Genomic DNA, 72,089 nt, shown 5'->3' with positions numbered 1-72,089 from the left:
CCTTCTAGATTTATTATTTACAATACATATTACTCTAACGCTTCTAACCTCTCACTCGCTATCAAAATTATCATACAGGATATGCTTAGGTCAATCAGATCGGAGGTAATGTTAGACATAGTCATTGGCCCACAAAATGCAATGGTTGATCAGGTGCGAACTTTATCGGAAGACAAGGTTGAACCTCTGCATCGCAACCATCCAAGAAACAAGCGTAAGGAGGTGAGATCACCATTCACAGCACCAAGCACAAGGATAATGATGCGACGGGCCGAAGGATTACCAATGAGAAATACTGAGAAAGGAAATAAGAGATAGCTTAATTTAATTTTAATTGTACAATTACCTTTTTGACACTGTTTATGTTCCCGAGATAGAGTTTAATTTTAAGACACAGGGTCATGTTCTGTAGTCAGTTACATGTAGATGGTCTATTAGTTTTTGAACTTCTGTGATTCTGTTGTTCCAAGAACAAGAAATTTGAGATACATACATGCCAATCAAAAGAATCATCCACTTAAAGATAAAAATAACCATCTACATATCTAGTGAATTGAACATCTAGGATATTTAAATCGTAACTAGTTAAACCCAATCCAATCAAACAATTATCAAGGTAAGAATTAGGATAACCATCTGCATACCTAGTGAATTGAACATCCAGCATTTGTTAACTGTACATGCCTAAACCGAGTCAAATGGATTAACCATCCAATTAGGAATCAAAATAACCATCTGCATACCTATTTAATTGAACATCCAACATATCTTACTTGTAACTCTTAACAAACCATCCTCATAAGGATTACAATAACCATTCGCCAACCTAGTGAACTAAACATCTGGCATATTATTCATTGATGACTACATGTAACACGCACACCAAGCTTCTCGTTAGTCAGATATCCTTGACACTAGTAGCATATGCTTCATGGTTGATAAATTTACATTCTGTGATAAACTTACATGCTGAAAATGACATAATTAAGTAGGATTCAATGGCAACGTAATATGATTGTAATATAATACCCCATGCAGTCAAAGTTTATTGACAAAGTCTTCTAGCTTAATAACTTATGTATACATGCAATAACTCGAACAAAACATGAATTCAGTCAATGTTAACCTAAATCCAATTGAACCACATAACAACAGAAACATGCAAAGCATGTGCATGTAACAAGAAGACAACAAAACAGAATACCAATTTATACACGACTAACTGTAAAAAACTCGAAATACAAAATGGCCATTCGCATAGATAGTGAATTGGACATCCAACAAGCTTGACATGAAACACCTAATAAAATGGACCTAAAAAATAATATAGCAGAATCCGTATCAAAAATAGACTACGTATTGCTAAACGGGTTTAACAGATACATGAACCTGCCACCTTGTGGTTTAATCTGCCCATTAGAAGCATCCAACTCTATATTTTCAGAGGATTCTACATGATTATCCTCAAAGAAATAAATACAGGCAAAAATAAGTCGCTATGTCCATAAGCATATTTATACTAAAAATGCAACTTTAAATTAATGCAGATACCTACCGGGGCTAAATTCGTCCTCTTCTTCCACATAGATTTCTTGATCAATTTCTCCAAGGCAGCCCCAAGCCTTTTACTTTTTGGCTAACCCTTTGTGGTGACCTTTGATGGGCCTTGAATGTCCTCTACGCCCACCATGCATGAACTCTTTGTGACCATGATAGCGTGGGTATCAATGACACTTATGTTCTGCACCTTGGCACAATAATCAATGAGCATGGCCCTTGCATCATTGATGAGCGGATAATTTATACGATTTTTTGCATTATTTTTAGGTAGTTTTTAGTATGATCTAGCTACTTTTTAGTATATTTTTATTAGTTTTTAAGCAAAATTCACATTTCTGGACTTTACTATGAGTTTGTGTGCTTTTCTCTAATTTCAGATATTTTCTGGCTGAAACTGAGGGACCTGAGAAAAAATCTGATTCAGAGGCTGAAAAAGGACTACTGATGCTGTTGGATTTTGACCTCCCTGCACTCGAAATAGATTTTTTGAGATACAGAAACTCAAATGGCGTGCTCTTAATTTCGTTGGAAAGTAGACATTCTGGGCTTTCCAGCAATATATAATAGTCCATATTTTGCTCGAGTTTTGACGACGTAAACTGGCATTCAAATGCCAACTTCCTGCCCTATTCTGGCGTTAAACGCCAGAAACAGGATAGAAGCTGCAATTAAACGCCCAAAATAGCATAAAAACTGGCGTTTAACTCCAAGAAAAGTCTCTACACATGAAAGCTTCAATGCTCAGCCCAAGCACACACCAAGTGGGCCCAGAAGTGGATTTCTACATCATTTACTTATTTCTGTAACCCTAGTAACTAGTTTAGTATAAATAGAACTTTTTACTATTGTACTCAGATATCTTACATCTTTGGACATTTAGTCCTTAGACCTAGGTCTTGGTTATTCTGGTTCCCTCTCTGGGGCCGAAACCAATGAACACCATTATCACTTATGTATTTTCAACGGTGGAATTTCTACACACCCCAGAGATTAAGGTGTGGAGCTCTGCTGTTCCTCGAGTATTAATGCAAAGTACTATTGTTCTTCTATTCAATTCAATCTTATTCTTATTCTAAGATATTCATTCGCACACAAGAACATGATGAATGTGATGATCAAGTGGCACTCATTACCATTCTCACCTATGAACGTGTGTTTAACAACCACTTCCGTTCTACCTGAAAACAAGCTTAGATGTATATCTCTTGGATTCCTGGTTCACGACGCATGGTCGCCTCTCCTGACAACAGAGCCTTCCATTCCGTGAGATCAGAGTCTTCGTGGTATAAGCTAGAATCAATTGGCAGCATTCTTGAGATCCTGAAAGTCTAAACCTTGTCTGTGGTATTCTGAGTAGGATCTGGGATGGGATGACTGTGACGAGCTTCAAACTCATGACTATTGGGTGTAGTGACAGACGCAAAAGGATTACTGGATCCTATTCTAACACAAGTGAGAACCGATAGATGATTAGCCCTACGTAACCCGTAGTTGGATCATTTTCACTAAGAGAATGGGAGGTAGCCACTGACAACGGTGATCTCCAACATACAGCTTGCCATGGAAAGGAGTATGAATGATTGAATGAAGACAGTAGGAAAGCAGAGATTCAGAAGGAATAACACATCTCTATACGCTTATCTGAAATTCCCACCAATGAATTACATACGTATCTCTATCTTTATTTTATGTTTATTTATCTTTTAATTATCAAAACTCCATAACCATTTAAATCCGCCTGACTGAGATTTACAACATGACCATAGCTTGCTTCAAGCCGACAATCTCCGTGGGATCGACCCTTAGTCACGTAAGGTTTATTACTTGGATGACCCAGTGCACTTGCTGGTTAGTTATGCGAAGTTGTGAAAAAGAGTTGAGATTACAATTGTGTGTACCAAGTTGTTGGCACCATTGAAGATCACAATTTCGTGCACCAAGTTTTTGGCGCCGTTGCCGGGGATTGTTCGAGTTTGGACAACTGACGGTTCATCTTGTTGCTCAGATTAGGTAATTTTCTTCTTGTTTCAACCTTTATTTTATTTTCAAAAATCTTTCAAAATTTTTTCTTCTTCTTTTTCGTTTTTCCAAAATAATTTTCGAAAAATCCAAAAAAAAAATTTTAATAAAATCATAAAAACCAAAAATTTGTGTTTCTTGTTTGAGTTAGTGTCAATTTTTAAGTTTGGTGTCAATTGCATCTTTTTAATTTTCAAAAAAAATTCAAAAATTCATGCATTGCATTCTTCATGATCTTCAAGTTGTTCTTGATGAGTCTCCTTGTTTGATCTTCATATTTTCTTGTTTTGTGTCTTTTCTTGTTTTTCATATGCATCTTTGAATTCTTAGAGTCTAAACATTAAAAATTTCTAAGTTTGGTATCTTGCATGTTTTTCTTTTCTTGAAAATTTTTCAAAAATAAATCTTGATGTTCATCTTAATCTTCAAAGTGTTCTTGGTGTTCATCTTGACATTCATAGTGTTCTTGCATGCATCATTTGTTTTAATCCAAAATTTTTATGTTTTGAGTCATTTTTGTGTTTTTCTCTCTCCTCATAAAAAAATCAAAAAAATATCTTTTCCTTATTTCACTCATAAATTTCGAAATCTTTGGGTTGACTTAGTCAAAAAATTTTAAAATAAGTTGTTTCTTGTTAGTCAAGTCAAGATTTCAATGTCAAAAATCCTATCTTTTCAAAACTTTTTCAAAAATCAAACCTTTTTCATCTTTTCTTTCATATTTTTCGAAAATTTTAAAAAAATTGTTTTTCAAAATCTTTTTCTTAATTTCATTTCAAATTTTCAAAAACTTTACTAACAATAAATGTGATTGATTCAAAAATTTCAAGTTTGTTACTTTCTTGTTAAGAAAGGTTCAACCTTTAAATTATAGAATCATATCTTTTAGTTTCTTGTTAGTCAAGTCATTAACTTTAATTTTCAAAATCAAATCTTTCTAAATTTCTTTTTCAAATATTTTTCAAAATAAATTTCAATCATAATTTTTTAATCATATCTTTTTCAAATCATATCTTTTTCTAATCAAATCTTTTTCAAACTGTAATTTCAAGATCTTTTCTAACTTCTTATCTTTTCAAAATTGATTTTCAAATCTTTTTCAATTAACTAATTGACTCTTTGTTTGTTTTACTATTTCTTATCTTTTTCAAAACCACCTAACTATTTTTCTCTCTCTAATTTTCGAAAATCATCTTCACCCTTTTTCAAATTCTTTTAATTAACTAATTGTTTCAAATTTTAATTTTATTTTTATTTCTTCTCTTAATTTTTGAACTCTAACAAAATTTTAAAATAAAAACAAAAATATTTTCCTTTTCTTTTTAATTCTTTTCAAAAACTCTCTCTCTCATCTCTTTCTATTTATTTATTTAATCACTAACACTCTTCTCTTCTTCTTATAATTCGAACCCTCTCCCCCTCTCTGTGTTCAACTTCTTTTTCCTTCTTCATTCTTATTCTTCTTCTCTTCTACTCACATAAAAAAATCTCTATATTGTGACATAGAGGATTCCTCTTCCTTTTCTATTCTCTTCTTTTTCATATAAGCAGGAGCAAGGACAAGGACATTCTTGTTGAAGCTGACCCTGAACCTGAAAGGACTCTGAAGAACAAGCTAAGAGAAGCTAAAGCACAACAATCCATTGAAAACCTTACAGAGAATCTCGAAAAAGAAGTAATGGTCGAACCCAACAACAATGCAAGGAAGATGTTTGGTGACTTTATTACACCAAATTCTAACTTCCATGGAAGAAGCATCTCAATCCCTGCCATTGGAGCAAACAACTTTGAGCTAAAGCCTCAATTAGTTTCTCTGATGTAACAGAATTGCAAGTTTTAAGGACTTCCATCAGAAGATCTTTTTCAGTTCTTAACTAAATTCTTGCAGATCTGTGATACTGTTAAGACCAATGGAGTTGATCCCGAAGTCTACAAGCTTATGCTTTTTCCTTTTACTGTAAGAGATAGAGCTAGAACATGGTTGGACTCTCAACCTAGAGATAGCCTGAACTCTTGGGATAAGCTGGTCACGGCTTTTTTAGCCAAATTCTTTCCTCCTCAAAAGCTGAGCAAGCTTAGAGTGGATGTTCAAACCTTCAGTTAGAAAGAAGGTGAATCCCTCTACGAAGCTTGGGAAAGATACAAGCAACTGACCAAAAAATGTCCTTCTGACATGCTTTCAGAATGGACCATCCTGGATATATTCTATGATTGTCTGTCTGAATTGTCTAAGATGTCATTAGACCATTCTGCAAGTGGATCTATTCACCTGAAGAAAATGCCTGCAGAAGCTCAGGAACTCATTGAAATGGTTGCAAATAACCAGTTCATGTACACCTCTTAAAGGAATCCTGTGAGTAATGGGACGCCTCAGAAGAAGGGAGTTCTTGAAATTGATGCTCTGAATGGCATATTGGTTCAGAATAAAATGTTGACTCAGCAAGTCAATATGATTTCTCAGAGTCTAAATGGATTGCAAAATGCATCCAACAGTACTAAAGAAGCATCTTCTGAAGAAGAAGCTTATGATCCTGAGAACCCTACAATAGCAGAGGTGAATTATATGGGTGAAGTCTATGGAAACACTTATAATCCCTCATGGAGAAATCATCCAAATTTCTCATGGAAGGATCAACAAAAGCCTCAACAAGGCTTTAATATTGGTGGAAGAAATAGGTTTAGCAATAGCAAGCCTTTTTCATCATCCTCTCAGCAACAGACAGAGAATTCTAAGCAGAGCCCCTCTAGCTTAGCAAACATAGTCTATGATCTATCTAAGGCCACTCTAAATTTCATGAATGAAACAAGGTCCTCCATTAGAAATTTGGAGGCACAAGTGGGCCAGCTGAGTAAAAGAGTCACTGAAACTCCTCCTAGTACTCTCCCAAGCAATACAAAAGAGAATCCAAAAAGAGAGTGCAAGGCCATAACCTTACTTGGTATGGCCGAACCTAGAGAGGAGGAGGAGGATGTGAATCCCAGTGAGGAAGACCTCATGGGACGTCCTATGGACAAAAAAGAGTTTCCAATTGAGGAACTTAAGGAATCTGAGGCTCATCTAGAGACCATAGAGATTCCATTAAACCTACTACTGCCATTCATGAGCTCTGATGACTATTTCTCCTCTGAAGAGGATGAAGATATTACTGAAAAGTAAGTTGCTAAGTACCTTGGAGCAATCATGAAGCTAAATGCCAAGTTATTTGGTAATGAGACTTGGGTGGATGAACCCCCCTTGCTCACCAATGAACTGAATAACTTGATTAGGCAGACATTACCTCAAAAGAAAGAGGATCCCGGAAGGTTCTTGATACGTTGCACCATAGGCACCATGACCTTTGAGAAGGCTTTGTGTGACCTAGGGTCAGGTATTAACCTCATGCCACTCTCTGTAATGGAGAAACTAGGGATCTTTGAGGTACAAGCTGAAAGAATCTCACTAGAGATGGTAGACAAATCAATGAAACTGGCTTATGGACTAGTAGAGAACATGCTAGTGAAGGTTGAAGGCCTCTACATCCCTGCTGATTTCATAATCCTAGACACCAGGAAAGATGAGGATGAATCCATCATCCTTGGCAGAACTTTCCTAGCCACAGCAAAAGCTGTGATTGATGTTGATAGAGGAGAATTGGTCCTTCAATTGAATAAGGACTACCTTGTATTCAAGACTCAAGGTTCTCCTTCTGTACACATGGAGAAGAAGCATGAAAAGCTTCTCCCAATACAGAGTCAAACAAAACCCCCACATTCAAACTCTAAGTTTGGTGTTGGAAGGCAACAACCAAACTCTAAGTTTGGTGTTGAGAGGCCCCAACCATGCTCTGAATATCTGTGAGGCTCCATGATAGCCCACTGTCAAGCTATTGACATTAAAGAAGCGCTTATTGGGAGGCAACCCAATTTTTATTTATCTATGTTATTTTATGTTTTCGTTAGGTTGATGATAATGTGTAGTCACAAAAACAACTGCAAAAATCAAAACAAATTCAAAAACAGCATTAAAAATAGCACACCCTGGAGAAAGAACACGCTGGCGTTTAAACGCCATTAAGAGTAGCAGAATGGGCATTAAACGCCCAGTCTAGCACCATTCTAGGCGTTTAATGCCAGAAATGGGTACCAGACTGGCATTTAACGCCAGAACAGAGCACCAAGCTGGCGTTAAACGCCAGAACAGAGCACCAAGATGGCGTTAAACGCCAGAAACAAGTAACAGCATGGCGTTAAACGCCAGGAAAGGTATAAAAGTTGATGTTTAACGCCAGAAACAGGCAGTAGTCTAGCGTTAAATGCCAGAATTGCACTCTAAGGGCATTTTTGCACGCTTAAATGAAGCAGAGATGAGAAGTCCTTGACCCCTCATGATCTGTGGACCCCACAGGATCCCTACCTACCCCACCTTTCTCTCTCCCCCTCACAGATCTCTATAACACTCTATCCAAAACACCACTCACCTATCAAATCCTATTCTCTTCCCCCATATTCTCTTCACCAATCACCTCCATCCCTCTTCCCCAAAAAAAAACCCCACCTACCTCACTTTCAAATTCAAACACTTTTCCCTCCCAAACCCACCCAATTCCATTCGGCCACTCTCCCTCTCTTTCCCTATAAATACCCCTCTTCGCTCCTTCATTTTCACACATCACAAACCCTCTCCCACCTCCTTGGCCAAACCTATCTCTCCCTTTATCTCCCCCATTTTTTTCTTCTTCCCATTCTTTCTTTCTTCTTTTGCTCAAAGACGAGCAAACCTTTTAAGTTTGGTGTGGTAAAAGCATTGCTTTTTTTTTCCATAACCATTTATGGCCCCTAAGGCCGGAGAAACCTCTAGAAAGAGGAAAGGGAAGGCAAAAGCTTCCACCTCCGAGTCATGAGAGATGGAGAGATTCATCTTAAAGGTCCATCAAGACCACTTTTATGAAGTTGTGGCCAAGAAGAAGGTGATCGCTGAGGTCCCTTTCATGCTCAAAAGGGATGAATATCCGGAGATCCGACATGAGATCCGAAGAAGAGGTTGGAAAGTTATCACCAACCCTATTCAACAAGTCGGAATCTTAATGGTTCAAGAGTTCTATGCCAATGCATGGATCATTAAGAATCATGATCAAAGTATGAACCCAAATCCAAAGAATTGGCTTACAATGGTTCAGGGAAAATACTTAGATTTCAGTCCGAAAAATGTAAGGTTGGCATTCAACTTGCCAATGATGCAAGAAAATGCACGCCCTTACACTAGAAGGGTCAACTTTGATTAAAGGTTGGACCAAGTCCTCATGGACATATGTGTGGAAGGAGCTCAATAGAAAAGAGACTCAAGAGGCAAGCCGGTTCAGTTGAGAAGACCGGGCCTTAAGCCTGTGGCTAGAGGATGGTTGGAGTTCATCCAACGCTCTATCATTTCTACTAGCAACCGATCAAAAGTAACTGTGGATTGGGCCATCATGATCCATAGTATCATGATTGGGGAGAAAGTGGAAGCTCATGAGATCATACCTCTAAAACTCTACAAGGTGGCTGACAACTCCTCCACTTTGGCAAGGTTAGCCTTTCCTCATCTCATTTGTCACCTATGCAATTCTGCTGGGATTGACATATAAGGAGATATCCTCATTGAAGAGGACAAGCCCATCACTAAGAAAAGGATGGAGCAAACAAGAGAGCCCACTCATGGACCTCAACAAGAGCCTGAGGAAATTCCTCATCAAGAAATCCCTGAGATGCCTCAAGGGATGCATTTTTCTCCACACAACTATTGGGAACAACTCAACACCTCTTTGGAAGGCTTGAGTTACAACATGGACCAACTAAGGATGGAGCACCAAAAGCACTCCATTATCCTCCACAAAATCAGAGAGGACCAAAAAGTTATGAGGGAGGAGCAACAAAGGCAAGGAAGAGACATAGAGGAGCTCAAGCACTCTATTGGATCTTCAAGAGGAAGAACTAGCCGCCATCACTAAGGTGGACCCGTTCTTTAATTTCCTTGTTCTTATTTTTCTATTTTTCGATCTTCATGATTTATGTGTTATCCATGTTTGTGTCTTCATTACATGATCATTAGTGTCTAGTGTCTATGTCTTAAAGCTATGAATAATTCCATGAATCATTCACCTCTCTTTAATTAAAAATGTGCCTAATTACAAAAGAACAAGAAGTACTTGGATTTCAAATTTTATCTTGAAATTAGTTTAATTATTTTGATGTGGTGGCAATACTTTTTGTTTTTCTGAATGAATGCTTGAACAGTACATATATTTTATAGTGAAGTTTATGAATGTTAAATTTGTTGGCTCTTGAAAGAATGATGAACAAAGAGAAATGTTATTGATAATCTGAAAAATCATAAAATTGCTTCTTGAAGCAAGAAAAAGCAGTGAAAAAGAGAAAATAGCGAAAAAAAAGGAAAAAAAAAAGAGAAAAAGAAAGAAAAAGAAAAAGCAAACAGAAAAAGACAATAGACCTTAAAGCCAAAAGGCAAGGTAAAAAGGATCCAAGGCTTTAAGCATTAACGGATAGGAGGGCCCAAGGAAATAAAATCCAGGCCTAAGCGGCTAAATCAAGTTGTCCCTAACCATGTGCTTGTGGCATGAAGGTCCAAGTGAAAGCTTGAGACTGAGTGGTTAAAGTCGTGATCCAAAATAAAAAGAGTGTGCTTAAGAACTTTGGACACCTCTAATTGGGGACTTTAGCAAAGCTAAGTCACAATCTGAAAAGGTTCACCCAGTTATGTGTCTGTGGCATTTATGTATCCGGTGGTAACACTGAAAAACAAAGTGCTTAGGGCCATGGCAAAGACTCATAAAGTAGCTGTGTTCAAGAATCAACATACTAAACTAGGAGAATCAATAACGCTATCTAAAATTCTGAGTTCCTATAGATGCTAATCATTCTGAATTTCAAAGGATAAAGTGAGATGCCAAAACTGTTCAGAAGCAAAAAGCTATTAGCCCCGCTCATCTAATTGGGACTAAGTTTCATTGATATTGTGAGATTCATTGTATATTCTCTTCTTTTTATCCTATTTTATTTTTAGTTGCTTGGGGACAAGCAACAATTTAAGTTTGGTGTTGTGATGAGCGGATAATTTATACGCCTTTTGGCATTATTTTTAGGTAGTTTTTAGTAGGATCTAGCTACTTTTTAGTATATTTTAATTAGTTTTTAAGCAAAATTCACATTTCTGGACTTTACTATGAGTTTCTGTGTTTTTCTGTGATTTCAAGTATTTTCTGGCTGAAATTGAGGGACCTGAGAAAAAATCTAATTCAGAGGCTGAAAAAGGACTACTGATGCTGTTGGATTCTGACCTCCCTGCACTCGAAATGGAATTTTTGGAGCTACAGAAACCCAAATGGCACGCTCTCAATTGCGTTGGAAAGTAGACATTCTGGGATTTCCAATAATATATAATAGTCCATACTTTGCTCGAGTTTTGACGATGCAAACTGGCGTTCAAACGCCAACTTCCTGGCCTATTCTGGCGTTAAACGCCAGAAACAAGATAGAAGCTGTAGTTAAACGCCCAAACTGGCATAAAAACTGGCGTTTAACTCCAATAAAGTCTCTACACATGAAAGCTTCAATGCTCAGCCCAAGCACACACCAAGTGAGCTCGGAAGTGGATATCTGCATCATTTACTTATTTCTGTAACCCTAGTAACTAGTTTAGTATAAATAGAACTTTTTACTATTGTACTCAGATATCATACATCTTTGGACGTTTAGTCCTTAGAACTAGGTCTTGGTTATTCTGGTTCCCTCTCTGGGGCCGAAACCAATGAACACCGTTATCACTTATGTATTTTCAACGGTGGAGTTTCTACACATCCCATAAATTAAGGTGTGGAGCTCTGCTGTTCCTCGAGTATTAATGCAAAGTACTATTGTTCTTCTATTCAATTTAAGCTTATTCTTATTCTAAGATATTCATTCGCACACAAGAACATAATGAATGTGATGATCAAGTGACACTCATAACCATTCTCACCTATGAATGCGTGTCTGACAATAAGCTTGGATGTATATCTCTTGGATTCCTAGTTCACGATGCATGGTTGCCTCTCCTGACAACAGAGCCTTCCATTCCATGAGATTAGAGTCTTTGTGGTATAAGCTAGAATCAATTGGCAGCATTATTGAGATCCGAAAAGTCTAAACCTTGTTTGTGGTATTCCGAGTAGGATATGGGATGGGATGACTGTGACGAGCTTCAAACTCATGACTGTTGGGCGTAGCGACAGACACAAAAGGATTACTGGATCCTATTCCAACACAAGTGAGAACCGACAGATGATTAGCCTTACATAACCCATAGTTAGACCATTTTCACTGAGAGGACAGGAGGTAGCCACTAACAACGGTGATCCCCAACATACAGCTTGCCATGGAAAGGAGTATGAATGATTGAACGAAGACAGTAGGAAAGGAGAGATTCAGAAGGAATAATACATCTCCATACGCCTATCTGAAATTCCCACCAATGAATTACATAAGTATCTCTATCTTTATTTTATGTTTATTTATCTTTTAATTATCAAACTCCAAAACCATTTGAATCCGCCTAACTGAGATTTACAAGATGACCATAGCTTGCTTCAAGCCAACAATCACCGTGGGATCGACCCTTACTCACGTAAGGTTTATTACTTGGACGACCCAGTGCACTTGCTGGTTTGTTGTGTGAAGTTGTGAAAAAGAGTTGAGATTACAATTGTGCGTACCAAGTTGTTGGCACCATTGAAGATCACAATTTCGTGCACCAATCATCTAGAGCAGCATGCAACATGGCTGCTTCGTCATCAGCATTCACGGATTCCTGAGCGACATTGAAGAAGTGTACACATATCCTCTGAATAAGATATGACTCTCATTCGAATGACTCACGTCATGAGTACTCTTGATGTTGGTGTGTTTGCACTTTATGTTCTTGCTCCAATGAGGGAGAACATAGCAAGCAGGCACTCAATTCACTTTGTAAGATGAAAACACTACAAGACAGTGACAACACAGTATACCAAAACTCTCGAACACGTTATACTCACATCGAACCTCATGAGTCGACTGGTCAAAATGAACGTCGTACGTAATGTATCGAGTCTTCTCATTGGCTAGTTTTTCCTCTTCTACTTTTAAACAAACTGCGTCACTCTCTTCAGCAATGGCACGGATATTTCAATCACCTTTCTTATCGAACTCGGTTTGGACCTCCATAAACATGTCGCTGGTGTACTCCTGTTGAAATTGTCTCTCAATCGCTGAGGCAGATGCACATGGGATAACTCCTCTCAAGTTTGCAACATCGTCTACCAGTTCCTTCTGCTCCTTGTTTTCAAGCACATTGTCGTACTTGTGGACAAACTGAACCAAGCTAGACTTGCTATGTAAGAATTTGTCATAGAATGCATGCATACTCTAGCTCCTTTTCGTACTCTTCATAGCAGCCCAAAATTCACCGTTGAAAAAGATCAGCAGCCACATCCATCGTCTTCATAAAGGTCTACAAAAAATAAACCATCCATAGCAAAAACCCGCATAAATAACACTTTTTCAGAAAATAATACAAGCCCATCACAAAAACAAAGCAATTACGAGGCATTATATAATTTTAAAGAAACGAACCTAATAGCCATGTATTATGGTGTAGGTTGTAATCATCTATGGATTCAGCCCAATCATCCTCGAATGACTCAACCGACCGAGAGTTCCATACAATGTCGTTCAGCTCAGCATTTAACTCCTTGTACCGAGCGCAACCTCCGAGCTTATACGATATCTTTTTCAATATGTGCCAGATGCACCAACAATGACGTGTATAGGGTAGGACCTTCCTAAATGCACTAAACGTGGACCTGCACTGGTCAGTGATGATTCAATATGGTGCAATACCCATGCACACCTTGGAATCTCCTCATTCCCTTACAGAGAACAACCTAGCAAAGTAGACTTCTCATGGTGGTTGATGCGTGAGCATATTATACCCTTTTTCTAGTTATTTTTACATTATTTTTAGTTAGATTTTAATTACTTTTACTCGATTTTAGTGCAAAATTTATCTCTGGATGCTACTTTGAGTTTTTCTTGTGTTTTTATGATTTTAGGTGCAATTCGAAGCAGTTTGGAGCAAGAAACGAAAATGCTATCAGCCCCCCTAGGTGTTGAACGCCCAAACTGGCGTTCAATGCCAGTAGGGGAAAAAAGTCAGAGGCGCGCTTCCCTTATGGCCTGGGCGTTCAAAGCCCAATCTTGGCATTGAACGTCAGCTTGCTGTCCGAGTCACCCACCAATTGGGCCTCCAAGTGGATTTAGCCTTTCTTAGGCTTATCTTATTTTATCTTTGTAATTTTTATTTTTAACTAATATCTTTTAGGTTTAGTATTTATTATTAGGTTAGTATTTAAGGAATAAGATCAATTAGGTTTAGAATCAATCTTATTCCTTCGGCATTCTTCAGAAACCTATTTTCTTTGTAAAGTTATGAGCAACTAAACCTCCTGGTTAAGGTTAGGAGCTTTGTTTATTTCTATGGATTAATATTATTAATTTTTTATTTTAATATGTGCTTGATTCAATTCTAAGGCATGTCTCATTCTTAATTTAATGAAACTGGATAGAACGGAAGTATGACCCTTTTTCTACTTGAGTTCTTGTGATACTCTGACCAAGGTCGACTGAACTACAGCTTGAGAACACACCTCCTAGACGGATAATCCACAACTCATTGGGGACGTGAGAACATATGTTCAGCCAGGATCTGGGATGATTAAGTCCTTTGTGGTATACACTAGTTTTCTGAACTTCACCCTCCAATTCGAATTGAATGACCACTGACCATGGCGTTTGATAAGGATTAGAGGAGATTAAATTGCTAAGGAATTATGGTCTAATCACTTACAGTTTGCCATAGAATGAATCATTCATTGTTAAAGTAGTTAGTAAGAAGTTTTAATCTGAAAAGATAAACATCTCTGAGACCTTAACTATTTTCTTATATTGATTTTGCATCAACCCTTTATTGCATTTCCTATTTACTTGTCATATGGGTTTTCACAACAACCATATTTTACTGTTTGCCTGACTAAGCACAGCAAGATAACTATTGCTTGCTCAATCCAACAATCCTCGTGCGATCGATCCTCACTCACCTGAGGTATTACTTGGATGATCCAGTGCACTTATCGGTAAAGTTGTGCGAGTTCTAATTTCGCATAACAAGTTTTTGGCGCCGTTGCCGGGGATTGTTCGTGATTGACAACTATCGGTTGTCTTATTGCTTAGATTGGGTATTTTTATTAGTTTTTGTTCAATTATTTTTCTTTTTTATTTTCGAATTCTATTTTTTTGTTTTCCTTAATTTTTGATTCCTATCTTGTTTGAATTTTCCTTTTATTTTCGAATCTTTTTTTGTGTTACCTTTTTTTATTTTTCAAATTTTAAGTTTGGTGTCTTTTGGTGTTTTTCCCTTTTCTTTTTCTTTTTAAAAATTTCAGTTAGTTTCTTATTCTTATTTTCGAATTTTTTGTTTAATAGCTTATTTTAATTTATTTTATTTTTTATTTTCTGGATATCTCACTAGGAACTCTCTATACTTTGACATAGAGACTCCCACTTTTCTTTGTCTCTTACTTGTGTATGCAGGAACAGGGAGAGTTCACCATGAACCCGAATGGGAGTGCATAACTCAGAAGAACTTTGGGATCTTATACAGCTCAGTGCAGTAGAACTGCCAGTTTCGTTAACTCTCACAAGAAGAACCCAATGAATTCATCACTGACTTCCTGCAGATCTGTGACAATGTGACAACCAACGAAGTTGACCCTGACATCTACAGGCTACTACTATTTCCGTTTGCTATGAAAGATCAAGCAAAGCGATGGTTGGATGCTTAACCCAGAGAAAGCTTGAACACATGGAGTAAAGTAGTAAACAAGTTTCTGAATAAATATTTTCCCCCAAGGAAGCTGACTAAGTTGATAATGGATATTCAGACCTTTAAGCAAGAAGAGAGCGAGTCCCTCCATGATGCTTGAGAGAGGTACAAGTTGATGCTCAGAAGATGCCTCCATTGAAATGTTTACAAATTGGGTCAAACTGGATATTTTCTATTATGGACTCTTAGACATGGCCAAGATGTCCTTGGATAACTCCGCTGGTGGTTCAATACACATAAGGAAGACACCTAAAGAAGCTGATGAACACATTGAGATGGTCACTAACAATCAGTATTTATACTCACCCAGTGAGAACTCAATGAAAAGGGGAGTCAAGGAAGCATCCACTGAACCTGCCATTCTTTGCCAGAATGAATCTTTAGCCCAATGGTACACGAAATTGTGATCTCAATGGTGCCAACAACTTGGTACGCACAATTGTAATCTCAACTCTTTTTCATAACTAACCAGCAAGTGCACTGGGTCGTCCAAGTAATAAACCTTACGTGAGTAAAGGTCGATCCCACGGAGATTGACGGCTTGAAGCAAGCTATGGTCATCTTATAAATCTCAGTCAGGCGGATTCAAATGGTTATGGAGTTTTGATAATTAAAAGATAAATAAACATAAAATAAAGTTAGAGATACTTATGCAATTCATTGGTGGGAATTTCAGATAAGCGTATGGAGATGTGTTATTCCTTTTGAATCTCTGCTTTCCTACTGCCTTCATCCAATCCTTCATACTCCTTTCTATGGCAAGCTGTATGTTGGGGGATCACTGTTGTCAATTGCTATCGTCCGTCCTCTCAGTGAAAATGGTCCAAATGCGCTGTCACCGCACGGCTAATCATATGTCGGTTCTCACTCATGTTGGAATAGGATCCATTGATCCTTTTGCGTCTGTCACCATGCCCAACACTTGCGAGTTTGAAGCTCGTCACAGTCATCCCATCCCAGATCCTACTCAGAATACCACAGACAAGGTTTAGACTTCTCGGATCTCAAGAATGCTGCCAATTGATTCTAGCTTATACCACGAAGACTCTGATCGTGAACCAGATGGCTAAGAGATATGCATTCAAGCTCGTTTGCATGTAGAATGGGAGTGTTTGTCAGGTACGCGTTCATAGGTTGAGACTGATGATGAGCATCACATAATCATCACATTCATCCTGTTCTTGTGTGCGAATGGATATCTTAGAACAATGATAAGCATGAATTGAATAGAAAATAGTAGTAATTGCATTAATACTCGAGGAACAGCAGAGCTCCACACCTTAATCTATGGTGTGTAGAAACTCCACCGTTGAAAATATATAAGTGATGAAGGTCCATGCATGGCCGAATGGCCAGCCCCCAAAACGTGATCAAGAGATCGAAAGATGATCAAAAGATGTGAGTACAATAGTAAAAAGTTCTATTTATACTAAACTAGTTACTAGGGTTACGAAATAAGTAAATAATGCAGAAATCCACTTCCGGGCCCACTTGGTGTGTGCTTGGGCTGAACATTGAAGCTTTCGTGTGTAGAAACTTTTCTTGGAGTTAAGCGCCAGTTTGCAGCTTGTTTTAGGCGTTTAACTCTAGCCTGTAACCTGTTTCTGGCGTGTCGTCAAAACTTAAGCAAAGTATGGACTATTATATATTGCTGGAAAGCCCTGAATGTATACTTTCCAATGCAATTAAGAACGCACCATTTGGGTTTCTGTAGCTCCAAAAAGTCCATTTTGAGTACAGGGAGGTCAGAATCCAATAGTATCAACAGTCTTTTTTCAGCCTCTGAATCAGATTTTTGCTCATGTCCCTCAATTTCAGCCAGAAAATACTTGAAATCACAGAAATACACAAAAACTCATAGTAAAGTCTAGAAATATGATTTTTGCATAAAAACTAATAAAAATATACTAAAATTTAGCTATATCCTACTAAAAAGTATCTAAAAACAATGCCAAAAAGCATATAAATTATCCGCTCATCACCCAACAACTAAACTTTCTCACACAACAAGTGCTAAGCTTGCAAAGTTCAGTCAACAACACTTCTTCTCAACCCCCACAACCCAACACTACACTCAACCTGGCTTCCATGCTTGCAGAAGTATTACAGGAGACCCGAGCTTCCCGCAAGAATATGGAAGTGCAATTGAGCTTGGCTAAACAGTAGATATCTGAACAGATAAGATGGGAATGCCAAGCTATTCAATTGAGGAGTGATAGGTCCCTGAATACCCAACCTCGGAACAATATTACGTAGGATGAAGAGGAAACACCAGAGAGTGAAAACACAACAACCCAAGGCACCACGAAGGGCGCTGAACGCCCAGGAGGGGGCAGAATGGGCGTTCAACTCCCAGAGAGTGGAGGAGCCATAAACGCCAATTCAAAGGACATTCTCCGCAGACACCCTAATAATCCCTTTCCAGTCACCCTGGATACTCATCTTGTACTGTCAAAAGTCCCAGAATAAAAGGCAAAGCTACCATATCCTCAAAAACTCCAGAAGGCAAAAAAGGATAAGCAATTTGCCAAGTTCTTAAAAGTTTTCAAGAAGCTTCAGATCAAAATCCTCTTTGCAGAGGCTCTGGAATAAATGCCTTCCTATGCTAAGTTTATGAAGGACATATTGAGTAACAAAAGGGACTGGAGAGAGGCAGAAACATTGATACTCACTAAGCAATGCAGTGCAGTCATTCAAAGGAATCTACCAGAGAAACTGCAAGACCCTGAGAGCTTTATAATCCCTTGCATTATTGGAAATATCTGTATAAGGAAGGCCCTATGTGATCTTTGAGCAAGCAAAAACCTAATGAATTATCATTAATGAAGAAACTTTAGATTCAAGAAATCAAGCCCATCCGTATTTGCCTTCAACTGGCTAACTGTTCAGTCAAGTTTCCATTGGGAGTGGTGGAAGACATGCTTGTGAGAGTGGGACCCTTTACCTTTCCTATGGACTTCGTGATATTGGATATGGAGGAGGAAAAAAATGAATCCATCATTTTAGGAAGACCTTTCCTGGCCATAAGATGAATTCTCTTAAACGTCCAGAAGGGGGAAGTGACACTAAGAGTCAATGATGAGGAGGTTGTACTGAATGCAGTCGAAGCTATGCAATACCCAGATTCCCCGGAGGAATGCATAAGGATAAACACCATAGATCCCCTAGTCGAAGAAGTGTTTGAAGCTGAAAAACTTGAGGAGGAACTAGACACTATTCTTGAAGACACTCTGCCTGATCTAGATGAGCCAGCACCTCCAAGGGAGATGCTAAGTAGGCCCAGTGTCAAGGAAGGACCCCGTAAACTCGAACTAAAGCCCTTACCTCCATCCTGAAAGTATGTGTTCTTAGGCAAAGAAAACACTTATCCTGTGATTATAAGCTCTTCTCTGAGGCAGTAGGAGGAAGAAGCACTGTTTCAAGTACTCAAGAACCATAAAACAGCTCTCGGGTGGTCCATAAATGACTTAAAAGGGATCAGTCTGACCAAATGCATGCACAAGATTCTGCTCGAAGATGATGCTAAGCCAGTCGTGCAACCACAGAGGCGGCTGAATCCAACTATGAAAAAAGTGGTCCAAAAGGAGGTTACAAAACTTTGGAGTTTACCATTTGAATTAATGTGTGACGTAAGTGATTATGCCATAGGAGCGGTTTTGGGACAGAGACAAGACAAGCTTATGCATGTCATTTATTATGCCATTCATGTTCTAAATGATGCTCAAAAAAACTACACCATAACAGAGAAGGAGTTACTGGTAGTTATCTATGCAATTGATAATTTTAAGTCCTATTTAATTGGTTTCAAGGTTATTGTTTATACTGACCATGCTTCTCTTAAGTACCTTCTGACTAAGCAGGATTCGAAACCAAGATTAATCAGATGGGTGCTGCTCCTTCAGTAATTCGACATTGAAATCAGGGATAGAAAGTATCCAAAAATCAGGTAGCCAATCACCTATCCAGGATTGAACCTGAGGAATGAACGTCGCCCACTACGACTGCTGTAAAGGAGACATTCCTGGATGAACACCTATTTATGATCCATAAGGCGCCATGGTTTGCAAACATTGCAAACTATAAGTCCATGAGGTTCATCCACAAGGAGTACACAAAACAATAAGTCAGAAAACTTTTGCATGATGCCAAATACTACTTGTAGGATGAACCTTATCTTTTTAAGAGGTGCTTAGATGGGATGATAAGGCGGTGTGTCTCAGAGGAGGAAGCCCAGCAGATTCTTTGGCATTGTCATGGTTTCGAGTATGGAGGAAATTTTGGAAGAGAGAGAACGACCACCAAGGTCTTTCAGAGCGGGTTCTACTGGCCAACCCTCTTCAAGGACTCCTGAGAATTCGTAAGAAACTGTGATAAATGTTAAAGAGCTGGAAACCTTCCTCACAATCATGAAATGCCACAGCATGAGATCCTGGAGATTGAGTTATTTGACGTATGGGGGATAGACTTTATGGGACCTTTTCCACCCTCATACTCAAACAAGTACATTCTGGTGGTTGTAGACTACGTGTCCAAATGGGTTAAGGTGATAGCGTCACCCACTAATGACACCTGAGTTATGCTGAAATTCCTACAGAAAATTATTTTCAGCAGGTTTGGTGTCCCAAAGACACTGATTAGTGATGGAGGCAGCTATTTTTTCAATACACAGCTGGACTCAATTCTGCATAAGTATGGAGTCCGTCATAAGGTGGCAATCCCCTACCATCCATAGACAAGTGGACAAGCTAAGGTCTCAAATAAGGAACTCAAAAGGATCTTGGAGAAGACAGTGAGCATCTCCTGGAAGGACTGGACAAGGAAGCTTGATGATGCTCTCTGAGCATACAGGACAGCTTTCAAGACCCCTATTGGAATGTCTCCTTATCAACTAGTCTATGGTAAAGCATGTCATCTGCCAGTCGAGTTGGAGCACAGAGCGTACTGGGCAACGAGATTCCTAAACTTCAATGCCAAGGTTGCAGGAGAGAAAAGATTGCTTCAACTAAATGAACTGAATGAGTTCCGGTATAATGCCTATGAGAACACCAAAGTTTACAAGGAAAGGGCAAAGATATGGCATGATAAGAAGATGGCTTCTAGTGTCTTCGAACCTAGCCAGAAGGTTTTACTTTTCAATTCTAGACTCAAGTTCTTCCCTGGGAAGCTCAAGTCATGATGGACAAGACCATTTGTGGTCACTGGGGTATCACCCTATGGTCATGTGGAACTTCAAAACATATATTCAGATCAAATATTCATAGTCAATGGCCAAAGAGTAAAACACTACCTAGGGGAGAAGATGGTTCGTGAGCACGCCGCTCTCTTGCTGACATGACAACTGTGGATGTCAAGCTAATGACAGTAAAGAAGTACTTGTTGGGAGGCAACCCAACCATATGTACCCTATAGTTTAATTTCACACTCTTTTGTTTTATTTTCATTTATTCGAGTTTGATTTCATATGCAGTTATTTTCTATTTATTCTCATAGTTTATATTACTTTTCTAACGTTTGAGATTATGTCTAGCACTCAGAATAGGAATAGAAAAGCACAGCAAGAGAAATAGAATACCTTAAAGGAGACCCCGTGTTGGCGTTCAACGCCAGATACGTGATGCCAAGGCATCTTAGGCTAGTTTCACTAGCATATTTCTGTTAGTTTTGGTTGTTTTATGCATTTTCTTGAGCTTAAAGTAACCAAGAATGGTTAAATGAACAACAAAGCAATGAACTATCCAAAACATTATGATTTTGATGCAAATTCCATGAGTTTTTAGTAATAATACTTGAATGCTATGAATGGATGAATTCTCATGAAATTTTGCAAGACTTTGATGCAATTGTTTGGATGATTTCAGGGAAGAGAGGCTAGGCAAGGAAGCAACAAAATCAATAAAGGAAGCTTGAAATTCAAATGGGACGTTTAAGCTCCAGTTTAAGCCTAAACTGGAGCTTAAACGCCAAAATCATGAGAAGAGAGGAAATGCTGTAACTGGCGTTTAACCTCCAGTTTGACCTCAAACTGGAAGTTAAACGCCAGAATGAGAGAGGGCACCAAGAAGCATTCCACGTTTAACCTCCAGTTTGACCTCAAACTGGAGGTTAAACGCCAGAAGTAAGAAAGGCACCAGGAGCATTTCCACGTTTAAGCTCCAGTTTAACCTTAAACTGGAGCTTAAACGCTGGCATATGGAACAGCTTGACCATGCATTCTTCAAACATAAATAACTTGAGCTACAAAACTCCAAATGAGGTGATTCAAAATGCATTGGAAAGAAGACATCTAGAGCTTTCCAAGCATATATGGCATGCATGGTGGATACTAAAAATTGAGGGAGAAAACAGCCCCGTAATGTGCATAGAAGAGCATAGTACCAACATGCAATCAGGCCAGCTGACCTCTTCACCTTCCATGGAGTATAACTCGAGTTGTAGAACTCCAAATGATGCGCTTCCAGTTGCATTGGAAAGTAGACATCCAGAGCTTTCCAACGATGTATAATAGTCTATATTTGGCATCAAATTGGCAAGGTTGACAAGAGAACAAAGTGACGACTCAAGAAAGGGAGGTTAAATGTGTTCTTCATTTCCAAGTTTAACCTCCAGTTTGACCTCAAACTGGAGGTTAAACGTGTTCGATGGTTTTTCTCCTCCAGGGTGTGTTCTTCATTTCCAAGTTTAACCTCCAGTTTGACCTCAAACTGGAGGTTAAACGTGGTCGACCCAAATTGCCTCCAGGATGTGCTTTCTTCATTTCCAAGTTTAACCTCCAGTTTAACCTTAAACTGGAGGTTAAACGTGCTCGCCAATGCACACCCCTGGTTGCTTTCTTCCAATTCCACGTTTAAGTTTTAGTTTGACCTTAAACTAAAACTTAAACTTCAACTCAAATACCACCAATTGAAAAGGTTTCTGGGCCAATTATATTGAAGTTTAAGTTAGCAATTGAGCACAAAGATTAACTTAAACTTATTATGGCATAAAACCCAATTGAATATCATAGTTTATGGGATTGGGCCTGAAAAGTTGATGAGTCTGGAACTTCAAATTGTTGAGTCTTGTGTCATTACTTGTTTATCACTAAGTATGCTCAATGAATGTTACAGAATTGGATCACAGCCTCATCAGAATTATGGACCATAAGCCTAAAGCAAAAGGAAAGCAAGGAAAGGCCTCAAAGCCCAAGAAACACAACAGAAGCTCAATTTAGAAAGTGTATAAATAGGATAGAATTTAAGTTAGTTAGGAACTTTTACATTCTGCAACTTTTCATTTTGCTAGTTTTGATACTTTGTAATTGAATTCAGAGCTATGACTCACTAAACCCCTTTCATTGGGTTAGGGAGCTCTGTTGTAATTCAATGAATCAATAATAGTTTTATCTTCTTCTTCAATCTTTTCTCTTGAATTTTGTTAGAAAGCTTCTCGATCTAATTCCATTGGGTAATTGTCTTGGGAAAGAAATTACCCATAATTGGAATCCTTCGGAACCTTGGGAAAGGAATGGAGGATTCATGCTAGAGAAGCTTTCTCACAGTGAATTGGATTGGGGTTTGGATGGATATTGTGACATGTAATCCTACCAAATTGTGGTCCATGAAGTTGTGTGGTATAATCAGTGATCGAGCTTCATCTCTTCTTATGAACATTTAAACCAAGGGATTGGGAATTTGTTTGTTTTTAGAGAGAATTGGTGAGCCAAGGGATTGGGATCCAATCATATAAGATTGCCAAGCAAAATTCAATGAATGCATTGGTTGAGGAAGAGATAAAATGTTTTGATTCGGAGATCTCAATATCTCCTAACACCCAATGAACTCCCCATCTCTGATCTACACTTTCTATTTACATTCTGCAATTTCAATTCATGCAATCACCCCAATTCCCTTTTAATTTCAGCAATTTAACTTCTAGCATTTAATTTCTCGCAATTTAAGATTCTGCAAATTTCATTTCCTTGCAATTTACATTTCCCGCCAATTTACTTTATGCAAATTCACATCCAATTCTTGATTCCGCTCAACTAACCAAACTTTTAATTCGAATTGCTCATTCAACCAATCCTTGTGGGATTCGACCTCACTCTATTGTGAGTTTTTACTTGACGATAACCGGTGCACTTGCCGGAAGGAATTTTGCCGATCGTGCAATTTCCTAAAATCGTAGCATAACAAGTTTATGCACATCAAGTTTATGGCGCCGTTGCCGGGGATTGGTTTTCGATTGACAATTCTCAAATTGGAAGTTAACTAGATTGAGCATTTTTTTGTTTTGTTAGTTTAGTTCAAATTATTTGTTGAAATTCTAATTTCTGCACTCTGTTACTTGTTTTTTCTTTCTTATGCCTTTCAATTCTAGCAACTAACTCACTGACCCACTAACTATTTGAATTAATTCCTCACTGCTCTAACCAATACTCTTCCATTAACCAAGAGTATTCCACTTGTTTGTTGCTTGTGGTGTGTTCGTGTATGACAGGTAGAAGAGGAGAGACATCAACTCCTCCATATACCGAACCAGAGAGGACCCTTCATAGACTTAGAAGGGAAGCAAGAAGGAAGAGAGTACTGAGAGAAGAAGAATCTGAAGGAGAATCTGAGGACAACTTTGAGGAAGCTCTAGATCTCAACATGGATAGAGAATTTCACAACCATGAGAGGGCTGATGGAAACAATGCCATTCCTGAGAGGAGGGTTCTTGGTTCATACATAAACCCAACCTCTGGGAATTGTGGTAGCAGCATTTAGAAACCACCCATTCAGGCCAACAATTTTGAACTCAAACCACAGCTAATATCACTGGTGGAGAACCATTGTTCATTTGGTGGGAGTGCTAATGAAGATCCAAACCAACATCTCACCAAATTCCTGAGAATTTGCGACACTGTGAAATCCAATGGAGTCCAGGACGATGCCTATAAACTGCTCTTGTTCCCATTTTCAGTTAGGGACAAGGCAGCTAAGTGGCTGGAATCATTCCCAAGGGACAGCCTAACAACCTGGGATGAGGTGGAGAGCAAGTTTCTGGCACGTTTCTACCCCCCACAAAAGGTCAATAGGCTTCGATCTGAGGTTCAGACTTTTAGACAACAAGATGGTGAGATGCTCTACGAAGCATGGGAGAGGTTCAAAGAATTGACAAGGAAATGTCCACCCAACATGTTCCCTGAATGGGTACAATTGCACATTTTCTATGATGGACTTTCTTATGAATCAAGGAAGGCTGTAGACCATTCATCAGGAGGTTCATTGAATAGGAAAAAGACTGTGGAAGAAGCCATTGAGGTGATTGAGACAGTGGCTGAGAATGAATACTACTATGCTTCAGAGAGACACAACACTAAGGAAGTCATGGAGCTGAACCATGTTGATACAATTTTAGCCCAAAACAAGGTGTTTGCCAAGCAACTAGCAGAGCTCACAAGGAAATTGGACACAAAGCAAGTGGCTGCAATACACACACAAGATCAAGAGGAAGTAAGCATTGAAGGAGGTGATTGGGAAGAGGCCAACTATGTGGGAAACCAACAAAGGCAATCATATGATCCACATTCCAACACTTACAACCCAGGATGGAAAAACCACCCAAACTTTGGGTGGGGAAACCAGCAAACCCAACCACAAAACCACAAACCTTACAACCACAACCAACATAACAATTCCACATACCAAAACTCCAACCAAAGATCATACCAAGCCACACAAAACACTTACTCCCAACCACCATATCATGGCCAAAACAATCAACCTGCCCAATCTAATCCGAACCAACAATTTCAAGATCAATTAAACAGGATAGAAGGAATGCTTTCAACCATGAGTCAAGACATAACCGAATTGAAAGCCTTTAAGGAAGAAGTAAATTCCAACTTGCAAAACCAAGGAGCTGACATCCAGAAGCTAGAAAATCAAATTCTGTATTTGTTTAAGCAAAACCCTGGGCCAAGCATTTCTCATGCTGCCAAGGCTATTGCAAGGGAAGAATGTAAGGCCATAACCCTCAGAAGTGGAAAGAAGCTAAAGGAGATCTCAAAGGAAACCACAGAGGATGAAGCAAAGGAAAATGTGAGAGACAAGGAACAGGGACAATCTTTGACACCGTGTTCAACAAAAGAAAAAGAAAAAGAGGTCCTGAAGCCTTATACACCCAAAGTACCATATCCTCAACGTTTGATGAAAATTGAAAAGGATGGCCAATTCTCCAGATTCTTGGAGATTTTCAAGAAGCTTCAAATCAACATTCCGTTTGCTGAGGCAATAGAGCAAATGCCACTCTATGCAAAATTCTTAAAGGAATTAATGACCAAGAAGAGAAGCTGGAGAAATGAAGAAACTGTGTTGTTGACTGAAGAATGCAGTGCCATCATTCAACACAAATTGCCTCAGAAATTGAAGGATCCAGGCAGTTTCCAAATTCCCTGCATCATAGGAGAAGTCATGGTGGAGAAGGCCTTGTGTGACTTAGGGGCCAGTATCAATTTGATGTCTCTAACAATGATGAAAAGAATGAAGATTGAGGAAGCCAAACCAACAAGAATGGCCCTCCAATTGGCAGATCGAACCTTTAAATTCCCTCATGGGATAGTTGAGGATTTGTTGGTGAAAGTGGGAGATTTTATATTTCCTGCTGATTTTGTGGTGTTAGATATGGAGGAAGAAGCCAAAACTTCAATCATTCTGGGAAGACCCTTCCTGGCTACTGCTGGAGCCATCATAGATGTCCAAAAGGGTGAACTCACTCTTAGATTACATGATGAGAAATTGGTGTTTAACGTATTCAAGGCAATGAGCTATCCATCAGAATCACTAAAGGAATGCATGAGGGTGGATGTAGTGGACATTGCAGTACAAGAAACCTTTGAGGAAACAACAAAGGAAGTGGTAGAGGAGGAGTTCACCAAGGATATAGAAGTTAGTGACATCAAGGCTGCCGAAGCAACCATGCCAAGCAAGCCAGAAAGAATGAAAGAAGAAAAGGAAGCACCAAAACCTGAGCTCAAAGCATTACCCCCTAATCTCAAGTATGCATACTTGGGTAGTGATGAGAGCTATCCTGTTATTATTAGCTCTGCCCTGAGCCAAGAACAGGAAGAAGAATTGATCAAGGTGCTACAAACCCATCAAGATGCCATTGGATGGACCCTAGCTGATTTGAAGGGGATAAGTTCATCCATATGCATGCATAAAATCTTGTTAGAAGAGGATGCTAGACCCTCCATTCAAGCTCAGAGAAGATTGAATCCCGCCATGAAAGAGGTGGTACAAAAGGAGGTCATGAAGTTATGGCAGGCAGGGGTAATCTACCCCATTTCGGATAGCCCGTGGGTTAGTCCCATTCATGTAGTTCCCAAGAAAGGTGGCATAACTATGGTGCCAAATGAGAGGAACGAACTCATACCCACAAGAACTGTTACTAGGTGGAGGATGTGCATAGACTACAGGAAGCTCAATGAAGCCACCAGAAAAGATCATTTCCCACTTCCATTCATGGATCAGATGCTTGAAAGGCTTGCAGGACATGCTTACTATTGCTTCCTGGATGGATACTCAGGCTATAATCAGATAGTAGTTGATCCAAGAGATCAAGAGAAAACATCATTTGTTTGTCCATATGGAGTGTTTGCGTATAGACGCATGCCCTTTGGATTGTGCAATGCACCTGCAACTTTCCAAAGGTGCATGCTGTCCATCTTTTCGGACATGATCGAAAAGTATATTGAAGTTTTCATGGATCATTTTTCTGTGTTTGGAAATTCTTTTCCTAGCTGCCTACACCACCTTGCCTTGGTGCTTAAGAGATGCCAAGAGACCAACCTAGTATTAAACTGGGAAAAGTGTCATTTCATGGTCACAGAAGGAATAGTCCTTGGCCACAAAGTCTCCAATAGAGGCATTGAGGTGGACAGAGCTAAGGTGGAACTCATTGAAAAACTACCTCCACCAAGTAATGTCAAGGCAGTTAGGAGTTTTTTGGGACACGCTGGCTTTTACAGAAGGTTTATTAGAGACTTTTCTAAAATAGCCAAACCTTTGAGTAACTTGCTTGTCTCTGATACACCCTTTGTATTTGATGAAAATTGCATGCTAGCCTATGAACTTTTGAAGCAAAAACTTTCCTCTGCACCTATCATTGCCCCACCTGATTGGAACTTACCTTTTGAACTGATGTGTGATGCATCAGACCTTGCTATTGGGGCAGTGTTAGGACAAAGGAAAGACAATTTGGTACATGTGATTTATTATGCCAGTAAGGTCTTGAATGATAACCAAAGAAATTACACAACCACTGAAAAAGAGCTCTTGGCAATAGTCTTTGCATTTGACAAATTTAGATCCTATCTCATTGGATCTAAAGTCATTGTTTTCACTGATCATTCAGCTTTAAAATACTTACTTGCTAAACAAGAATCCAAACCAAGACTTATTAGATGGGTTCTTTTGTTGCAGGAATTTGACATTGAAATCAAAGACAAGAAGGGTGTAGAGAACAAAGTGGCAGACCATTTATCAAGGATACCATGTGAAGAAGGAAGCACACAAAGCACACATATAAATGAGTGCTTCCCTGATGAACAACTCATGATAATCCACAAAGCACCCTGGTTTGCAGACATAGCAAACTTCAAGGCCACTGGGAGTTTGCCGTTGGAATTTAACAAGCATCAAAGGAAGAAATTGATAAATGATGCCAAATACTTCATCTGGGACGAACCATACTTGTTCAAAAAATGTTCGGATGGCATACTCAGAAGATGCATATCAGAGGAAGAAGGAAGGGAAGTCTTATGGGACTGCCATGGTTCCACTTATGGAGGACATTTTGCAGGAGAAAGAACAGCAGCTAAGGTGTTGCAGTGTGGATTTTATTGGCCCACTATCTTCAAAGATGCAAAGGAACTAGTGAAGCACTGCCATGAATGCCAGAAAGCGGGGAACCTACCAAGAAGAAATGAAATGCCACAACAATTCATTCTGGAACTTGAACTGTTTGATGTATGGGGAATAGATTTCATGGGACCCCTTCCCACCTCATACTCAAATAATTACATTCTTGTGGCAGTAGATTATGTCTCCAAATGGGTTGAAGCAATAGCAACTCCAACCAATGATAACAAGGTAGTCCTGAACTTCCTCAGAAAACAAATTTTTTGCCGTTTTGGGGTTCCAAGAGCAATCATCAGTGATGGAGGAAGCCACTTCTGCAACAAACCATTAGAGGCATTGCTTCTAAAATATGGAGTCAAACACAAGGTAGCCACACCATACCATCCACAGACAAGTGGGCAAGCTGAAATATCTAACAGGGAACTCAAAAGAATCCTAGAAAAGACTGTGGGAACTTCAAGGAAGGATTGGTCGATTAAGCTAGATGATGCCCTTTGGGCATATAGGACAGCTTTCAAAACACCAATTGGAATGTCTCCTTACCAACTAGTATATGGAAAGGCTTGCCATTTGCCACTGGAGTTGGAACACAAGGCATTCTAGGCGTTGAAACTCTTGAACTTGGATAGCAAAGCTGCTGGAGAAAGAAGGATGTTGCACATTCAAGAGTTGGAAGAATTCAGAGCTGAAGCTTATGAGAATGCCAAAATTTACAAAGAAAGAGCAAAGAAGAAGCATGACAGCAACATAGCCCCAAGGAAATTTGAAGAGGGACAAAAAGTATTGCTCTACAATTCTAGGCTGAAGCTATTCCCAGGGAAGCTAAAATCAAGGTGGTCTGGGTCATTCCTTGTCACCAAGGTCTCCCAATATGGACAAGTAGAAATCATGGAAGAAAAGTCACAACGAACCTTCACTGTGAATGGTCAAAGACTCAAACATTACTTGGGAGATGTGGATGAAAAGGACAAGGTTAAATATCACCTCAACTGAGGAAGACAACCGTCAAGCTAGTGACGTTAAAGAAGCGCTTGTTGGGAGGCAACCCAACCTGAGGTAATACTCCTTTACTGTTTTTTTTATTTGTTTTAATAAAAAGGTGAAGTAGTTTCTGTGCATTGCAAGGAATTAAGTTTGGTGTTTCACACCAAACAATGAATTTGTGGATCAATAATTCAAAGGGGAATGTGTGACTCTAAGTTTGGTGTTCCACCATACAGATTAACTGAACACAACAACCTTTGAATTATATGAAAGGAACAACCATTCTAAGCAATCACAGAAATGCTTAAAATCCTTAGCAGCAACTTCATTCCAAGGAGAATTCAAGGACTCAAAGAGCAGAGGAGTAAGTAGGAGACTAAGTTTGGTGTTCACACACCAACTTAAGACTCAGACACTTGCCCATATATAGTGAGCTAACCATTCAAGTGCTTGAGAAACAAGCAACTTCATTACTCTTTGCAGGAAAGGAAACAAGGATTTTAGAAAGAACATGAAGCAACAACTAGGAGAAGAAGGAGAAATCAAATTGTTTCCTGGCAACAAAGAGAAAACAAGAAATTTCACAAGGTGGTGTTGTTCCTTGACCCTTCTTTAAAAGGCAAACAAAAGCATGCTTGTTCTGGTTTAAACTGAATTTGTTGAATCTTTCTGGAATGTGAAGTTTTTAGTATGTTTGTTGGTTTACTACTTTGAATAAAGTAAATGCCTAGATGTTTGGATATAACTTCACCTTCTTAAACAAATGCTTGCCATGCTTGTTCTGTTTCCAAAAATAAAAGAAAAGTTTGAACAAAAGTAACTTGGCTCAATTAGTGACAAATCAAGTAGAATTAAGTGGTGGTATGCATGCTTGATTGTTTAGTTAGCTCACTGGAAATTGAGTGTAGAATTATCATTTTTGTGTAGAAGTTGAATACTGTCTATGGATCTTGATGAATAAATGTCCTTGGCCATAAAAAAGAAAGAAAAAGAAGAAGAAAAGCCACTGAAAAGGGCAACCAAAAAGCAAAAGAATTAAGAAAATAAGCTAGGCACCAATGGTTTGAACTTCTGAGACATATGCCTGTGGTGTTTATGTACTAGGATCTGCTTGGATGAATAGGTTCTGTGGAGTGTTTCAACACTTGGTAACTTGGGTTAACTAACCCGGGATTATCGACCAAAAGTCCATTATCAAGAGCAACCTAAATACAAAACATTTAGTCACACAAAGAGGTGCTGGGCACCAATGTCTCAAGAAGAAATGTGAACTAAAATGCCTGTAGTGGATATGTGTAATGCACTGATAAGAAAAAGAAAATGCCAAAGGCTTGTGCAACACATGACACTGAGCAAACAAGGAGCAAAAGAGCTCTAAGAAAAAGAAAAACAAAGAAAGAAAAAGTGCTAAGGACATGAGAATAACAAGAGGCCATAGCAGTGTTTGATGGATGCAATGAAAAGTGATGATTCTACCTGATAAGAATGAAAAAGTGATGCTGCAACTTTCTGCATAAAACCCTTCTGATGAACTTCAAATGCTTGCTAATATAGCCAATGTAATTGCTTTCTGTTTCATACTTTCTTCTCAAATATCTTAGGACTTGCTTAGGGACAAGCAAGTATTAAGTTTGGTGTTGTGATGCCAAGGCATCTTAGGCTAGTTTCACTAGCATATTTCTGTTAGTTTTGGTTGTTTTATGCATTTTCTTGAGCTTAAAGTAACCAAGAATGGTTAAATGAACAACAAAGCAATGAACTATCCAAAACATTATGATTTTGATGCAAATTCCATGAGTTTTTAGTAATAATACTTGAATGCTATGAATGGATGAATTCTCATGAAATTTTGCAAGACTTTGATGCAATTGTTTGGATGATTTCAGGGAAGAGAGGCTAGGCAAGGAAGCAACAAAATCAATAAAGGAAGCTTGAAATTCAAATGGGACGTTTAAGCTCCAGTTTAAGCCTAAACTGGAGCTTAAACGCCAAAATCATGAGAAGAGAGGAAATGCTGTAACTGGCGTTTAACCTCCAGTTTGACCTCAAACTGGAAGTTAAACGCCAGAATGAGAGAGGACACCAAGAAGCATTCCACGTTTAACCTCCAGTTTGACCTCAAACTGGAGGTTAAACGCCAGAAGTAAGAAAGGCACCAGGAGCATTTCCACGTTTAAGCTCCAGTTTAACCTTAAACTGGAGCTTAAACGCTGGCATATGGAACAGCTTGACCATGCATTCTTCAAACATAAATAACTTGAGCTAAAAAACTCCAAATGAGGTGATTCAAAATGCATTGGAAAGAAGACATCTAGAGCTTTCCAAGCATATATGGCATGCATGGTGGATACTAAAAATTGAGGGAGAAAACAGCCCCGTAATGTGCATAGAAGAGCATAGTACCAACATGCAATCAGGCCAGCTGACCTCTTCACCTTCCATGGAGTATAACTCGAGTTGTAGAACTCCAAATGATGCGCTTCCAGTTGCATTGGAAAGTAGACATCCAGAGCTTTCCAACGATGTATAATAGTCTATATTTGGCATCAAATTGGCAAGGTTGACAAGAGAACAAAGTGACGACTCAAGAAAGGGAGGTTAAATGTGTTCTTCATTTCCAAGTTTAACCTCCAGTTTGACCTCAAACTGGAGGTTAAACGTGTTCGATGGTTTTTCTCCTCCAGGGTGTGTTCTTCATTTCCAAGTTTAACCTCCAGTTTGACCTCAAACTAGAGGTTAAACGTGGTCGACCCAAATTGCCTCCAGGATGTGCTTTCTTCATTTCCAAGTTTAACCTCCAGTTTAACCTTAAACTGGAGGTTAAACGTGCTCGACAATGCACACCCCTGGGTTGCTTTCTTCCAATTCCACGTTTAAGTTTTAGTTTGACCTTAAACTAAAACTTAAACTTAAACTTAAACACCACCATTTGAAAAGGTTTCTGGGCCAATTATATTGAAGTTTAAGTTAGCAATTGAGCACAAAGATTAACTTAAACTTATTATGGCATAAAACCCAATTGAATATCATAGTTTATGGGATTGGGCCTGAAAAGTTGATGAGTCTGGAACTTCAAATTGTTGAGTCTTGTGTCATTACTTGTTTATCACTAAGTATGCTCAATGAATGTTACAGAATTGGATCACAGCCTCATCAGAATTATGGACCATAAGCCTAAAGCAAAAGGAAAGCAAGGAAAGGCCTCAAAGCCCAAGAAACACAACAGAAGCTCAATTTAGAAAGTGTATAAATAGGATAGAATTTAAGTTAGTTAGGAACTTTTACATTCTGCAACTTTTCATTTTGCTAGTTTTGATACTTTGTAATTGAATTCAGAGCTATGACTCACTAAATCCCTTTCATTGGGTTAGGGAGCTCTGTTGTAATTCAATGAATCAATAATAGTTTTATCTTCTTCTTCAATCTTTTCTCTTGAATTTTGTTAGAAAGCTTCTCGATCTAATTCCATTGGGTAATTGTCTTGGGAAAGAAATTACCCATAATTGGAATCCTTCGGAACCTTGGGAAAGGAATGGAGGATTCATGCTAGAGAAGCTTTCTCACAGTGAATTGGATTGGGGTTTGGATGGATATTGTGACATGTAATCCTACCAAATTGTGGTCCATAAAATTGTGTGGTATAATCAGTGATCAAGCTACATCTCTTCTTATGAACATTTAAACCAAGGGATTGGGAATTTGTTTGTTTTTAGAGTGAATTGGTGAGCCAAAGAATTGGGATCCAATCATATAAGATTGCCAAGCAAAATACAATGAATGCATTGGTTGAGGAAGAGATGAAACATTTTGATTCGGAGATTTCAATATCTCCTAACCCCAATGAACTCCCCATTTCCGATCTACACCTTCTATTTACATTCTGCACTTTCAATTCATGCAATCACCCCAATTCCCTTTTAATTTCAGCAATTTAACTTCTAGCATTTAATTTCTCGCAATTTAAGATTCTGCAAATTTCCATTCCTTGCAATTTACATTTCCCGCCAATTTACTTTATGCAATTCACATCCAATTCTTGATTCCGCTCAACTAACCAAACTTCTAATTCGAATTGTTCATTCAACCAATCCTTGTGGGATTCGACCTCACTCTATTGTGAGTTTTTACTTGACGATAACCGGTGCACTTGCCGGAAGGAATTTTGCCGTTCGTGCAATTTCCTAAAATCGTAGCATAACAAGTTTATGCGCATCAATACGGCGTTCAACGCCCACGAGGGATTACAATATTGGACGTTTAACGTCCAATTAGGAGGGAACTAGGACCAACTTTTGGTCCCCCTAGGGCGTTCAACGCCCATTCTTGGCGTTGAATTCTACACTCAACCCAAAAAAAACCACTCTCCACGTTCAACGCCACACTAGCGTTCAATGCTGTGAGATGGGCTGCCTCCCAAACCGAGTTGACTAGTCCAACCAAATCTCCCCCTTTCACTCATATCTTATCATATCATATTTTTTTATCTCCACCACTATTTCTCCTTCATAAAACTTTCCCCCAAATTTCCATTATATCTTTATCGTATTTCTACATATCCTAATCATATCTTTCAACCTCACCTCTCCATAAATCCAAATTTCATTCCAATCCCTCCATCACCTCTACCACAACCAAATTCACCACCCCGCCCCCGCCCCCACAACCTATAAATCCGCAATTTTCCTTCACTCCTCCCTCACATCCTCCCTCATCTCTCCTCTTCTTCTCACCTTGCTTCCTATCTCATTTTTTTCTTCACTCTTTACTTAGGGACGAGCAAAATTTTTAGGTTTGGTGTTGGGAACTCTCTGCTTTTTCACTTTTCATGGCACCAAGGGCTAGGAAATCATCCTCAAGAAAGAGAAAAGAAAAAGCTCCCTCAACAGTAGCTTACGAGCCCCACCGGTTCTACTCCAAGCTTCATGAGGAACATTACTACACTATCGTTAGCAAGAAGAAGATGATCCCGAAAGTAAAATTTGAATTGAAGGCTGATGAATTCCCAAAAATTCAAGAGCAAATTTGAATTAGGGAATGCAAAATTCTGGCCAACCCCGTGACTAAAGTTGGAGTTCTGAAAGTCTGAGGATTTTATACAAATCTATAGATGATGGACAAACAAAAGAAAGATCACCCCAAGTTCAAATTATGGCGCACCATGATCTGGGAGAAGTGATAAACCCCAATTTTGTGGTTTATCTTGTGTTGAATTTAGGAGATTTTATCAACTTATCTCACATTTATTCAATGAAATAGCATGTTTTGTGAAATTCTTCTAATTTGTGCTTAAGAGTTAAAAACATGCTTTTTGGACCTTTAATTTCCTAAATATTCACTTTGATTCCATTCGATGCCTTGATATATTTGTTGAGTGATTTCAGGTTCATAAGGCAAGGATTGGGTGGAAGAAGTTAAAAGAAAAGCATGCAAAGTGGAGAATTCATGAAGAAATAAGGATTTGCAGAATTCATGGCAACGCATGTACGTGGCCCACGTGTGCATGTAGAAAGGAAATCTGTCAGGCGATGCATACGCGTGACAAGCGGCACGTGACCTCGTTAAAGGAAAAACGTTGGGGATGATTTCTGAGCCATCCAGGCCCAAGTCCAAGTCATTTCTGATGCTATTAGAGGCCAAAATGAAGAAGGAGAAAGGGGGGAGCAATTAGTGTAGCTTAGAACCATATTTTAGGGTAGTTTTCTAGAGAGAGAAGCTACATCTTCTCTCTAGAAATTAGGGTTTTTAGTTTAGTTTTCTCTAAAAAAATTTTATATTGGATGTTGTACATTTATCTTAATGCATTGTGTCCCTTGATCATATGCATCAATATGTTGTGCTTGTGCCTTAATGACATGTTGAGCCTCAATTGTCTAATTATGTGCTCTACATATACTTGAAACTAGTCTTTTTGGTATAATGCTTCAATTGTGAATTGGATTGTAAGCTCACCTTGGGACATCTTGTTGAAACTCTCAAGCTATATGGACCAATGTTTCTATGTGATTGAGTTTCACCCTTAGTTCTCTTTTACTACATTGCATAGCAACCATGTGTCTCACTTTATGTCAATTAGGTGACGCAAAAAAACTTCAATTTGTGTCATTGTTTGATGTGTGAGTTCTATACTTTATTTGGTTCGTTAAATTCTCATGCACATCAACCAATGTCCATTCAATATCTATTTCACAATTGCTTGAGTACTTTCATGCTTCTTTATTGCTTGTTCTTTGCTTTAACTTACAAGTTTTCTTTAGAGTATCTCAAGCACACTAAATTGAGTGAAGTACATACGTCTTGTGTGTAGTTGTGACAAAGCTTTCTATGCTAGTGTGTGTGTTCTAAACCACATGCAACTTAGAACTCACACATTATTTTACTTAATGCCACGCACTAGTTCACTCACTTTATTTTAGTGATCATCACCTCATTCCAACAATCTATGCTTCCCTGCTTTTACATTTAATCGTCTTACTATCCGATTTTCTATCTTTCAGGATGATTTTCCATAAGCAAAAAGGGAAGCGGAAGAAAGAACATACAGCAGCCGGTTGACCTACCAGCTGAAGGTGGGGTGATGACGACTCCTTCTACCCTGCTTGATCTTATGTGCACCGAGGACGGTACAAACTTTTAAGTGTGGGGAGGTCATCCAACCAATCGGCCATTTTTGGGTGACAAATTTCTGAGTTTCACATTTTATTTTCTTTTATTACTAGGTCTTTTAGGATTTTTAGTTGCATTTTCTTATTTTGCATATATACATAATAAGCTTAGACAAAATAATGAAATCTTCTAAGAATTTATCTATAGGGCATCCCCATTGATTTGAGTAACAATTTTTCATTGAACTTGCTTGAATTATATATTGTGGAATATGGTTTTTGAGCTAAGAACACATAAGCATGTGATATTTGATTCTAATTATGTGGTTACATCACATAACCACTATTTTCATTCTTGTGTGTATTATTCTCTTTCTATGATTGTAATCTTTGATTTGTTTGATTCTTTATGTCTGTTATTATATGTATATATGCATTTACATGATTGAGGCCTTCATTTCATTATCTCACTTACCCAAAATGGCCTTACCTTTTATCTACCATTGTTAACCATCTTTGAGCCTAGTTTAATCTCTTTTGTTCTTAATTTTAGCACATCACTACCCCTAAGTGAAAAACAATTAATGTCCCTTATTTGGATCTTTGATTAACTTAGGCTAGTAAGAGTGTTTATCATTCAATTGTGGGAAATTTGGGAACATTGGGTAAGATAAAAGTGTATTTTATAGTTTTGCTAAAAATCTTGGGAATTGGGTACATACTCATGCATTAAATGTTTAAACCATATGCATTGATGTTCTTGTATAAATTTTAGTTTGAAAAAAAATGAATGAAAAAAATAATAATATAATAATAAAAAAAGAGAAGAAAAAAATGTAGAAAAAGAAAAAGAGAAAAAGAAAGCAATAAAAAGGGGACAAAATACCCCAAAGTAAGATAATAATAACAATGCATATGTGTTATGGTTGAAAAGAGTGCATGAGTGTGTGAAAAAGTGAATTATGGGTAGCTAAGTATTGTGTTGGAATTACATAGGTTGATATATGTTAGGTGAGAGTTTAAGTTAATCAAAGGTTCAAATTTCAAGCTCACTTAGCCATATATATCCTTACCTTGACCCTAACCCGATTACAACCTTTGGATAAGTCCTCATGATATTTGTATGCATGCATTGAATAATTGTTGATTGTTAGATGAAAAACAAATCTTAGAAAGCATTATTAGAAGAGAATTGAGTGGATCAACCCTATACACTTGAGCGACTAGAGCGGATACACATTTGGTGAGGGTTCGTGGTGCACGAAATTGAAAATCACAATTCTTCTCAACCTCGCACAACTAACTAGCAAGTGCACTGGGTCGTCCAAGTAATACCTTACGTGAGTAAGGGTCGAATCCCACGGAGATTGTTGATTTGAAGCAAGCTATGTTTATCTTATTATTCTTAGTCAGGATGCCAACAACAGTGTTTTTCAAGTTCAATGGAAAAAGGAAAAAGGGCATAAAATAAATACTTATTGTGCAATAATAGAGAATATGTTGGAGTTTTGGAGATGCTTTGTCATCTGAATTTCAGCTTTTCTCTTGTACACCTCTTCCCACACGCAAGGCTCCTTCCATGGCAAGCTGTATGTTGGGTGTCACCGTTGTCAATGGCTACTTCCCATCCTCTCAGTGAAAATGGTCCAAATGCTCTGCCACAGCACGGCTAATCATCTGTTGGTTCTCGATCATGTCGGAATAGAATCCATTGATTCTTTTGCGTTTGTCATCACGCCCAACAATCGCGAGTTTGAAGCTCGTCACAGTCATTCAATCCTTGAATCCTACTCAGAATACCACAGACAAGGTTTAGACTTTCTGTATTCTCATGAATGCCGCCATCAATTCTAGCTTATACCACGAAGATTCTGATTAAGAAATCTGAGAGATACTCATTCAATCTGATGTAGAACGGAGGTGGTTGTCAGGCACATGTTCATGGATTGAGGAAGGTGATGAGTGTCACGGATCATCACCTTCTTCATAGTGAAGCGCGAATGAACATCTTAGATAGGAAAAAGCGTGTTTGAATGGAAAACAGAAATAATTGCATTAATTCATCGAGATGTTGCAGAGCTCCTCACCCCCAACAATGGAGTTTAGAGACTCATGCCGTCAAAAAGTATAAAATTCAGATCAAAAAATGTCATGAGATACAAAATAAGTCTCTAAAAGTTGTTTAAATACTAAACTAATAACCTAGGTTTACAGAAAATGAGTAAATTAAGATAATTGGTACAGAAATCTACTTCTGGGGCCCACTTGGTGTATACTGGGGCTGAGACTTAAGCTTCTCACGTGCCTGGGCTGTTTCTGGAGTTGAACGCCAGGTTGTAACCTGTTTCTGGCGTTGAACTCCAACTTGCAACCTGTTTCTGGCGCTGAACGCCAGACTGCAACATGGAACTGGCGTTGAACGCCAGTTTACGTCATCTATCTTCACGCAAAGTATAGACTATTATATATTACTGGAAAGCCCCAGATGTCTACTTTCCAGCCCAATTGAGAGAGCGCCAATTGGACTTCTGTAGCTCCAAAAAATCCATTCCGAGTGCAGGAAGGTCAGAATCCAACAGCATCAGCAATCCTTTTTCAACCTAAATCAGATTTTTGCTCAGCTCCCTCAATTTCAGCCAGAAAATACTTGAAATTAAAGAAAAACACACAAACTCATAGTAAAATCCAGAAATATGAATTTTGCCTAAAAATTAATAAAATTATACTAAAAACTAACTAAAACATACTAAAATCTACATGAAATTACCCCCAAAAAGCGTATAAAATATCCGCTCATCAGTTCGATTGCTCAATTACATGCTTTCACCTTTGATTATCACTTTTCTTTCAAGTTGTTAAATTATCTTCGACAAATCAATTCAATTGTGGATTTGATTTGATTGTGATTACTTTAGCCCTTATGTTTATATATGCTTTCTTGGGGATTGATGTATTTTGACCAAGTAATTACATGCATGTAGATAGGTTGCATATAGATAAGTTTACTTGCATTGAATAAATGTTGATACCCCTTTGTTGTATCTTTCTTGGTTTAGCATGAGGACATGCTTGGTTTAAGTGTGGGGAGGTTTGATAAACCCTAATTTTGTGGTTTATCTTGTGTTGAATTTAGGGTATTTTATCAACTTATCTCACATTTATTCAATGAAATAGCATGTTTTGTGAAATTCTCCTAATTCATGCTTAAGAGTTAAAAACATGCTTTTTGGGCCTTTAATTTGCTAAATTTAATTCACTTTGATTTCATTCGATGCCTTGATATGTTTGATGAGTGATTTCAGGTTCATAAGGCAAGGATTAAGTGGAAGAAGTGAAAAGAAAAGCATGCAACGTGGAGAATTCATGAAGAAATGAGGATTTGCAGAATTCATGGTGACATGTGACATGGCCCACGCATGCGCGTGGGAAGGAAATCTGTCAGGCGATGTGTACGCGTCACCCATGCATACGCGTGACAAGCGGCATGTAACCTCATTAAAGGCAAAACACTAGGGGTGATTTCTGAGCCATTCAGGCCCAAGTCCAACTCATTTCTGATGCTATTAGAGGCAAACATGAAGAAGGAGAAAGGGGGGAGCAATTAGTGTAGTTTAGAACCATGTTTTAGGGTAGTTTTCTAGAGAGAGAAGCTTCCTCTTTGGTGGACGAAATTGTGATCAACAATATTGGCTCTTTGGTATGTGCACAAAAATATTAACTCAGCACTTTCTTTCCACAATCTCGTTCAACTAACCAGCAAGTGTACTGGGTCGTCCAAGTAATAAACCTTATGTGAGTAAGGGTCGATCCCACAGAGATTGTTGGTATGAAGCAAGCTATGGTCACCTTGTAAATCTCAGTTAGGCAGATTAAATAGTTATGGGTTTCGAAAATTAATAATAAAAAGAAAATAAAAGGGATAGAAATACTTATGTAAATTAATAGTGGAAATTTCAGATAGGCGTATGGAGATGCTGTGCTCCTCTTGAATCTCTACTTTCTCATTGCTTTCATCCAATCCTTCTTACTCCTTTCCATGGCAAGCTGTATGTAGGGCATCACCGTTGTCAATGGCTACATCCCATCCTCTCAGTGAAAACGTTCCTATGCTCTGTCACAGCACGGCTAATCATCTGTCGGTTCTCAATCAGGTTGGAATAGAATCCCTTGATTCTTTTGCATTTGTCATCACGCCCAGCCTTCAGGAGTTTGAAGCTCGTCATAGTCATTCAATCCCAGAATCCTACTCGGAATACCATAGACAAGGTTTAAACTTTCCGGATCCTCATGAATGCCGCCATCTATCTAACTTATACCACGAAGATTCTGTTGGGGAATCTAAGAGATATGCGCCCGGCCTAGAGTAGAACGGAAGTGGTTGTCAATCACACGCGTTCATAGGTGAGAATGATGATGAGTGTCACGGATCATCACATTCTTCAAAGTATTGTGCAACGTATATCTTGGAATAAGAATAAAAGAGAATTGAATAGAAAGTAATAATAATTGTATTGAAACTTGAGGTACAGCAGAGCTCCACACCCTTAATCTATGGTGTGCAGAAACTCCACCGTTGAAAATACATAAGTGAAAGGTTCAGGCATGGCCGAATGGCCAGCCCCCAAAACGTGATCACAGGATTCAAAATACAATCCAGGATGAGATTATGATAGTAAAAAGTTCTATTTATAATAAACTAGCTCCTAGGTTTACATGAGTAAGTAATTGATGCATAAATCCACTTTTGGGGCCCACTTGGTGTATGTTTGGGCTGAGCTTGATCTATCCACGAGCTGAGGCTTTTATTGGAGTTGAACTCCAAGTTATGACGTGTTTTGGGCGTTCAACTCCGGATCATGACGTTTTTCTGGCGTTTAACTCCAGACAGCAGCGTATACTTGGCGTTCAATGCCAAGCTACGTCGTCAATTTCCGAATAAAGTATGAACTATTATATATCGCTGGAAAGCTCTGGATGTCTACTTTCCAACGCCATTGAGAGCGCGCATTTTGGAGTTCTGTAGCTCCAGAAAATTCATTTTGAGTGCAGGGAGGTCAGATTCCAACAGCATCAGCAGTCCTTTTGTCAGCCTTTTTCAGAGTTTTGCTCAAGTCCCTCAATTTCAGCCAGAAATTATCTGAAATCACAGAAAAACACACAAACTCATAGTAAAGTCCAGAAATGTGAATTTAACATAAAAACTAATGAAAACATCCCTAAAAGTAGCTTGAACTTACTAAAAACTACCTAAAAACAATGCCAAAAAGCGTATAAATTATCCGCTCATCACTCTTCTCTCTAGAAGTTAGGGTTTTTAGTTTAGTTTTCTCTTAGATTTAAGTTTAATTACTTGTTTTGATTTAGTTTCCTTTACATTTCCTTGTTGATTTGCTTCAATCGTCTTAGTTTCTCTTGTTAATTTTTCTTTTGAGCCACTTTTATGTTTATAACTCTTGTTGATTTCCATTTTCTTTAATGCAATTGATGTCTTTTGATATATCTTATTATTTAATTGAGTTGTTATTGTTATTTTCTTGCATTTAGTAGTTTTATATTTTATATTTCTTGCAATTTAATATGCTTTCCCTTTTATGCCTTCCAAGTGTTTGACAAAATATTTGGTTGGGCTTTAGAGTAGATTTTGAGCATTCTTAGCTTGGAAAGAGAAATTAGGTGCTCTTGAGTCATTAATACCCAACTTATGTTGGTGATCTAAAGTTATTAGTTAATATTGTTTTCATTGACACTAATCTTTTGCTAATTCAATTAGTAAGTTGATTAGGACTTATGGACTAAGATTAACTAGTATTATTTGATTTTCTCCCGATGTTGGAGATAACGAAATAGGATTATCTCTTGCTTATTATTGTGTTATGATTAATGACTAGGATAGGAAACCTAGATTCTCAATCCTCTCCATGAATGCCTCTTTTTAGTATTTGTTATCTTTAATTGTTTGATTTACTTTTATTGTCATTTAAATTCTTGCCTTTTTAATTTCTTGTTTTATCAACCCAACCCCCGTGAATATCATAACCAATAATTGAGCACTCGATTGTAATTCCTAGGGAGAACGACCCGGGAGTAATATTGTCGGTTATTTTTATTGGGTTGAACTTGTGACAACCAAAACTAAACTTTGATTGAGGATTGTTTGTTGGTTGGGAACTATACTTCGAAGAGATTATTTATGTGAACTTTCTAACCGACGGTAATCCTCACATCAGGAAGATCCTGCAGTTCGGAATGGAAAAAGTGAGGAAATCTTCAAGCTGCCTCCATTAAAGGATGGCCCTCACTCTTTCAATAGGAGAGTGCAAGCTGATCCGAGGTTAGATCAAGTCCTCAAGGACATATATCTTTTTGGAGCACAATGGAAGAAAGACACTAAGGGTCAACCATTCCAGCGGAGAAGGAATGATCTTAAGCCAGTTGCGAGAGGATGGCTGGAGTTCATTCAACGCTCCATTCTCCCCACTAGCAATCGCTCTGGAGTCACTGTGAGGTAAGCTGTGATAATCCACTGCATTAGACTTGGCAATGAAGTAGAAGTTCATCAGTTGATCCCTCTAGAGATGTATAAGATCGCATCAAAGACCTCAACCCTCTCTAGGCTGGCTTTCCTCCATCTCATCTCTTGCTTGTGTGAAAAGGCCCAAGTCCAGATTGACAGAGATATATTTATTACAGTTAAAAACCGAATCACCAAGAAGAGCATGTAACATACTAGGGAACTCACTCAAGCACCAATTTAGAAGCCAGTTCCCCTTCCTAAGAGGAAGCAACCTGAGTGGCCTCAAGAACAAAGCATCCCCCTAGGTGAATACTGGACTCAATTGGCAGTATCTATTGGACAGTTGATATCCACTATGAACCAACTGAAAGAAGAACACAGAGGCCAGTCTCTCATTCATCATAAGCTGATTGAGGAGCAAAAGAAGCAAGAACGCCAATCGGAAGAGTTGAAGCGCTAGAAAGGATCCCCCAGAGAGAGCAGCAACCACCATGACTGAGGTAGTTGAGTTTTATCTCCCTTATCTTATCTCTGTTTTCAGTACTTTATTTTATTTTCTGTTTTTCCATTCTAAGTTACATGATCACTCTTAGGATTTTCCTGTTTTCTAGTAGTAGTTTATTTTTCATTTCACTTAAAGATGTCTTATGTATTCCATATCAAGCTTAAAAAGAAAAATCTATTGAAGAAAAAGTGGTAAAATTCATAAGATCTTGAGTTATATTATAAGTATTCTGATTACTTTGATGTGGTGACCTTATCTTTATCTTCTGAATGTATGATTTAACTGTGCATACTTAATATCGAAGTTGAGTATATTGGTTCTGGAGGAATAGGAATTTAGAGAAATATTATTGATTCTCTGAAATACTAAAAAGATTGATTCTTGAAGCAAAAAGAAACAGCAGAAAAAAAAGAAAATTTGAAATAAAAAGAAAAATCAAAAGAAAACGGTCCAAGGCTTTGAGAATCAATGGTTAGGAGGGTCAAAATTGATATAAAAGCTTAAAAGAGTGGTTTTCCTTAACTATATGCTTGTGGTGTGAAAGTGTCAAGTAAATCTTGAGACTGAACACTTAAAGTCGTGACCCAGTGCTATTAAAGAGTACGCCTAAGGCTCTGAGCACCACTGTCTGGGAATAAAAGTAAAGTAAAAGTCGAATCCAAAAGGTTCTTCCAGTTAAGTGCTTGTGATGTTTATGTATCAAGTTAAGATTGAAAATAAAACACTTAGAATCACGGTTAGGCTCAAAGGTGCAAAGTACCAAAAGAAATAAAAGTTGTGTTCAAGAATCAACAATAACCTAAAGAAGAGAGTCAATAATATAATCCGAGTTCTAGTTCTAAGGGATACCAATATTTCTGAGCTTCAAAGGAAAGTCAGGTGCCTAAGCTATTCAGAAATAGAGTATTGATAGCTCCATTCAGTAGTTAGATTTAGGCATGAATGATGACTCTAATCTTGTATGTTTTTCTCTTCTTTGGCCCTATATTGTTTTGGTTGCTTGAGGACAAGCAACAGTTTAAGTTTGGTGTTGTGATGCGTGAGTATTTTATACCCTTTTTCTAGTTATTTTTACACTATTTTTAGTTAGATTTTAATTACTTTTACTTGATTTTAGTGCAAAAATTAATTTTGGATGCTACTTTGAGTAAGTGCAATACGGAGCAGTTTGGAGAAGCCTAGACCAAGAAACGAAAATGTTGTTAGCCCCCCTGGGCACTGAACGCCCAAGTTGGCATTCAACGCTAGCAAGGGGGGAAAAAGTCAGAGGTGCTCTTCCCTTATGGGAGTTCAATGCCCAATCCTGGCATTGAACGCCAGCTTGCTGTCCGAGCCACCCACCAATTAGGCCTCCAAGTGGATTTAGCACTTCTTACGCTTATCTTATTTTATCTTTGTAATTTTTATTTTTAAATAATATCTTTTAGGTTTAGCATTTATTTTTAGGTTAGTATTTAAGGTAGAATATCAATTAGGTTTAGAATCAATCTTCTTTCTTCCACATCTTTTCAGAAACCTATTTACTTTGTAAATTTATGAGCAACTAAACCTCCTGGTTAAAGTTAGGAGCTCTGTTTATTTCTATGGATCAATATTATTATGTTTTTTTATTTTAATATGTGTTTGATTCAATTCTAAGGTGTGTCTCGTTCTTAATTTAATGAAACTGGGTAGAACGAAAGTATGACCCTTTTTCTACATAAGTTCTTGTGATACTCTGACCAAGGTCGCCTGAACTACAACTTGAGAACACACCTCCTAGACGGCTAATCCACAACTCGTTACGGACATGGGAACATCTGTTCAGCCGGGATCTGGGGTGATTAGGACCTTTGTGGTATAAACTAGTTTTCTGAACTTCATCCTCTAATTCATATTGAATGACCACTAACCATGGCATTTGATGAGGATCAGAGGAGATTAAATTGCTAAAGAATTTGGGTTTAATCACTTACAGTTTGCCATAGAATGAAGCATTCATTGTTAAAATAGTTAGTAAGAAGTTTTAATCCGGAAAGATAAATATCTTCGAGACCTTAATTGTTTTCTTATATTAATTTTGCATCAACCTTTTATTGCATATCCTATTTACTTGTCTTATGCGTTTTCCCAACAACCATCTTTTACTGTTCTCCTGACTAAGCCCAGCAAGATAACTATTACTTGCTCAATCCAACAATCCTCGTGGGATTGACCCTCACTCACCTGAGGTATTACTTGGATAACCCAGTGCACTTGCCGGTAAAGTTGTACAAGTTCTAATTTCGCACACCAGTGGTTCACACCGACAAAAGAGGCAAACAGTAATCCATACCTACACAAACAACAACCATATATAAGAATATATGACTATTACAAAACACAACAAAAATGTTAAACAACTCCAATGTAAATAAATATTACCGGTTTGTGCTGTATGTGGTATCAAACGACACCAAGTCTTCAAATATTCATAAGATGCCCTATACCTTGAATCTACCTAAATTGCGCTTCTAAACTTATAATCCTCGTCTACATTCACTGCGTGGAAGAAGTTTGGATTGATCTCCTTCATTCGCATGAAGTAATTCAACATCTCTTTAACATCCGCATTCATATTAGTGGATCAGAGTTTCGATGTAATGTAACTTCTTACATCCTTTTCTGAGAAGCTAAGGTTCGATGACCCACCAACCTCATTAGTCAGTGCTAGGAATGTCTTGTTGGGTCATATGTTAGCCTCATCGTTATCCTCAATCACGCACTTGGCATGCATGGTCAGCTCTTTATACTCGTGGTAGTGCACCGCCTTTTTGGTTGAATATGGATGCAAAGGCCTCAAATCAACCTTCAAAAACACCCAATCTTGCTTCTCCCTATCAAACTTTGCAATATTCTTACTCTGTATCCCACGAATGAAATCATGTTCCTCCGTGTTGGTGCTTTGACACGAGACCCACGAAAACCCTCCTGATTACAATGAATAGCTTGGTTAATCGATTCCTTTGTCGTCCTGTCAAATGTAGTGGTCCGTATCTTACTTACGAAACCAACTTTCTTTGCGTAGGTCACATAAAATTCCTGCGCCAGTTGCAAATACTCAAACCGCATTTCAACTCTTGGTATTTCGTCTTCACGAAGGCAACTGTGATTTGGTAACTGCGTATCAATTCAAAACAAACATCACTCGATGCCAATTGCAAATACTCAAACCGCATTCCAACTCTTGGTATTTCGTCTTCACAAGGCAACTGTGATTTGGTAACTGCGTATCAATTCAAAATAAACATCACTCGATGACAAAGACGATTAATCGTTGATTCCAACATCTAGTTCATGAAAAAACAACAGTAAACTACAATTCAAACTTCATGACCAAGATCTGTCTCATCACTACCGAACTCAATAACCTCCAAAACTTTCACAGCCTGCAATCAAACAAAAACTCACAAAGCCAAAAAAGAAACCAAATGAGATACCATACCATGAACAAAATATCAGGAAAAAAAACTCCACTCAACAACCAAAAAATAAAACCAAACAAACATAAAACAAGAGACCTCTAGTTGTATTAAAGACTCCAACAATAAATAATCATCTAAAAATTTTGCTTATTAAAACTCCTACACATTCCTATAAAATCAAAATATCTTGCTAATTTTACATGTATACCGAATCTTAATTAAAAAAATATAATTATTTTTTTTACTTTTCATCGTAATTGTTATGACTCTCAATCTACATAATCCAACACATTTACAAAAAAGTAATAAGTCTAAACAAATGAATTTTGCATCAAGACTGAAATGAGATAAATAATTCTAATTATAAAATTAAAAATCTCATTAGTTTTAATCAAAGTAAAATATAGATGAGATGATTGGTTTCAATAAACACGTTTACGTTCTTCATACATGTGTGTATATCATCAATTTATTGCTATAAAAAATTTGGATGAATTGAAAATTATTATTATCGTGAGCTTAATTATACGAATACAATATAATAGAATAATTTACTTGCACCAAGAACAATCATCTTATTTGTATAAAAATAAGCATTTGTTATAAATGCATGAACCTTCATTGCTTACCTTATTAGATTGTTCACCCTCCACATCGCATAAGTTGAGAAGGTTGTTAGTTGAATGAGTGAAAGTGTCATTGGTGAATGAGGATGGAACATTACAAAGTCCATCAACCAACGAGGACTCCATCAACGGACATGTGAGGGGGATGCACAGATCCGACTGTAGCTACGTATGCCCCTGGATGCCGGTGGAACTGCCGCACACGGTGTGGCTACGATGATGAAAGTGGGGGGCTGTGGTGGGGTCTGCATGGCCGGCGAGGGGTAGTGGGAAGGAGGATGAATGGGTGCTACTGCGGAGCGAGCTGCCATTGCTATAGAGCGCCAGCAGGGCGAGGAGAGGCTTTGTCGCTTGTCGGTGGGAGGCTGGGGCAGCGTCAGAGCGGCCGCGGGGAGTGCAGCAGTGTGCACATTGTCGTGGACTGGAGATCGCAATCAGAAATTAGGAGGTTATCGTGACATTGGGAGTAACTAAACCTATTGTAATGTGTTTAATTGCTAATCCTAATTTTTCAAATTTAAAAATCTAAAATTACCTAATTAATTATCAGAGTCCCGCTAGGGAGACAATGGCTTATTTATACAATGTGTACGATGGACTATATAAGTTATAAAATGAACATCCTCATACTATTTAGAATAACCATCCGAGTACTAGAGATAATAAACATCTTTCCAAAAACTTAAGCTAATTTGTGGGTTTACCAATAATCGAACTCTTGGCCTTTCGGATCTAAAGTTTTAATACCATGTCATGATACCACTCATCCCAAAAGCTTCAACTGATGAGAAAAGGTAACACTAATAATCATATCTCTAATATTCCCTAAACCTCCATTGTACACATTGTACAAATCTTCCATTGGCTCCTCATGCTTTTCCATTAATTAATCATCTGATTTTTAATTTTGATTTTACTTTCTTTTTTTTACTCCATTGTTCATATTATTCGTAGTTATCATTGTTTTCTTATATTTTTCCATAAATAAATAAATGCTTTCCTTATTTCACTATATTTTGCACTTTCGGATATTTTAACATTATTTAATTAACAATGAAAAATCAATTATTCTGTAAATAATAAGGATAAACTACCCAAAACGTATCCGAATAATTCTATTGCTGACAAAAATACATTCAAATTTTGTTATAAAAATAATGTAATTAAATAATTTAAAAATACGACAAAAATATCTAAAACAAATATTTTTTTTATAAATGACAAACAACTTTTGTATTTGACAAACTATTGCATTTGATTCAAAACTTTATAGGAATATTTAGAGAACTATTTAAAAAATATACACAAAAAACCGAATAAAATTTTATATTTTTTCTTTTATATTTTTTAAAAGTATTATTGGTTGTTGAAAAAAAAATTACACAAAAAAATATACTTAGCAAAAAATTATCAAATTCTAACAATAAAAATTTCTTATATTTTCAATCATGCTTGCAAAATTCGCATCAAAATTCAATCTCTGGAACATTTTTTGAAAATATATATTTAATGTTTGATATTTTTATCGTATTTTAAATTATTTGAGAACATTTTTATCGATAATAAAATTTAAATATATTTTTGTCAACTACAATATTTAGATATATTTTTAGTGATTTACATAAATAATAAATACAAAAAGAACCCAATAAATATTATATTGAAATACAAAACTGATAATACATTGAGCTAAGAAAGAAATTAAAGCTTTAGAAAAACAGATATTATGAACTAGTAGTTCATATAGAGCCTCTCTTCAGTCTTGACCCTTGCAAGGCATATGATATCTCACTATGAATTAGTATTGGAGGATGTTCCACTAAAGAACAAAGTTTATTTAATCAATTAGTGAAAACAGCAAGACATATAATATCTCACCCAACAAATTAAACATATTGACATTCATCATAATATAAAAATAAAAGAAAAGAGGAAAAACAAACAAACAAACAAAAGAAATTATGTTGGGATACTACATGCATGCACTAGACTTAATAGTCTGACAGAAAATTCAATGGCATCAAGTACAAATTTGAAATCTGACATTTTCACACTACTTTTTAGCAACTTTGCTGCTCAAAAGAATTTGGTTAACCATGCTGTCCAAATTCTTCAAAGATGATCCATTTGGGCTAGAAGCAGCATCAACTGCCAAATTCTTCCACTCCAATGCCTTGTTTTTCATCTCTTGACCCTTTTTTCCATCCATCAACTCCCTCACAAGATTCTCAATTCTGTCCCTTCTAACATCCTCAATCTCCATCCCAATCCCCCACTCCTTACAACAGAATCTACAATTTGTTTGTTGCTCAGCAAAGAATGGCCAACATATCATTGGAACACCACCACAAATACTCTCCAACGTCGAGTTCCAACCGCTGTGCGTCAAGAACCCTTTAATCGAAGGGTGCGCCAAAACTTGCTCTTGTGGACACCAACTTGACAATAATCCTCTGTTCTTGGTCTCTTCAATGAACTCAGAAGGCAACACGGCATTGTTGCCGGCGACTAGATCCGGCCTAATAACCCATAAAAATGTTTTCTTGCTGTTGGCAAGTCCCCAAGCAAATTCAATTAATTGGTCACTTGTCATAACCGTTATGCTGCCAAAGTTCACATAAACAACTGAATTTGGTTCTTGGTTGTCAAGCCATTCAAGACACTCTGGCTCCTCTTTCCATAGATTGGAACCAATTTTCTTCAAATCTTTGTCGGTAACATTGTTGAGTAGAAGATTCAAGGGACCAATGGAATAGACCGGTGGCAGAATTGTGGATAGTGCTTCCATAACATCGTGTTCCAAAGCATCAAATGTGTTCACTACGATTGCCGACCCTCTTGAAGCTCTTTTCGTCTCACCCAATATGAAATCAAGCATTAGGTCATTGGGATCTGTGGTCCTCACGAAGCTTGGAACATCCCTCAATCGAATATCTTTGATTCCAGGGATCCAATCGATTGTGTTCTCCAAATAACCATCTGTGATATAACTTGAATCTGCATGTTAAGAAACAATAATTTAATAGCTTGCTCTAATTATTACTTCTTTTAGGTAAGTTTGATAACTTCCTTCTATATTCAACAAAGCTTATGTAAACCCATCACCACTTTGTTTGTAGCGAGTTTTAGAGTTTTACTTGTAAGACAATTTTTACGGGACAAATAATAATATGTAGGCGTAATAATCTTTTTGTGTTTTCAGTTTGCAAATCTGACATGGAAACAAAAAGGTTATATTGAAATATATAAAACGTGGGGAACTCGGATTCTACTTAGTGATCTTTTCATTAACTTGAACATATACCTATATTATTAATATATATAAATTCTTCTTTACAGTTCTTTATGGAAAAGTCTAGGGCCAACAATTTTTGTGTTTTTTAGCCAGCAGCACTTAACCATCAAAACAAAAGTGATTGATCTCTCACTATTAGATGTAATCTCACACCATTAAAAATACTATTGATGATCAATTGATGATTACAAAACACCAAAATTACTAGCCCCTAGTATTCCTCGTTCTTTATTAGTGAAATGCAATTTTTTGTTTTTTACCACCAAATCTCGAATTTAAATTTTATTTAAGACTTTATCGTTTACTATAAAATTATGCAAACTTCTAAGTTCCAATAGTTATTTACGCAGACAATTGAACTAATTCCATGGATCTAAGTTGCTTAAATGATAATTTATTTGATATAAAACGGCTGAATCCAAAAGCAGTTTTATATTGGAGGCCTAAACATGAAAAAATAAATAAATAAAATAAAAGAAGAAACCAATCGGTGAAATTAGTAGTAGTTACCTTTGAGTGGAGTTATTCCCTTGGCAACAAGATGGCGATACTGCATATAGCACATGAAGCCACAAGCACTTGTGGTCCAAAACAGAACCTCGGGGATTCCAAACTCTTCAGCAGCATCAACGGTGAAACTCATGCAACCATCAGAGACTATGCAAGTAACAGGAGGGGCTTTTTGGGCATCTGCACCTTCACTATTTCTATTGAGCTTTGAAATGAGATTCTTGAAGTGAGGCAAGCATGTCTTCCTAGTGGATTCGCAGAGGGAAGGAATATCCTGCGTCGCATCCACATCGGGCTCAGGTAGACCGTCAGGGATGGTTTCGAAACGGAACGAAGGTAAGCCGTTAAGGGAATCAGGGCCCCTTGATTTGAGAAGGCGTTTGTGGTTGTATTCGGTGTTAACAAAAGTTATGTGGAAGCCTTTGAAGTGAAGAAGCTTTGCTAGTTTTAACATTGGGTTTATGTGGCCTTGTGCTGGGTATGGTATGCACACAGCATGAGGCTTTTCTGTTATGCTCAAAGAACCCATTTCTATTTCTTTTTTTTTCTTTTTGGTTCTTGAGGTTGAGGAGTTGTATTTGTATGTTGCTACTTACTACTATCTTCCTTCAAGAAATGAAGAAATATTTAAGATTGTTGGTGCATGGAACACCTAACTTGGACCGCAATTTATAGGAGAGAAAGCTTGATGGCGGTGTTCAGTTTTTGGATTAATATATTATATCTATGATAGGGATATTTGACTTTTGACCTCTAATAACACACACAATTTTATCATCCTTAACCTTACTGACATGCATGATGCATGTCTAATATATACTGGAAAAATATTTATACTTATTATTTTTTTAATTTATAAACTTAAAAATTAATAAATAAAAAGTTAATTATAAAATATTTTAAAAAAATAATACGAGGATGTCACAAGAATGCATTGGAAAAATATTTTCTGGATTCGGATTTAGGATACTAGACGACTTTTTCACATTGGATTACAAAGAATTATTGTACAATACATTTGTGGCATATCCAAAGAATATTTATAATTGTAGTTTCATTAATATTACTGGACATAAAATATTAGAGAACTCACCCGAATTTATTATTTTTAGTTATTAATTTAATCTTTAATTAATAATTTAACAACATAATTTTAGTCTATATTTTTAAATATTGATGATTAACTAATAATAAAAAAATAAATTATGATAATCATCTAGTTATGAATCATAAATTTTTTGCTGAATTGCCATATCCGCATATCGAATACATTTTAGACAGGACATTTATTGATATTCGTCCAATATGTATATTTGCTATGTCTAATTGTGTCTTAATTAAAAATAAAAAATTCTTTTCAAAATACGTTTAAACACATATACCTAAATACCATCACGTGTCAGTATGTTTAACTTTATTTTTAACATATATTTTTAAAATAAATTTAAAAATAGTATATATTATTATTTATTAAAAAAATATATTATTATTATTATTATTATTATTATTATTATTATTATTATTATTATTATTATATTGTAGATGTTCTTTTCTTTTTTAGATGTTCTACTTAAAACACTCTTAAATCATTTCAAGACGATGCTTCCTCCGTTTTATAATAATTCTTCAAAATAAAGATTATTTTCATAATAATAAAACATTATATAAATATGTAGAATTGTACTCACATAAAAGGACAAGTAGCTTTAATGATATTATAGCTCTTTAATTAAAATATACTGTTGTTATTATTAAGGGTATATCTTTTAAGAAAAACGGTCCAGATAATGAAAAATTCATTTGGTCCTCTATATTTGGTGTGAATTTTGTTTTAAAATATGCTGCTAAAAATTCATTTAAATCATTAGATAATAAAAAAATCTTAAAATAGCTTCTCTTAACTATTATAATATCCAAACAAGTTTTAAATATAACCATGAAAAGATAACAACACAAAAGAGATTAATATGAAATTAGTAGTTTTAAAATAGATTGTCTAAAATATCACAGACACATCAACCCTTGGTCATTGCCACTTTCATTACAAAATAGAAGGTAAACACTAAAATCTATTATGTTCTTCATCCCAATGCTTTTCAGGCCTTAGGTGGTGTTTTTGCCATGAACTTCAAAGTCCTCCTTGATGGGCTAGTGACTGTTGCTGTCGATGGCTGGGGTTGACTAGCGCTGCTGCTGCATCTAGCTCTCTTGGAGGATGTTTGTGACTCTTGACTCCCTCCAACTTGTGTATTGCTCTTTCTCTTTGGCTGAAGTTTTGTTGCTGGTTTTGTTGTTGTCTTGGCTGGGATCTTGCTGAGATTTGGAGTCCTAGTTGTGCTAGCACCTTTCTTGACTTGTGGAGCTGCATTATGCTATAAGCAATAACAACAAACAATGACATCAGGGGATTGGGTTCAACAAATTGGGTTCATCAAATAGTAACAACAATCACATATAAAGAATTGTATTCAAATTGACAACAACAACTTTACCCTTTTTGTTGAGGCCTCTACCTTGCGTTTTCTAAGGCAGATTTTTTTGTTGTGACCAAGTGCAAAAATACGAATATTTTTGTTATTGTCCAGTCCTCCACCTTTAGTTTTGGGCGCTCTATTGATTTCCTAAACACTAGTGACAGCACATCATCATTCTCAGTCTGGGCCCAAAGATTTGGTCTATTCACTGGGTAGATTACATGTTGATAGTAGTCCACGTAGGTCTCTTTCCTACAGCACTTGTTCACATAGTTCTTAACATCCAAACACATTTTTCTAATGCAACTCATGGCATGCTCACAAGGGTAACCTGTTAGTTTAAACTTTCTACAGGAGCACTCATGTAAGTTTAAGTCCACAACAAATTTGTCTCTATTACCCTGACTGGTAGACACCTCATACTTGTCCCTACCCGCATATATGGCCAACCACTCCCCACCCTTATCAAACTCTCTTTCAATTTTTTTGTTTATTTTTGGCAAAAATTTTTCAGCATGTTTAACTATACTTTGTCTGTTGTCAGCCCACCTATTCATTAGATAAACCCTAATATCTTCTAACATAGACACAATGTGTTTCTCTCTAGCCTCTACAATAACAGAGTTAAAATACTCACACATGTTGTTTACAAGTGTATCAACTCTAGGAAAATAATTAAACCTGGACTTGTTCCAATACTTGGCAGGGATCTCCATGAGATGATTATAAGCTCCTTGATCAACCAGCTGAATCTCCTTCATCTTTCTCTCCCACTCCTGGACATATGTTGCCTTTGCAGCCTTCTACATCATCATTTTTAGCTAAACACCTGGGAACCTTTTTTTGAAATTTCTATATAAGTGCTTGACACAAAACCTGTGATCTATGTCAGACAGCAACTCATCAAAGGTAGGGATCAATTTCTTGGAAGCTGAATTTAAAATAGCATCAGTCAATAACAGCACAACATGAATTAAAGATAGAATTAATTAGACAAGTTTAGGTGAGTATTGCTTAGATTGAGAGTTACCTTTTGTTGGTCGCTCATGAATGTACACCATCTGATCTTATCAACTCCCAAATCGTCACACAGATTCAACAAAAATCATCTCCACGAGTCTTTTGTCTCTGCTTCAACAACAGCATAGGTAATAGGCAAAATCTTATCGTTGGAGTCCCATCCAATGACTGTTAAAAGTTGACCCCCATATGGAGTCTTGATGAAGCATCCATCAAGGCCGATCATGGGTCTGCACACCATAAACTCCGTTTGCAAGTATCCAAGCAGACATAGATCCTCTCAAATCGTGGTCTCATGTCCTTACCAGGAATTGGTGTCTCTAATTGAAATTCAGGAGGTCTCTCCACTTGTATTTGAACAGTTGAACCTGGATTTGACCTAAATAACTCGGCAGCATAGTCATGAATCCTCCTATAGTGCTCTCCATAAATACCATTAATCTCATCCAAGGCTTGCTGCTTCACTCTAGAAGCTTTGGTCTTTGTGAGGTCAACATTCCACTTGCTATGAGCCTTCTTTATCAAAGTTCTCAACTTGATTTTAGGATTCTCACAGATCTTCCTCATAAAAGCCTTATTCAGCCACTGAGAACTCATGATACCAATCTTGGTTGCCTTATTGCATGTGTATTTTTTGTAACAGCTGGTCAATTGCCATGTATCCTCTCTCTTCATCTTATGGCAGTAAGCAAACCACTTGCAACCTTCTTTTCAAACAGTTTTGCACCTATGGCTATCACACTTTGAGAACCATATTCCTCTGCCACTGTGCACAGCATAGCTAGTTACACATTCCTTAAAAGTATTCCTATCTACGTACATTGTCCCAACCTCCCATTTATACTCCTTCATATTCTTCAAACTCTTATACAACAGGTACTTCCTCAATAAGGGATCCTCTTCATCATCACTTACAAAGACATCCCACAACTCCTTACTCTCAACCCATCATCTGCATTCCTTAGTCCAGCAACCACCACTTGCTCCTTTCCCTTATTAACACTGCCACTAAATTCTCCTTGTACTCTTTCAATTTGAACACTCTGTTTCATCTTTTGAAAATCTTTCGTAGTTGTGACTTCAACATCATACAAACCCCCATCACCATTCCAATCATCATTGCTGTCATCAAATGCAACCTCCAGATCACTATCTCCAGAGCTGTTTTCACTCCACTGTTCATCACTATCCCTCTCATCATCATTTCTTGGCTGGTAGTCATTATTCTTAGATTCATCATCACCTGAAAAATCTGACATCTCTTCATCCTCATCCTCCAACATATGATTTTGGGCTTCTGTCACCACCTTGGGCTTCTTACCCACCTTGGTTTGAGCAAATGATTGGGCCTTGTGCACCACAATTGGACCAGGCCCAATAGTCTCTGCAGTGGGTGCAGCAGCCTCACTACCATCTATGTCTTCAACTTTTTCAATGGTGCAGCCTTTCCTAGTAGTAGCACCATCTTTGTGAATAACAAAAAGCTCCACCATGTTATCCCTCATTCCAATTCTGGCCATGTCCATTGCATCCTTATCTGTGTGAAGCATCCTCAGTCTTACATCTATTTCATCTTTCGGAGACTTATACCACATTGCAGCGATGTTCTCTGCCACATATCCCTGTTCGACCACTATCTCCATGGCCTCGGACCTACTCCACCTATCTTCATCACAGTAGTTCACTATCAAAGTCTCACCTCCCACATAGTGTAAAGGTTCACCATCAAATCCAAACTTTCTCCCATGGTGTATCTTGATACTGAAATAACTTATTCTCCGAACAATATGTTAGACAAACACAATAGACTTCATAAAATTCTTACATTGATCAACAACAATAGAAATGCATAAATGTAATCACTAGAGCAAAATAAAAACTTCCAAAATAAAACAAGAAACGAATATGAAATTATAAAACAAAACAATCACATATCAACATGCATCATTACATATCAACATGCATTAAGATGAAAACCAAATGGGTTGAGGAGATTCGATAACGGAATACCTAATACGATCTTCTTTCGAAAAGCAAGGGTTTCAAACTAACTGCTGCTGTGGACCTTTAACGTTACTGAAGGACAATGTCACCTCTCTAGTTGCGAATCGCAACCCTTGAGTGACGATCGGTAGAGTTTGTTGGTTTTTGTTATCGTTTCGTGCTTCACAAGAAGAAGAAGAAGAAGAGTCAGGGTAAGCATGCGTTCTGTCCAAAGGCAAGAAGGATTACACGTTCATTAACCCCTGTCCTCTCTCCTTTGCCACGTCGGACACGATGTTAAGAATTTCACACCCACTTAACAGCAGGACCTGATTGATGCAAATCAAAAAAATTTTTATTTAAATAAAACACTTTAAACGTTAGAGACCAAAACAGAATTCACCCCAAACGTAAGGGACCAAATTAGTACTTTACCCTAAGAAAAACTATCCAAATTATATAAATAAAATAAATATTATGAGATGTTAAATAAAATAAAATATAAGAATTAGCTAATAAATATACAACTAAATTAAATATTTTAATACATTAAAAATGTAGTAAAAAGATTAGTAACTTAAATTTTTAAATAAATATCTAAATTGATGTTTAAAAAATTCAAAATCGAACGGTTTGGTTCTATAAGTCCTCAAAATTACTCTTTATGAATAGATTGGTTTCTTTGTCATTTTGAAAGGGGGCTAACAGACTTAATCATCCTATAATAAAATTTATTTATTTATTCAACATACATATTAAAAATTTGATTAAAAATAACCGAGAAATTAATTTGTCTAATAAAAATAATTCTCAAAGATATCTAATAAATAAAATTTGTTGAAATTAAAGTGTCCCATATAAAATTTTTTTGGACCAATTTAAAAGCTTACTCTAAATCATTTTAAAAAAACATAACCCGCATCTTTAGGATTTTTGTTAACCAGACTCGAAAATATGTATTAAAAATAGAGATGTCAAAGTAGATAATTCATCCCATCCAATCAAAGTAAAAACATTTTAAAATGATAGCCTATTTTATTTTGTGGTGAATTGGCAGGTTAATAGACTAGTTCATCTGACTTTAAAAATAGTAAAATTAACTAAAATATATTTCATAAAAATTTCATTATAATTTAAAAATATAGAAAAATAAAATTGCAATATTTTTTATAATTCGCTTTTAAATTCTCTAAATCAATAAAATTATCCATCATAATATACATTCTCAAATGATTGAAAAAAAACATAACAAATTCAACTTAATTTTCAAGTAATAAAATATTTGAAACAATATTGATAATCAAATATAACACAAAAATAAAAATACAATTTTTTAATAAAAAATAAATGAATCTTCTTTATTATAAAATATAAGTTAAGTCATATATTTTGAAGTATATATATAGAAATATAAAAGTAAAACAAATAGAAGAAATAGAAAAATAAAATAAATAAAAATAAATAAAATAGAAAAAGAAAAAATAAAAAAATGTGTTTGAAAATTGTAATTTTTAATATTTGTATATATTTATTCTTGTAATACTTTTTTAAAAAGGTATTTTTTTTAGTATCTACCATATTGTGCTCCTCTTGTCAGTTAAAGTCAGTCTTCTTTTCGAATTTAATATCCAAGCTCTCCCTATGAGGTCTGACCTTATCCCTCCTAGACCCTACGGGTGCTTCGCGCTCTCTGGCGCCCCTCTCCCTTCTAATAGGCCGATGAGTGTCCTCCCAAACTTCTCTGGCATGCCAACGTCGATCGTGGACGTCCCAAGGAAGGTGAAGAACGTCCCTGGACTGGCTGGCAGTAGGCTAGACGTCAGCAAGTAAATCGAATAGTCTGGGATCATAAAGTACATTCTGGTCTGATAGGTGCCTAACACGACAAGATCCCCAGTACCAATCCCAATACTCCTGCGTAGGCCTATAGTCGTAGCATGGCTGAATGGAGATCTTACTACCCTCTACAAATCATGCCTTCCAGTTATCTTACCAGTCGACAAGTTTGTCAGGCCACCAAACATTCTCGCCTCGTCTTATAGATGTCAGGAACCTGTTAATGTTGACCGGAGCCCCGGCACCAGCTGTTCCCCGTTAAACTGGCACTTCACCTGGTCAACCTGGTAGAATTTGACAATGTTGAAGTAGACGAGGAGGACAACAGACATCTATGTCTCACTCAACCTCATCGATAAACCATGGCGGGCACATAACCTGCAGTGTAGGGTTGTCGCGTATGGCGTCCACACAAACTGCAACGACAGTTTGAAATAATCATTAGTGATACTGGCTAAATTAAAGGATAAATAACTCATGGAACTACAAGAGAGTTAAATCATAGTGCTAACCTCATTCACCAGTAACTAATCTAGCGACAAATGCCATCGGAGGACCCTCTACTCATGCTGGTCCCTGCTCTGCTGCATCAACCCTATCAACCTGTCAACAGTTGCAAGAATAACACAAATTCAATTTATGGAACATTATAATGAACTACAAATTCGGAACACAAGTAAATCATAAAAGTTGGTTACCTCACTACCATAGAATACATGAAAACCTATCAGTTAGGTGGACATCACTGCGGAAATCTCTAGTATATCCAAGATATCAACAACGGAGTGCAGCCAGCTATGTCTGTCGTGCCTCGGTGTGCTGTAGAGCACAGCAAATGGTAGGTCCATGCAAGCACCGACGAACCTCAAGATAGACCACGGCACGTTTGAAAGTCGGCAGGTAGTGGTAGTCACCGGAGATGGACTAGGTTGTTCGACTTGTCCGTCATCAGATAACCCTCAATCAGTAACATGATGTAACACCTCGCATATTATCATAGTGTCTCTGGATCAATGGTGTTGGGCATATGTCAGACTTGGTCCCGAATCCATGTCAGCTTCAATGATAAAGACTCCTTCTACTGCGCCTCCTGCTGCTGAACCACTGGAGACCTGACACCAAGTAGTCACTCCACTAACTCTTACGTCTCGGTGTCGTACCATATGTAGAAATCACAGAAGCACCTCCCACTAGTTCCCTGAGAACGCATAGCCTGAGGTGGTATGCAACGTCCTACAGGTTAATGGTGCACTCACCCCCATGACAGGTGGAACGTGTGGGTCTCCAGATGTCAGCACTCTACGAATGTTGTGATCAGAGAGTTGTTAAAGACAAAGTCTCTAAGAGGCACTATGTCACCGAAGCCAGTCTCCCTCAAATACGGGACGATGACATCTGATGGTGGAAGCGTATGACTCACTCGTCGAAGAAGAAGTAGACGAATTATTTAATAGAAATTTATAAATATGTACTAATTAAATTTGTTTAAATAAAATCTTTTACGTTAATAATTACTAACTTAATTAATAAACATTTCTTCAATATATTAATTAAAATAAAAATATTTACTAAAGTAATTAATAATCTAATTAACAAACTTTTACTTAATAATTTAATTTAGGTAAATACAAAATTACATAATTGTTTACTTAAAAAATAACTTTTATTTAGATAGTTAGTAACTAAATTAATAAATTAAGAAATATATAATTAATAAATTAATTTCAAGGGTTGAAAAATATCTACTCCAATATTTAATATCTAAATTAATAATTATGTACTTAAAATTTTAATCACAAAAAAATAAGAACCACATTCCTAAAATCATACCTATCAGTGATATGTTGCTAACGATACATTTAGCCATCTAAACTATAAATTATATTCTATTAGTTTCTGACAAGTATCTTAACTATGGCTATACATATATGCAATAATATAAACGTGAAGATAACAAAACTAACCGCGAAGTCGAGCTGCCTCGACGATGTGCCATGTTGTGTTCCGTCGGCAATTGATGTCTGGATCACGTGCATATGTGCGCGCCATCGTGTTACTAAATAATATAGTAAGAAAATAATAGATGAAAGGAGAAAATGGTAGAAAAGTTGAAAATGGAGCCGAAAATCATGCTGTGAACGAAATGTACATATAGACCTCACCTAGATTTATTTCGTTTACATTGTAAACGAAATAAATTTATACATATCTCGTTTACACTGTAAATGAGATAAGATATATTTTATATTTTTGTAATTATTTTTAGAATTATTTATTTCATTGAATAAAATATTTTTTAATTTATTTAAATAAAAAATCCATATATATCCCACTATGTTTCAATATTTCATAAATAATATACAAAAATATTATTTATATATTAAAATCAATTATTAATATATTTATATATAAATATATAATTTAATTTATTTTTAATATATATTTATATTTTAATATATATTTTATATTAATAATTAATTTTAATCACTGATTTTGATATACAGATAATATAATTCTATAATATATGACGCACGAGGATCGGAGTTGTATATTAATTTATATTAAATAAGTGCAAAAAGATTGCGATCGCGTCGACATGTGACATAAATGTCAAACCTGTTTTCCGTGCTGCCAGTGAATTGGTTTAGTGATACTAAATAAGCATTGGTATGATATTGTTGTTGAAAAAATAAATTAATTTAAAAAAATGCATTTATTTCCTATGAAAGTTTTTTTTTTGGTGATCATTTCCTATGAAAGTTTTGATGATAATAATAATAATCATAATATAAGCAAGTTTGAAACATTTTGTAATAAAAGTATAGGTTTTAAAATTATTGAGAATTGTTTCTGATAGATTAGAATTTTGAAGAAAAATAAGTATAAAATAAGTTATTATAAAATTATAATAGTAGATTTATAACTTCTTTAATTATGTCTACCGTTACAAGTTAATGATTTATAACTCTACTGATACAATTATTTAAGATTGACTGGTATGTTTTTCGCTAATAAGAACATATAATCACAGCAAAAATGATGAGACATCTACTTATCTTATTATTTAATAATAATAAAAAAATATTAGAAAATTAACAGAATTGATTATTTTTTATAAATAATTAATTATTAATATATAAAATTCACACTAAAAATATATTATTAAATTAAAAAATTAAATTAATAACTAAAATATTAATAAAAGATAATAAATTTTATTAATTCGTGAATTTTTCTCGTCATGATATTTCGCTTTATCCTTTTTTGCACTACTCACATTTGCACTCATACAACGCAATACGCAAAGGCTCACGTCTGAATACAGCTAAAGGAGACAAATAGGCTGCTTTATTATTTTATTTAAAAACCAACAAGAAAAACGGTCGCCTTTCTTTACAACGAAAAACGTATAAAATTTAACTCGCCAATTGCTCTATTATAACCCTAAAAAATTAGCGGATAAAATATCTGTTGTGCGATACATTATTATATATTTAGTTTTTAATATTTAAAATGTTTTTTTTTATTAAAGTTAGAATTGAAATTCAAACCTGTAATTTTTGGATAGTATAAAAAGATTATGTTATTTGAGTTATTATTCGTTGACAAAATTAATTAAATATTAATAAAAAATAATAAATTATTTGTTACTATGCATAGCTGAATAAATATCTTTACCCTTCGGATAATTAAAGAAGGCGGCAAGTTAGTAATTTGACTTAATTATACGAGGCTCCACTGAGTTATTGGTTCAGTGAATTATTAATTTCACTCATGAATTGACTTTAATTAAAAAAATATAATAACATATTTAAAAAATCTAATTAATATATGACATATATTAATAAAAAGATCATAAATTATTTTGTTTGATTTTTGTCAAATTTAATAGATAGAATCGATCAAATTTATATTAAAGATCTTAATTCAAAGAGTAGATATGACTCCTTTAAAAAAAATAATTTTATAACGAAATTTATTTAATATCAAAAATGACTTAAAATAATAATACTTGTATTGATAGTTAAATCATATCACCATAATGATAGTATTGATTGAATTTAAACAAAATTAAAATACAATTAAATATAACTCGAAAGAAAATGACTGAAATGAAATCAAATGGCTTCTGATTTTTTCTCTTTTTTTTAGCTAATCTCTTTTTCTTTTTTGATGTGATCCCTAAACAGAGCCTTCTTTTCTTACTTTACTTCTGAGAATTCACCTGAGTGATGCAAAAAAAAAAGAAAAAGAAGAGAGACTTTAATTTCGATAATGTAATGTTTAGAGTCAGATATAATAAAATTTAATTTTTTAGTTAGAAATTAAGTTGAATGATTGAATTTGGACTACCAATTCAAACTTGTTTATAGATATCGACTCATTTCATCAGTCTGAGGCCTGAAACATTTCTTTGTTTCAGATAGAAATTTTGTTGTTATAATTCACAATTCTTTGAACTTGAGTGTATATGTATGGACCTGTTTTCTTATTTATTGGACTAATTTGATTAATTTATTTTCCTACACACTTAACATATTAATTACACACATAATTAATTTTTAACTCAATAATAATATTTAATCATCATCTATAAATATTATTCATAATTATTGATATCATTCCATACCAATAAATTATACTATTCTAATCCAATATAAACATTTACACCAATGTATCTCTCATATTAAAATTAATTTGCATTTTATTATTTTTAGAAAAAAGAAAAACAAATTCTCAGACTATAAAATTCACCTCCAATAAAACAGAAAGAGATCTTTTATATCATGAAAATTTATAAAAATTTTTTTATTATAATATAATTTTTTTATTTCTTTAAAAATATAAAATTTTAATTTTAATTATTATTGATTTTATTAATATAAATTTTAAACAATATTGTCATAAAAGTATGATTGTAAATACATAAAATAAGTTTATATTTTAAAATAATATAAATAAATGATTATTTAATTAGATTATATTAAATTATATTATGTTACTTTTTATAAAATTTTAATAATGTTTTAAAAATGCTTACAAATATTATAAAAAACCGACAAATAAAAACGTGTTACAGCAACGAAGAGGGAATGGGTCGAGGACAGTATAGGGGTACCCACACGGTCACACCTCATGTAGGCTATTGCCATTTATTAGTAGGAGACTAGGAGTACCCATTTTTTAGTAGTTGGCACCCACAACCTTGGGTCCTCGCTGTTTCTCTAATTTTTTGTTTTTATTTTGTTTTTTCTTTTTGTTTTTGACTTATGCACGTAATGGTCAGAGTTGAATTTGCAATAAGACCACTCAAGTTATTGATTTATTAATTTATTAATTTAATTGATAAATTATTAATTAAATCGGTTGATTTGATTTTTACGTAAATAAATAATATAAAATAAAATTTAGTTATTATTAAATAATTATATAAAATTTTAATAATTTTTTATAATAAAAATTTTTTAATTTTATTTTTGTATTAAAGTAATTATTTTTAACTTTAATAACTAACTAATTAATTTACATTTATTATATTATTATATACTATATATGTATTTATTAAAAAATAATATTAATAAATATCATATAATCATAAAAAGAATAATTATATTATACTTAATAAAAATATTTGATATTTTTTATTTATACATGTATTGTATTCTTAATATATCGGATGGACTGAATTATACTTCGACACGTTCGCCCACGTTTCAAAAACTAACAACTTTATTCTAACAACCTCTTCTCCAGAATCTCGCCCCAAAGTCGGTCACGAATATCTCGACTCAAGTCGATGACTTATTCAATCTCAACCAATCTATATAACAGGAACAAGACCGATGATGAGAGGCAGATCACAAAAAAAGCAACCAACTGATTAAATACTCGCTTTCCTTAATAATTCCGTACTAACTTGGGCGTCGGAGTCCTTTTTGTAGGTACCACGTTCAGGTCCGAGTTCACGAGGATACTCCCATTTTAGTTCGAGCTGTTAGACTCATTAGGATCGACACAAAGCCGACATATAAATCGGAAGAAGTATTCTTGCCGGAACATTTGGCGCCCACCGTCGGGCTCCACCTAACTTTTTAGTTTTTCCAATATCTACCTTGTACTTTCTTTTCTTTTTAGGGACTGAAGCATGACGGACCATTCAGTGACTCCTCAGTCCAATCCAACCAATGCCGACCTCTTAGCTGCCAACGCTGCTCTCCTAGCAGAAAACCAACGAATGGCCGAACTGTTAGCAACAATGCAGAACAATGGCGAAGGAAATAATGAGTTTTAAAATGCGAAGACAGCGGAGACACCTCCCAAAGCAGGAAGATGACGGACTAATCCCTTCTCGAAAGAAATAATGAGTTTTAAAATGCCTAAGAATTTCACACTTTCAATGACTTTAACACCGACAAGGGGATCGGAGATCCTAAAATCCATGTCACAAAATTTGAATCCATGATGTTTCTCAATAGGGACTTCGATCCTATCTTGTGTCGGTCTTTTCCAACCTTTTTAGATTGAGCTGCTTTATTATGGTTTTCTAACTTGCCTGCAGGTTCCAGATCAAGCTTTGAAGAGTTTGCCAAATTATTCATAAACCACTTCGCAGTATCCAAAATCTACGTGTGAGATTCAGATGACCTCAGTACGATCAAGCAAGGACAACACGAAAGTCTGAAGGATTACATGACATGCTTCACAATAGCTGCCATGGAAATTCCTGACCTCAATCCGGAAGTGCAGCTACATGCCATAGTTATCAAAATTGAACTGGTAATCAACCCAGTCATATGACCGGGTCACCGGATTACCAGTTCAACCGGTAGGTCACTAATTCACCCGGTTAACCCGGTCATAACTAAAAAAATATAAAATTATATAAATAAAATTGAAATAATATCTTAAAACTTAAAATGCGAGTCTTACAAATATTATAATCAAATATCAAGTCTTAAACATAACTAATAATCTAAAAGAAGAGTTAATAAACTAGTCAAATATGTTCTCAATTTAAATCAACAAGAGTAAGTTAAAGATAACACAATCATTGAATCAAATCCAAGTGGTGAGCTCAAAGTCGGCATCAACATCTTCATAGGACAAATTAGGAGCTTGATCAACATTTTCCTCAGTTTGATTTGCATCCATATTTTCCATAGTATTGTTACTTGGTCCATCATTATCTTAGTCATCTTCCAAATTTAATTGATCTATATACCAAATTACCAATAGCAGCAACCAGAAACTAAAAAACTATATACCAAATTACCAATAGCAGCAACCAGCAATAGGCAACCAACAACTAAAAAACTATATACCAAATTACCAACACAGCAACCAGCAACAAACAGGAAAAATATAGTAACCAGCAACAATTCAACAGATTTTAACAAGCAACAATACAACAGATTTTAACTAATATACCAACCAGCAACCAGCAACAATACAACAATTCAAGAATAATTTTAACTAACATTCGACTAGCTTCAACAACTACTCTAACAAATCAAATTTATCCACTAGATTCCATAACAATAGGTCAATAGCAACTAAAATATGCTCAGATTCAACAACTCCAAAAATCGGCATCAACAACAACTGACCTGAGGGAGTAGAGGTACTGAGGCAGAAGATGAATGCTTTCTGAGCTTTCTGACGACCACCACTTCCACCCAAATAACCTGAGGGAGGAGAGACTGAGAGTGACGGAGAGGTGAGGCCGCAGAAGATGAACGCTTTTTGAGTTTTTTTAGGAACACTTTCTACCGCTGACGAGGTAAGGCCGAGACTGAGAGTGACGACGAGGTGAGGCCGAGACTGGGTGACGACAGAGTGACGACAGTGAGGCCGTGAGCGTGAGGGTGAGGGACTGCCGACGGAGAGACAAGTTTGGATGGGGGGTATTGGTGGTAACTGGTGAGGGGTCGGCGGTGAGGGACTGCCGATTGATGAACTCAGAGTCTCAGACACTCAAAGACTCTCAGATGCCATTAGGGATTTGATTTAGAATTTTAGATGCAATGGGGGGAAGGGGGGATTAGGCTAGGGTTTCATTTCACAGTTTCAACGAAAATGAGGGGGGATGATTAGAACGACGCCGTTCAAGATTTAAAAAAAATTGCACCACTCGGACCGCGTCAAATAATTCGGGCGGGTCACCGGTTTTCATTAATACCCATCGAGTTGAACCGGGTTTCACCGGGTTTATTGCATGGCCAGTTCAACGAGTGGCTCGGTCTGGCCAGGTGACCGGGTGACCGAATTTCCAATCAAACTGGCCGGGTCGAGCCGGGTTTGATAACTATGCTACACGCCATCAAGTGTAGCCTCTGACCTGGAAAATTCTAGGAAGCGATAGCTGTCACGAAATCGAAGACATTGGAGGAGTTCCGAGACAAAGCAACTAGGCAAATCAAAATAGAAGAGTTACGTGAAGCTCAGAGAAACGAGAAACCACCATCTCGGAAGGAAGAGGATAAACCTTACAGGCCCCAAAATAAGGACTCCAAAAAACCTTTTAAGCTAACCTCAAAATTCGATTCATATACCAGGTTCAATGCCAAAAGGAGAGACATCATCAAGAAGATACCGCACAACAAACTAATAAAACCACCGAGCAAAGCAGTAACATACCAGGACCAGAAGTATGTTGACAGAAGCAAACATTGCGAATTTCACCAAAAGTTCGGCCACACCACTGATGAATGCATCGTAGCCAGAGATTTGCTGGAAAGACTAGCAAGGCAAGGCCTACTGGACAAATACGTCACTTCCAGAAACCAGAAAGAACTTACCAAGGACACAGACAGGCCGAGCTATACCTCGTATCACAAAGAAAAAGGAACATGGCATGGACCGGTCGAAACTCCCACTTTCAAAGGAGTTATAAATTACATTTCAGGTGGCTTCGCCGGAGGAGAAACTACTAACACAGCTAAGAAGAGAAGCTACCGATCTATGATGACAATGGAAGGATCTCATTAAGGCCCGCCAACCCCAACCTCAGCTGCCCAAATCAGTTTTAGGGCTACTGACTTTAAGTCTCAGTCCCCGAATTTAGATGATTTAGTTGTGATCTTAATGCAAGTAGGAGAGCTAATAGTAAAAAAGGTCCTGCTTGACCCAGGAAGCAGTGCCGATGTCCTGTTCTACTCCACATTCAAGAAGATGTAGCTAAGTGACAAGGCATTGCAACCATCAAGCAGAGAATTGGTAGGGTTCTCCAGCAAAAGAGTCCCTGTATCAGGTTATGTATGGCTAAGAATAACACTGGGGGAACCCTCAAACTCAAAATCATTAGATATCCAATTTCTAGTAGTCGACTGTGTTAGCCCTTATAATGTTATTTTGGTACGTCCGTCCCATAATTCTTTTGGAGCTATTGTCTCCACATTTCACCTGTGTGTCAAGTTCCTTGTGCAGGATAACATGGTGGCAACAATAAATGCTAACCATAAGGAATCCAGACAATGCTACAATGCAGGTTTGAAGGCTATCTCAAAGGAGACCCTTCTGAGAATCCATTCTGTATACAACTCGGAAAGCATCCCAACTCTGGCCGTGATAGACCTAAGAGAAAACAACAGTCGCCCCACCCCAACGGACGACTTGGAAAAGGTACAACTTGGGCAAATAAATCGTCCCACTAACATCGCTTCCGCTTTTTCTGTAGGAACAGAACAAAATCTGGTAGACACACTAAAGGCCAATGCCGACCTGTTTGCATGGACCCCTGGTGCGCAAAAATTGAACTTGCACAACTTCACCAGCAAGTGCACCGGGTCGTCCAAGTAATACTTCAGGTGAGTGAGGGTCGATCCCACGAGGATTGTTGGATTGAGCAAGCAATAGTTATCTTGCTGAACTTAGTCAGGCAATTAGAAAAAGAGTTGTTGTTGTTGAATTCGCATAAAACAAGAAAGTAAAGAAAAGCAATTAAAGATTGATAAAGAGATAATATATGAAAGCAGTTAAGGCTTCGGAGATACTTATCCTTCCGGATTACTCCTTATTACTCACTATTCCAACAATGAGTGATTCATTCCATGACAAACCATTAGTGATTAAAACCTAATGTCTTAGCGAGTTAATCTCCCCTGACCTTACTAAAACGCCACAGACAAGGTCAATTCTTTCATATCAGAGGGTGAGGCTCAGAAATCTAGTTTAACGCCACAAAAATCTTAATTACCCAAAGCTAACCGGATTATATGTCACATATCTAATTAGCCCAGATAAATTGCGATTTAGGAGGAGTGCTTTCAAGCTGTAGCCCAAGCGAGATAAATCTGTCGAGAATCACAAGTGTTCATGTAGAATAAGGGGTCATACTGGCGTTCCACCCAAGATTCATAAGATTAAGAACGAAAACAACACCTTAGAACTGAATCAAACACGAATTGAAGTAGAAGAGTAATAGTATTAATCCATAGAAACAAGCAGCGCTTCTAACCTTAAGTAGGAGGTTTAGTGACTAATGCTTTAAAAAAGTAAAAGAAGATCTGAAAATAATGTTCTGTGCTCTAAACCTTAGTGATCTCCTCTTTAAATAGTACAAGGATAAGACTAGATAAGCTAAAGAGTGCTAAAATCCACTTTGGGCCCACTTTGGTCATGTGCTTCGGTCAAGCCTGGTGTTCAACTTGGGATATGGGCATTGAACACCCATAAGAGGGGTGAGCTTGTTGTCTTCTGCTCCCTGGCTGGCGTTGAGCGCCAGTTTTGGGTGTTCAACGCTGGGGCCTAGTCTTTCTTGGGCTGTAAGAGCTAGAAGTGGAAGTTTAACGCCAATTTTGACAGTTATTCTAGATAAGAAGTATGGACTATCATATATCGCTAGAAAGCTCTGAAAGTTAGCTTTCCAACGCCATTAAGACGGTGCCAATTGGCTCTTCATAGCTCAAGATATGCTCGTTGGAATGCACGGGGTCAGAATTGACAACATCTGCTATCCTTTCTTTGTCTCTGAACAAGATTCTTCCAAATTCCCCCAAAAATCATCTAAAATCATAAAAATAACAAAAAACTTAAAGTAGCATCCAAAAGATAACTAAAAACACTAAGAAAATGCTATGAAAAAGGGTACAAAATGCTCACGCATCACAACACCAAACTTAAACTATTGCTTGTCCTGAAGCAACCAAAAACAAGATAGGACTAATTGGAAGAGAAAAATACATCAAGTCTTAGAGTTGTCAATGAGCTCAGTTCTAATTACTGAATGAGGCTATTAACATTTTATTTCTGAACAGCTTTGGTATCTCACTTTCCTTTGAAGCTCAGAAATATTGGCACCTTTTGGAACTAGAATCTGGATGATATTATTGATTCTCTCCTTTTTAATTTTTCTTGATTTTTGAACACAGCTTTTTCTTTTGGTGCTTTGCACTTTTTGAGCCTAGCCATGACTCTAAGCGTTTTGCTTTCAAGTATTACCACCTACTACATAAACGCCATAAGCACTTATCTGGGGAACCCTTTAGATTCAAATTTAGCTTTGCTTAAATTCCCAGATAGTGGTGCTCAGAGTTCTTAAGCGTACTCTTTATAGCATTGGATCATGACTTTAAATGCCCAGTCTCAAGATTTTCTTGCCACCTTCACACCACAATCATATAGTTAGGGATAACAACTCATTTGAGCTTTTTAGGCCAATTTTGACCCTCCTAACCATTAATGCTCAAAGCCTTGGACTCTTGTTCTTTCGATTTTTTTTGTTTTTCTTTTTGTTTTTGCTATTTCTTTTGCTTCAAGAATCAATCTTTTTATTTTTTAGAGAATCAATAATACTTCTCTAAATTCACTGTTCTTCAAGAGTCAATATCCTCAACCTCAATATCAATTATGCACAATTAATTTATACATTCAGAAAATAAAGGTAAGGCTACCATATCAAAGCAATTGGAATAACTTATGATATTACTCGAAACATTGTGCATCTTTTCTATTCCTTTTTCAATGAATTTTTCTTTTAAGCTTGATGTGAGTACATAAGGCATCTTAAAATGAAACGAAAGAAAATAACACTAGAAAATAACTAAATCCTAAGTGTGATCATGCACTAGAATAGAAAACAGATAATGAAATAAAGTACAAGGAAAACAGAGATAAGATAGATAAAGGGAGAATAAAACTTGACCACCTCAGTGATGGCAGCCACTGCTCCCTCTGGGGAATCCTCTGGAGCGTTTAAGCTCCTCAATATTATGCCCCTTGTCTTAGCTACTCCTCCCTCATGCTCCTCTGATCTTCCATCATCTAATGGTGGATGATAGACTGGTCTTAATGTTCTATCCTCAGCTGATCAACAGATGAAGTCAGCTCCCTCAGAAATATGTTCAATTGATCCCAATAGTCATGGAGAGGGAAGTACACCCCTTAAGGAATCTTTGGGATCTCCTCTAGAGGTGGCGGAATGGGCTCTTGCTATGGTCCGTGTGCAGGTTTCCTAACATGCTCCATACCCTTTCTTGTGATAGGTCTTTCCTTATCAATTAGGTTATACCCTTTCTTGAGTTTTTCCATGGTTCGAAAGCAGGTGCGGGGGCTTTTCCTTTTCTCTTCTTTGAGGATTCTCCTATTTTTGGTGCCATGGATATTAGGAATAGAAAAAAAAGAGTAGAGTTTTCTAACTCCAAACTTAAGAATTTACTCATCCTCGAGCAAATAGTAAAAAAAAGAAAAATAGTAAAAGAAAGAAGAAAAAGATAGAGGGGAGATGGTAGAGAGGCTTCGGCCTTGTGGGGTAAGAAAAGGAAAAAGGAAGAAATGGAAGTGTCCATGATTAATGATATGGAAGAGAGGAAGAGTGTGTGGAGGTGTGTTGAGCATGGAAGAATTAAGGGGTATTTATAGGAGTGAGAAGGGTTAGGGTTCGGTCATATGGGAGGGAAAATGGGGGCGGGGAAGAGGGGTTTGAATTTGAAGTGGGTGGGGTTGGTGAGAAAAGAAAGTGATGGGATTGATGAGGGTTTATTGGTTAGAAGGAAAGGTGGGGTGTGAGAATCAAGAAATTGATTAGGATGTGATGGATGAATGGGGATGGGATAGTGGTTGTAAGAGGAGGGAGAAGGAAGCGAGTGGATGAAAGGTGGGGTAAGTGGGGGTTGGGTAGGACCCACTGGTGTCATGAGCTTCTAAATCAAATGCCCCTGCCCCCTTAGGCGTTCAATGCCAGATTTGGGCGTTGATGGGCCAGGGGTGGACCTCTTTTTTTTTTGAAGTGTGGGGCGTTCAATGCTAAGAATGGGCATTTAACGCCCAGATGAGACAAAAAATTTGGTCATGGTGCTCCTTGATGGGCGTTGAACGCCCTTGCTTCCTCCCCTTCTAGCGCTGGGCGCCAGTTCTGGCATTCAACGCCAGTAAGGGGTACCTCCAGGGTATTCTATTTTCACTCCTATGCATTTCTGCTTCTGTTCTAGGTGCTACACATGATCACAAATATTAAAAAGATAGGAAAAACTATGGGAATTAATAGAAAATAAAATAATATGAAATCAAGCTAAAATGAAAGAAAGATAAGTACTATACGTATGGTTGGGTTGCCTCCCAACAAGCAGTTTTTTACCGTTATTAGCTTGACGGACAACTCCTTTACAGAGGTTGATAGGGGCTCAGAACTTCACCCCTCATGGTGCACTTCCGTTTTGTGCTCTCATGAATTAGTTCAACATGTTCCAGAGATAGGATCCGATTCACTGTATGTGGAATGACTAGACTTCTAGTGAAGACAACTCGCATGCCAGGTGAGAAGTCTTCAGTTGGGATCTTCTTGTTCCACCAGCCCTTGGGTACTTTCTTCTTAGTACCTTCATCCTCAGTGGTTAGTAGGGACCGCCTAACACCAAATTAAGTTTGATGTCTGAGGGTTCTGTAAGGCTCTGCATTGAGAAAGAA

At 36.9% G+C, this 72,089-nt stretch overlaps 1 protein-coding gene and 1 non-coding gene across 2 annotated transcripts; both read right to left on the bottom strand.

The window, feature by feature from the left end:
- Positions 1-24,567: 24,567 nt before the first annotated feature.
- On the bottom strand, positions 24,568-24,671 carry LOC130942382 (small nucleolar RNA R71). The gene has a single exon (XR_009070954.1). It is a non-coding gene; the product is annotated as a small nucleolar RNA R71 (small nucleolar RNA).
- A 24,210-nt stretch (positions 24,672-48,881) lies between these two features.
- On the bottom strand, positions 48,882-51,510 carry LOC130941287 (7-deoxyloganetin glucosyltransferase-like). Its single transcript, XM_057869728.1, has 2 exons — positions 50,875-51,510; positions 48,882-50,066 (listed from the first exon to the last, which is right to left on the bottom strand). The coding sequence occupies exons 1-2, from the start codon at positions 51,401-51,403 to the stop codon at positions 49,123-49,125; spliced, it is 1,473 nt and encodes a 490-aa protein (XP_057725711.1). The 5' UTR covers positions 51,404-51,510; the 3' UTR covers positions 48,882-49,122.
- Between the last annotated feature and the right edge of the window lie 20,579 nt (positions 51,511-72,089).

The sequence above is a fragment of the Arachis stenosperma genome, chromosome 7 (assembly GCF_014773155.1).
Source record: "Arachis stenosperma cultivar V10309 chromosome 7, arast.V10309.gnm1.PFL2, whole genome shotgun sequence".
NCBI lineage: Eukaryota > Viridiplantae > Streptophyta > Magnoliopsida > Fabales > Fabaceae > Arachis > Arachis stenosperma.
Note: the sequence above shows the minus strand (reverse complement) of the source record. Positions and strands in the feature narration are given on the sequence as shown.

Bases quoted from the DNA above. Each gene is read 5' to 3' on its own strand.
- LOC130941287 (XM_057869728.1), bottom strand. From the start codon at position 51,403: ATGGGTTCTTTGAGCATAACAGAAAAGCCTCATGCTGTGTGCATACCA. The intron at 50,067-50,874 runs GTAACTACTACT...CTTAACATGCAG, and splicing joins GGGAATAACTCCACTCAAAG to ATTCAAGTTATATCACAGAT.